Here is a 51,261-nt window from a genome sequence, read left to right as displayed (position 1 = left end):
TGAAATGAAATGTTTTCTTAGGAAACCTGGTGTACTTGCACTTTATATTTAAATTATGATTTAGGTAGGGGCCGGCCCCACAGTGTAGTGGTTAAGTTCATGCGCTCCACTTCAGCAGCCTGGGGTTCGTGGGTTCAGATCCTGGGTGCAGACCTACACACTATTCATCAAGCCATGCTGTGGTGGTGTCCCACATACAGAGGAAGATTGGCAACAGATGTTATCTCAGGATCAATCTTCCTCACCACAAAATAAGTTATGATTTGTGTAAACAAATGGAAGTGATTCATAATTTAGGTAAGCATTGTATTTCTAACTTTTACTAAATTCTCTTTTCATTAAAGCTTATCAAAATACATGGAGGAAAATGAACATGCATAAGAGAGAAGAAAAGTTACTACCTTCATTATCCAAAGTATGACTTGAATTTATTTTGTAAAAAAGTTTTTGCTTCAGACTGCATTGACGATGTGATAGAGTACCTTGCCGTGAGATTCACTCATAACCCATTATCATTTATTAACAGCCACTAACGATAAAAAAATGTAATCCAGAGAAGCCAGGTGCTTGGGAAATCACTTTGTTTTTGTGTGTAATCCTTAATAATGAATGAAATAGTTAACATTTTTTCCCCATTTCATAGAACGTTGCGAGGAAAGAAGCCCCTTAAACAAGAGCATCCTTAGCTGGGCTTTCCTTTTCTCCTTTTCTCTGTTCGTCTCCCACACTCTCTCCGTTTCATGTCCTCCTTCCTCTACCCTGCCTTTCGAGTATAAAGCCATCTGTTTCCATAATCTGTTTCCACATGTAACATGACATACTAAGATTCAGACAATCCAATATTAATAGTATGTTTGTAATTATTTCTACCTCTAAATATATGTATATTGTCTTTCACTGGATAACGTGTGTAGATTTTTGCATGTGCCTTATTTGACAATGCTCATGTCTTGTTTTTGCTTGTCTCATTTGAAGTTCTTTTTCATTATGTTAAAGGATGCAGCTGTATGGATTATGTAGCTTTCATTTTATTGCTATTTGAAGCAGATGTTCACCAGTGTCAGCAAGAACTCAGCCTAGAGTCTGGTTTGGGGCCTTCGTTGTATCCAGTCAGCGATGGCAGGAATGGCTTGGACTTTCTTCCGTACCGTCACCAGCCTGGGATGGACATCCAACAAGTCAGGTTTAAAGACCAAAAGTGTGGTACTGCAGATTTCCCAGTAGAAATCTGCCCAAGTCACCTAGTTTAAAGGAAACAAAAATTTCGACTTGAACATAAAAGGCATTAACTACTTCATCGAAAAGTAGTTTCTTTTTAATTCAAAATAATCTGTTACTCCAAAAGTAGAATGTGTATATGATAGAAAATTATAGATTACCAGATTCCTAACACCCAGAGGTTACTAATATTAACACCTTGTGGATAAGGTATTTTTCTGTGTGTGTGTATGCATGTATTTTTGCTAAAATGAGATCTTACAGTACATACTGTTGTAACTTCATTCAGTCTCTACCTCTCTGTGACAATACATTTTCATCTTATCTAATAGTCAATATTTTTCCATCTATTGCAAAAGTGTTCTTTATAGGACAAGGCAGAATCCATTCTAGGACCATGCATTTCATCTGCTTATGTCATTTAACTCTCTTAATTCAGAACAGTACCCTTTTTTTCATGGCACTGAATTATTGAGTATTCCACATTAGTCATGCAGAATGTCCTGTCTTCAGGATTTATGCAATTATTTCATCTTGTTTACTTTGTTCCTTTATACTGTAGAATATAAAAGAATAGAATGCGGGCCAGCCCAGTGGTGCAGCAGTTAAGTTCGCCCGTTCCACTTATCGGCGACCCGGGGTTCCCCGGTTCGGATCCCGGGTGCAGTCATGGCACCACTTGGCACACCATGCTGTGGTAGGCTTCCCACATAGAAAGTAGAGAAAGATGGGCACGGATGTTAGCTCAGCACCAGTCTTCCTCGGAAAAAAGAGGAGGACTGGCAGTGGTTAGCTCAGGGCTAATCTTCCTCCAAAAAAAAAAGAATAGAATGCAAGTTATCCCTAGAGAGTTCATAGTTTCGAGTTAAATATTTTTGGCTAACACATTATATTGCATCACATCAGAAGACACAATATATGGGTGTCTGACCATGGTGGAGCCCTAAGATTGACCACTATATTAGGGTGATGACAGCCTGGTCTTACCCTTGTACACTTGTTTGTTTTCCTTTGTACACTTTTTTTTTTTCCTTTGTGACTAGAAACTAATCTGGATGATGTTACTTTGGCTCTGTATGAATATCAATCAAAGAGTGAAGTTTAAATGTGGACTATTCTTAGTTTTCTTTTTGTATGGAATTTAATGATGCCAATTGTTAGTGTTTTATTAACTTGCTTACTAAACACCTGTCAACCAGGAGAGTCTATTGGTGAGAGGGCTCAGATTTCACTCAACAAATAGTGATGCAGTTCCTGCCTCCCATGTGCTGTGTACAGGTCTAGGTGCTGGCACTGACTGGGGAGCAAGATGTGGCGCAAGCCCCTTCTCTGATGCAGATTTGATTTTAGAAGCAGGAAGACAAACATGGAAACTGATTGATGAAGAAGAAGTGCCATGATGAGAGGGACTCTCAGGTGGTCAGCGGGGGACGACTTTCAAGAGATGACATTTAAGCCAAGGCTTGAGTGGTAAAATGGATCCAGACGTGCATTGATCTGGGAATTAAGCATTTCAGGCAGAGGAAACAGCAAGTGTAAAGGCTCTCAGGTGGGAGTGTGACTTGTGTCTGAGGAACAAACCAAACACCAGTGTGTTTGGGACACTGTGAGGAAGGGAGAGAGTTTACAAAGGAATCTTAATAGTAAGCAGAAGAAACACACATTTTAAGTCCTTAGAAATTGTTCAAGCAAAAGGATAGGGAGAGGAACGTTTTGAGAAAGCCTACTGAGAAGTCAACGGGAAGAAATGAAGGGGCGAGTGGTGAGGATGAGAGTTGAGAATCAAGATGTGGCAAATTTGCTTCTGTATCACCCCAGGAGGACTCGGCAGACTGTTCAGAACAGGTCACAAGAGCACCACAAAAAGCAGTCTGTGTCTTGTCTCCGAGAAGGCAGGGACCCCGACCTTCCACAGCATCTAAATCGGATTTAGATTTGATCTTTTTGGCAAGACTACTTCAGAGGTAGGTGGTGGTGTCTCCTCTAACAGTAGGTGAGTAAAATCTGGTTGTCTCACTTTTTGTGATGTTAACAATTATTGGTAGTCAATGCCTAGGTCCGATAATTCATCAAGGGTTGGAAAATGATGATAGTTTATTTTCATCCCTCCTTCTTAATTATTAACTGGAATACTCATGAAGACAAACTTTGTCTATCAATTTTTGTTATCTTGAGGTACAACCAGCATAAGAAAGGCAAGATAAATGCTTTATTCAAACCCTCCAGTTTTGTTTATTTCTAAATTTTCAGAATAATAATTTGGTTCCATAGCATCTTCTAAAAGTAACCAAAGAAGTTTGGTTTGGTTTAGGGGTTTGTATGTGTGTGTGTTTGGTTGTGGTGGTGGTGATTGTCATAAACTCACGGATTCACTCATTTTGATTTGTTTCGATCCACTGCAGTTAATATTCTTACTGAAGCGCTTTTGATACAACCCCAGTTGTCTTTGATCATTTATTTGCTTCTGATATGACACCTCATCTTTTACATTTCCCATTCCAAATGGAGAATGAGCCATTTCTCCAAGAAGCCCTGCTTCCTTTTAGTATTTAGAGACCAGATTCCAGGTCCTAGAGGTGCCCAGGACAACTGGGTTGGTCACTGTTTCAAGAAAAAGAGATAAAAACTGCTTTTTTCTTTATCCTAAGGTAAAGAACATCCTGAGTTTAGATTGTTAGTTCTGGTTCACATTCAGGAATAGGATATTTGCTTAATCTCACTGATCTTACGTCTCCATCTAATTTCTCCCACACTGAGGATTCTGGTTCTCAATGACATCCACATAATTTCTTACTGCTTTACCCCACAATATAGACATTATAATATTAGGGGAAAAAAGATACCACTCTACCCAATACCACCAACAATAGTTACTCAAAATGGTATATGATTTTTATTTTTTGTCCCGAGAGAATATCTATAAAGAGACATATAGTGAAGTTACTGTGTTTTACAAATGATGAAGTTTCTTAAAACGGTCCTTCATTAATAGAGTACAGGGTCCTTCTCTACGTGCTCTGTGCGTCCATTTGTCACAGGCTCATTTGTCTCACTTTGCTTTTGCTTTGCAGTGATAGCTTTTTAAAATGTTTTTTGTTGTTATATAATTATATAAAATATTTTAGTTCATGGTTCCAAAGGTAAGTTCATCAAAAAAGGTTTATTCAAAGATGTTTAGCTTTTTATCCCTGCTCTCTAACCTATTCCCTCCCCATGGTAACATTTTTTTCTCAAGAAGTTTTTATAAGTTTTTGTTTTATCCTATTTTATATATATAAAGTATATATATACAGAGATATATATAATATACACATACTTCCTATATGTTATATGTTATATATATATTATTATATATACTTACAAACATATGTATTTGCATGCATTTTTTAAGATGTAAAACATACTCACAGAGTTACCAATCAACCACTCTTTTTCCCCTAAATATGTGTCCAAATCTTGCAGAAGATGAGGTGCATCATAGGTAAGTAGCTCATTAAACGTCTGATCCTAGGAGAGGCAGAAAAAAGATCACTTTAAGGTTAATAGGAATAAAAATAAATAATACGATTTGAAGAGGAAGTAGGTTTTTCCCTCTTTCTCCTCCCACATGAATTCAGAAAGGAAGGTAAGAAGCTATGTGTTGTTGGCTGTTTTTTGTTTCAAATGTATGACACTATAGAGATTCAGGTCTGATTCTCTAAAGGTCTTAGTCACCCCTGTATTACTCATGGATTAAAAAATAAATACTTTTGTCACCAGTTCTTAAAATTTTTTTGTATTTAATGACTAAATATTTCACCCATAAAATCTTTTCATGATTTTCATCTTAATTTTTGTTAATGAAAATGATTCCATTATGTTTTTACATTTGTAAAATTCTCCTTTTTCTTAGCCCCGCTCCCTTTAAAGTTTAATAATATAACTGAAGGCAAAGAAATTAATTCTATGTTGTAAGGCTAGATTCCTCCAGTTTGGCAGTCTTTCGTTTCACCATTGCACTTAATGGAAGTAACCCATAACGAACCATCATGCTCTCAGGTCTTTATGAATGTTCTCTCTTTGGTTTGACATTGTGCCTTAGTATGAGATTTGTCTGCCTTGAATATAATCTACAAACCCCATCATCTAGATGCCCCCTTTTGATATATTTGAAGGTAATATTGAAAACCAAATAATATCTTTACAAAAGAAAAATTAACAGATCTATCCATTTTTTTTAAATTGTGTTACTCTTTGAATCTCTGAAGACCAAGTAATTTATTCATTGTCTCTTTCTTGGTAAGAAGTATTTATTTATATATGAAAATTTTGGCTGGTTTGTATTCTGAAGATGAAATGTAAGCCAAACTCAAAAATATTATAAAATACATATATATCATTTAGTAATATTCATAAATGACCTGTAACACAATCCAGCCTTTATTAAGGTAGGTCACATAGTGGATAATGACCTCACCAATTTGCTGATTAACTTCCTGTTATTATTACGACTTAGGTAATGTAGATAATTGTAATATCGTGCCTTACATTTGTAGAGTACAGTTTGGAAAAGCATCATTACTTAATTACATACATTTGCCAGATTTTACAAACTGAAGCCTGGAGAGCTTGTCATTATTTTGACTTTATATTCTTTCCACTGTTCTAAACCACCTCTTGTACATACAGTTTTCTCTCCATGGTTAATACGTTCATCGTTTTAAATAAAACAGTGTGAGTTCTTCTGCCCCTTACACAGAATTTGTGAGCCGAGAGGCAATGAGCCCAGAGCCGAGTGGCACATCCCACAGCTCAGCTCTGCTCAGCGTCAGTGGGAAAGGTCATGGCCCACGTGGCTGTCCTGGAACAGCTAGAAACAGGAGGGAGTTGAGCAGAGCAGGCTGTAACTGCTAGACAGCTCTCCAATGACTGCTGTGTGCTCACCTGGGTGATTGCGTCACTTTTTGAATGTGCATTTCCACAACTGAGGTTGCACTGGTGCTTGTGTACATGCAGTGCCAAATAAAAATCTGGTCTCTGTGCTGCTGACTTTAGCCCAGAGTCTCTTTACATGTTTGGTGGATCGTCTCAGACTCGTGAAATGTAAAGTACTAAACAGCATAATCATCTGTATTTGAGTCATAGTAAAGAATACTCACCAAAATATCATAAAGAAGATGAAATTTGATTCTTCTTCCTTTTTGCAAATGTGTACTTTTTAAAATGCATTTCCTGATAAATTTTAGCCATTCTTATACCTGGTGGACTCAGAAATTTCCTACCTCCTCCCCCAGAGAGTTATAAGGAGGTTTTTTTCACCCTGAGAAGTCATTGCTATCATATTGCATCAAATGGCTTTTAGAGGCATTAGGGAGGGTTGTATATTTCTCCGAAGCATTATTTTTAAATCGACACTACCAAAATCATGTAGTATTGGAAATGGGCCCCTAACATTCCTCCAGTCCTGCTCATCCTCCACCCCGCCCCCTGTTCTTAGAGGAGGAAGCGGAAACAGATACACTGAATAACCAAAGAAACACCAGTGTTAAGTTCAAGGATTATCAGGGTGACCAATGTTCAGAGACATATTTTGCCTTTTAAATTTAAATCAAATTTTTAAAAGATTGGAAATGGAAGTTTCTAGTAATCAGTACAGAAACATTTATAATTGTGTATTTGATAGACTTTTGAAGCCCATATAATAAGAGGCCTGTTTTCACTTCTTTACTGCGTCCATCTTTACTGCATCAATATTCAACTTTTGACAATTTTACCTGACCACAAGGTGGCAGCAATGCAACTCACTACAAAGAGACTAGGCAACGAAGTACAAAAGAACTCTGTATTTTTCATGGTACCCTAGCCAGGTTCTGCTTGTTACTCAGAGAGTCTGTAGCCATCCGCAGTTACTCTGCAACATGTTCTCCCTTCACGTGATTGATTCATGAACTTGGATTACGTCCTGTGAGTTTTGCTTTGTTTGAGTAGGTGGTATATAAGAGCCTTGTTACTCTAATAAGGTAGAGTGTTACTCTTGTCATAAACGTTCAAAGAACATTTTCCTCTGGAAGGTTGCCTCTGTTATGGAGCCTCAGCCACAGAAGGGTACAAAATAGAGAAAGGCAAGCCTATCTCTTGATAAAGTGTCAATCGGTGGGGTCTTTGGCATGTAGAACAAAAAGCTTTAGATACTTTTTTCTAAGTTGGGGATATCTATCTACTTGTCTCTGTATTTATAAGGATATATAAAATATAGATGCCATGTCTGACAAAGAAAAGGAAAAACAATGAGCACTGAACTATATAATAACACTGTATTAATTACAATAGCTAATATTTATTGAACAGTTTCTACCTAGCCATCGGTACTTGTGCTACCATTTAATCCTGCCAACATACGTCAAAGTAGATTCTATGATATCTCTACTTTACAGGCAAAGAATGTGAACCATTGATAGAGAGCTAAGTGACAACTAGTAAGAAAGGAATCAGGATTCAGGGCTGGCAGTCTGACTCCAGAGCCCAAGTGTATTTCTATCATCAAAGCTGAGTTTTTATTTAAGACTTTGTCCTAGTTAGTCGTATATATGTAGATATAAGTGTGTGTGTGTGTGTCTGTCTGTCTCTGTCTGTCTCCTCACACACCTTGCGTTTATATCAAGGAATCAGTAAATGTGAATAATTTTATGTTCCAAATATCTACTCAAATCAAGAGGTCCTAATTAAATAGTATTTAGAACAAATGTGCTCAAGTAAATTGATAAGGCTGCATTTGTTCTGTGCTGTAGCTTTTGGAAATAGGCCTTAAGCTGTAACATGTACGTAACAATTCATGCCCAGCTGCTGCCGCTGTGGCATTACACCCAGTGGTTAAGAACATGGAGTCCGAGCCAGAGTGATGGGATTTGAATTCTTTCTGCACCACTTACTAGCTAAATAATCTTAAGCAAGTTACTTAAACCACATGAACCTCAAGTTCTTCATCTGGAAAGTTAGAGTAAGAACAGTTTCTTCCTAAAGGAATGCTTTGGGAATTGGTCACTAATTTAAGAGAAAGTATGCATAGCTGATGAGGCTCTGGGTTCTACAGCCGGGCAGTCTTGATGTCTGACTTGGGCAACTCCACAGCCACTCTATTTCTCAGCTTCTTCATCTGCAAAGTGAGCATGTCAATAAAGAACACTTTCCTCATGGGGGCCTAGAGAGGAGCGACTGAGATAAAACACAGAAAAGGGTTTGAACAGCATCGGCATAGGTGAGCGAGTGATGAATTTAGCTCTCCCTATCACTCATTCAACAGGTATTTAGTGCCTGCTGCCTAAAGGCACTGTGGTAGGTGTGGAGGTACACCAGCGAATAAAACAGACATGATTCCTGCCCTCGTGGCACATTCTACTGGAGGAGACAAACAAGGAAGTTTATTTTAAATTATAGATTGTGATGAGCGCCCCAAAGGAAACCACGAGTGGGCTGTAATGGAGAATATCCAAGGAAGTCTACTTAGAATTCTGAATAAAGATGATGGATTTGACACACATATATAACTTTTTCATCCCAAAACCACAATAAATGCATATTTTTGAAAAGGTAGAGCCTGCAAGGAGGTGGAAAACAGGAGAGGAGACAAGAGCAGACACAATCTAAAGCTGTAAAACAGATAGATGAATGGTACATGCAAAAGGAAAGCTGAAAACCAACACTACCTACCCTCCAAACCCTCACGTGGTTCAGGAAGTGGCAGGGTAGATCTAGAAGGGGGTCAGGCGGGAAGGGGGGATAAAATGAGGATTGGAGGAAAGCTGTGACAGAAGTGGTTTTGGCATAAGATCTCCTCCTTCCTCGCACGCTGCTAGACACCTGCCCCTTGCATCCTTCACAGAGGCTGCAGACGGTGAAACAGACGGTCTCTGAGGTGGGAGGTGTCATATACAATGTGCTGAGTGAGTATATGCACCCTGATGCTAAATTCTGGACTCTCGGCCTTCTTTTTGCTACTTGCCTCCCAGAACACTGGCAGTCAGGCCTTTACTTCTGGGCAGGAGACTGTCTTCTCTAAGGAGATGCCTGAAGATAGTGATGTTGAGAAATAGCCCCAAAGGGCCTAGTGATGCTGAAAATCAACAAGCCCCATCCACATGCTGAGAGCTTTGAGTAATCTTTACTTTCTCTACCTTTACCGTGGACTATAAAGGATTCTCTGACTCCTAAAGAATGAAAGAGACCAAAACAAAGAGGAAAAATAGCAACTTTTAACAAACATACAATAGGCAGGGAGTTGATATTACATCCATTAAGTAAATATAAAATAATGTTTTTTAGAAAACAGAGAACATTACAGAAGAAGAGTCCTTATAAATTTAAAAACACAATTATCAGAAATTTTGAACCAAGGAGAAGGGTTGATGAGTAAAGTTGAAGAATTCTTCCTGAAAGTAATGCAAAGAAACAAAGAGATGGGAAGTAGAGAAAAGATCCAACATCTGAATAACAGGAATTCTAATATAATGGATCAAAGAAAAGAAAGGGGGAGGGAATTATCAATGAAATAATTAAAAGAAATTTCCTAGAATTAAAGGACACAAGTCCCAGATTTGAAAGGGCCCCAAAAGAAGAATGCACAATTTGGGCCAGCCCTAGTGGCCTATGGTTAAGTTCAGCACGCTCCACTTCGGCAGCCTGGGTTCAGTTCCCAGGCGTGGACCTGCATCACTCTGTTAGCAGCCACACTGTGCTGGCAGCCCACATGCTAAAAACTAGAGGAAGATTAGCACAGATGTGAGGTCAGGGTGAATCTTCCTCAGCAAAAAAAAAAATTTTTTAAAGACAGCACAATGGATGAAAAGAGGATCATACCAAGACTAATCATTATAAAACTTTAGAACTCTACAGCCAAGAGTATTCCCAGCTTTCAGAGAGAAAAAGAATAAGTCATGTCTGAAAGGTCAGAAATTAGATTGGATTCAGACTTCTCAACAGCTAGAAGACCACAGATAAATGCTTTCCAAATGCTAAAAAAAAAATTACTTTCAATATAGAAATCTATACCCAACCAAATTATGAAATAAGTATGAAGATGAAATCAGTATGAAGATGAAATAAAAATATTTTTAGATAAACAAGGCCCCAAACTTTGTCCTATGCTCAGTAAGCTATTGGAGGATTGCTCCACAAAAACAAGGATGGAAAAGTGAAGAATTAACCCAAGAAAGGATCAAAAGAAACATCCAAGATGATAATAAAGATTCCAGGATGACAACTGTGCTCCAGGGCTCTAGGTCAACCAAACCAGACTGAAGCGGTGTGACACACAAGACAGACACCTCCATACTGTCTGTCAACATCATACCTCTTCTCATCAAGCCTTCATTTTAACTCCTGGAATACCAGAGGATGTGCCCCAAATAAACAAAGGAGTAAACGAAGACAAAGATGGAATCCAGGAAATCAAGAGAAAGACATCCCTGGGACAGCAGTGAAGGGCAGTCTGATGATGACAGCTGTGCAGAAGGCCCAGGCAGCTCTACAAAGGAGAATGGAAATCTCCAAGAAAATAATGGAAATAACAGATTATCTCATATCATTGACCTTGTGGAAAACAGTATTGGCAGGCCATTGGATAGTGTGGGAAGGTTCAGCAATAAAAGCAAAAAGAATTCAGCAGATGAAAAAAGGCAATTACTGATTTTGAGGAGGAAAAGTGAGAAAGGAAATCAAATCTAAGTGTACTACAATGCACAATTCTGTATAATATTTGCATAGGCATGCTAATGTGATGACTGAATAGGAGTTAACCAAAAAACTTTAATATCATTATTTTGGGAGTTTGGGGAAAGGGAAGCAGAGAGGATGACTATGTAAGACATAAATTCTTATTACTATAAAAGAAGTCAGTAGAAACTAAAATTAGCAAATGAAAGAGAGCCATATTACACATTCTCTAGGAATAATGCAGATGTGTAAATCCAAAAAAACAGCTAAAAGGGTTAAAAAGAGGGTGATATCTGAGGAGGGGTTAATGTGAGGAGGTAGGGCAGGGAATCACTGTACTTTGTTTTAAACTTTTTAATACAATATGGTATTTTAAAAGGAACTTTCTGAAGCACCTGACTAAAGTCTGGCAAGTGGATACGGTTAATGGCAGTAACAGCCAACTGATCACATTACTTTTATATCTTGTCTCTTCTCTGCCCAAGGAAAACGTGACATGAAATCATCCAACGTGTCCACAATTGCATCAACTTCACATTGTTCCAATTCTGTTTTTCCAGCCAAATCTATGGAATAGAGAGAAGCCATTTTATGCCCAAGAATATGCTTGATTTAATTTACTATATTAAGACGCTTTTTTTAAAATAGGCAATATATTCATATGGTTCAAAAATTCAAAGCAATTTAAAACAGTTTCCAGTGAAGACTAACTTCCCCCCTACCACCATGTGCCTCATTTTGCTCCCTTACCCACCTACCATATTTGTCACCACTTTTATTAGTTCTTTTGCGTTCTTCCATTGTTTCTTTTTGAAAATAAGAATATCTATGCCACTCAATAGGCACCTCCCCCATATATCCCAGAGATCTATCCTTGCAAGGCCCTCAAGGGCATCCTTGCTCTTTTTCAGCTACACAGGGTTCGTTTAAGCAGAAGTGCCACCATTTATTTAACTAGCCTCAACCGATTAGGTTTGTTTCCACTCTTTTGCTAATATAAGCAGTACTACAATAAATAACCTGTACCACGTACATTATCACTTGTTTTATAAAAAGAATTATTATTATTTTTTGGAGATAAGTTTTGTCAGGAGCATTTGTTTTCTTCCTGGAAACTATAAGTTTAAAATAATAAAGGATTTTTTTTTCTTTCCTGCCATTCGTTGATCATCATTTTGCTAAGAAATAATTGGTCTTCCTAAATATTTTCTCATTGGTGTCAATTTAAAATGCTTCAGTGTGGAATTGTATAAATTTACTAAAAATCAAGGAGCTGTATACCGACAATGGGTGAATTGTGTGTAAATCACACCTTAATAAAGCTGTTAAAAGTGAAGGAAAATGCTTTAGTGATTTAGAGTTCTTTTGTAAACTATGTTTTTTGTGTGTGATGTTCAAAGGTTGATTCTTCTTTCTGACCTTGAAAAGTCCCTCTGAATTTATCATAGGTTCTCTTCACTCATTTTCATCCCTACTTTGACTTCCATGCTCAAGGCTTCAGCTATCAGTTTTATGCAGATGACTCCTTATTCAACATGTTTGGTCCTTTCCCATATTCTCAGCCTCCTTTTAGACATTCTCTGTGTATCCTTTTGGCCCCTGAACTTCCTCAGCAAATCTCAGAATGGAGTCATCACGTCCTACCTCAAACCAGCTCTTCTTCCTTCATTCATTCAACAAATAATTACCAGGCTGCAACTGTGGGTTGGCCCCAACTGGAGGCTACAGCAGTGAACAAAAAAGAGAAATTCCTTACCTGCAAGGCACTTACGGCCAACTGGACATTGAAAGGGTATTGCAAGTGAAGGAATGTTTCCCTTTTTTTAAGAAGAGGAGGAGGAGAGGAGAAAGAGCTAAGAGAATGACAAACTGTCCACGCTGTTGCCTGCCAGCCCCTTACTCTCCTGGTCAAACAGATGCCCCCACATGCCAATATCTGTCTTCTAGCCCTATGCTGATGCTGTCATCACAAACTTCCTCATTTTTCCTCACTCCTTCTTTTCCGTTGCTGTCTGAACTATTTCCGATGCATCTAACTGTGCATCGCTGAGGTCACGCCAATCAAATACAAAGTATGCCAGAATAATCTCCCCCAGCTCATAGCTATAATCACGTTGCTTTTCTAGATGAAGACCTACAATTGAAGTAAGACAGAGAAAGATAAATATTGTATGATCTCGCTTATGTGTGGAATGCAAAAAAAAACAATACCAAACTCATAGATACAGAGAACAGATTTGTGGTTGCCAGAGGTGGGGGGATGGGTGAAAGTGGTCAAAAGGTAGAAACTTTCAGTTACAAGAGAAATAAGTTCTGGGGATGTAATGTACAGCATGGGGACTATAGTTAATAACACTGTAGTGTATATTTGAAAGTTACTAAGAGAGTAAATCTTAAAAGTGCTCATCACAAGAAGAAAAAATTTCTAACTGTGTTGGTGATGGATGTTAACTAGACATTGTGGTCATCATTTAGCAATATATACATATATCAAATTGTTATGTTGTACACCTGAAGCTAATATAATGTTATATGTCGATTATATCTCAATTTTTAAAAACCCTACAATTGCTTAAGGAATGACATCCAGTCTCTGGACCTTTTTAACCAGGGCTCAATCTATTTTTCTATTGATTTCTCTTTCTACTTCTCCTCCACTTGGCAAATTTGAAGGTCTTTTCTTTTTCTCATGCCATTTTCTCTCTCCCTGGAATGTTCTAGCCCAGAGATGCTCAAGTGAGGTCCATGGACCAGCTGCATCAGCATCATTGGGAAGTTGTTAAGAAGGCAAATTCTTGGGCCCCACCCCGGGACTACTGAATCACGATCTCTGGAGTCAAGGCTGAGCAATCCGTGTTTTAATGACCCTCCAAGCCATCCTGATGCACAGACAGTTTGAGAAATCCTGCCCAAGTCCAGGTCTTCCTCTTGAAATTCTAGGCATCCTTTAAGGCTCAACTCAAATGTCATTTTCACTTCCAAGTCAAATTTCCATAGTCTGAAGTAATTGCCATCTCTTCTAAACTTCCAAAGAATTTTGTTTGTTGAAACATGTGTTAGTGAAAACCAAAATTTTTGTATTTTTAACACATACACATTACTTTAGACCAAAAATGAAGGTCTAGTAATTATGGCCCATTTTATTTGTGAGCTAACCACGTGTCCATGGCTTGGATCACAGTGGTTGTCAGGGGAGGGGAAGAGGAATAGGGTGGGGAGCGGGGCATGGTGATTCTGCAGACCGATTAGAAAGGCACTGTAAAAGAAACCAAACATAGCTTTTTCCTCAAAAAGAGTGTTGGGGGGGGGTCTATGGGGGACTGTATGAGGGTGGGAGAAAGGGCATCAGGCAAAGAGGAGAACCAACAGTTTCTGTATTTCTCCTTATCTCACCATGGTCGGGAGATGATCCAGAAGCCAGCTACCCACAGAGAGCCTCAGGTGGCCCTTGGTGGAGGCAGAGAAGACTCCCCTTCTGTTGTTTTCAGCGTGATTAGGAGGAAGGACCTCGAGAACATGATTTTAACAGTCTGCGTCATTTCAAGCTCTGTATACCATATGTCTTTCCTATTAATTAATCTTCTCTGATAACTTATGCTAGGCATGCTGGCCAAAGTTTGGATTCAGACATATCTGTCCAATTTTCTCAGTTAGGGATTGGGGCAAGGAGGTGTGGGGCAGGAGGGGCAGCAGGTGATAAAAATAAAATTATTGTCTGGGAAACTCATGGAAAATTAAACTGATACAGAGGGGACATTTACATTTCTCTAGCATTTAATTCCATTTTTCTTTGTTCAATAATAAAGTTATTTAAGAAATATTGAATATATGTCATGTATTTTTTTCAGTTATGAAAAATCTTAAACACAATAAACCTATTACCTGTGTTTCTGGTCAAGTATCTTGCTATTGCGAGGCTCTGGTGAAGGTTAAGCCCATCGACTTCCAAAATGGGGATTTTGCCAAATGGAAGAGCTTAAAATGAAACAAGCAAAGAATCAACTTCCATAACGAAATCAAGTTGTGCTACTTCCATTTTTGCTGATAATTGTGGAAATAAAGCATGATTTTGAAGTTATGGAATTCTTGAATATTTATTCTAAAAGGGACATTAGGGACCCTCTAGTGGAATGTTTACATTTTACAAGTTTAAAAAAAAAAAGACCTGGTTAGAAGACCTGCTATAGCCAGTGACAGACCCGGGTCTGGGACCCAGGCTTACAGTGAAACTAGATATCATCTCGTGTACTTACTACTTAACTATTTGAAAACCTTTCTTTTAAAGCTTCATTAATTTTGTGGCCTTGATCAGGGATCACATGAAATATTTTTAAAACCATAGTCTGAAGAATATGGAGAGTTTGACTTACTTACTGAGTTATGGTAAGGAATTTAGCCAAATTCTTATTTCGATGAGGGACTATTTGAAGTGTATAGTGAGGCAGCAAGCATATTTGTACAAACATAGGATAGACACAGCAGATGTATTAAAATTTTATCTGTAAATTCTACTTTGTTTTCTTATCTAAACCTATTATATTTTTGTCAGAAAGTAATGCACATTTTAATAGAAAAATTCTAAGATGAAGATAAATAAAAATAATTCTACCACATAATTATAACCATTTTAATTGCCTTCCCATATATATTTTTTAAAAAATCATAATGTATATAATGTTTATAACCCACTTTTTTCATGTGACAATATCCTTTTAGAATTTTTCTAAATCAGTGAAACTATCTTTTTAATGACTTTTCTTTATACTTTGCCATATGAATTGATCACAGTCTTCCCAACCAGTGCCTCAGTTTTGGACATATAATTGTTTAGGAAAGAGGCAAAAGGATAAAGTTCCACTCTTACTCCCATGACGCTAACACAGCTCTTAGCCCCAGCCTTCAAGTGTCTTTCGTGCGCACACCGAATAAGTACAAGATGAACTGCGGATCTCCTCGGGAATGAAACATCGTGAGTACTCACCTGATGAGCGCGCCAGGTACTGTTCGAGTGCCTGAGAGACGGTAGCGAGCAAAACGAAGTCCCAAACAAGCTGACACGAATTGTGATGCCTTATTTAAGCAAGGTATGTGATCAAGAGGGAATTAACATGCCTAACATTAGGGGGGTGGGGCGGCGCTTCCTTTGTGCTAGGCATTGTTCTAAACATTTTACACGCCCATTAGGTCTTCTAGTCCTTACAACCACCGTATGAAGCAGGCATTAATTACTATCTCATTTTATAACTGAAGAAATGAGGTGAAGAGAGGTTATGTAAATAGTCCAGGTCACACACCTGGTAGAGATGAGATTCCAACTGAGGTCAGTTGGAATCCTGGCTCAAGCTGTTTTGCTAGTTCTAAGAGCCATATTTTGAGAAAGACATTAAAAATCAGAGCAAGCTCAAAGGAGAGTATCCAAGTTAGAGGGGGTCTAAAATCACGTTTCATGAGGATTGGCTGAAGAACATGGCACTCTTCACAGGAGGAGACAAAACAAACAGAGTGGAACATAACAGCCATCTCCAGATACGGCCCAGCTATCAGATGGAAGAAAAAATTGACTTAGTCTGACTCTCTCTCAAATGCAGAACTAGAACTACAAGTAACAGAACAAAAGGGCAGATGTTAACTCAAGGCGAAGGATAATTTTGGTCACACTGGAACTACTGACAACAGAATGTGTTTTCTTATGAGATGGTGAGCTGTCACCTACTGGAACCATTTGAGCCAAGCTCGGGATAACTGCCAACAGTTGGAATATTGGGGTGCATCTAACAAGAAGAAATTTAAGAAGACAAATGCTAAGTCCTCCATTTGGTTCTAGAAAAAAATAATTTCAGAACTGTTGGAGGTAACAGGGTCACCTGTCCAAAAGCTTATGAGGAATTTAGTGATGCTTGAATATAAGGCGTCAGTGTGATACAGCTACCAAAATAACTACTGCGATCTTGGTAAGATGTATCAGAATAATAATCTAGACCTGTGCTAGAGCAATGGTCCCATTCTGCTTTGTGCCGCTCTTGCGACTGGAACGTTGTGTCTCCCCACAGGCACCACACATTAAATGGCAGACATACTTGCGTCGCGAGGAAACTCAAACCAGGGGATATAGATGGAAGACTCAAGGAAGAGAAAAGAGTCTTCCCTTGGGCCTAGATGTGATTGCAGATCTCAGATAGTCTGTGGGAAACAGCATCTAAATCAAGAAGCAGAGCCAGGGGTGCGAAGGTTGGACTGAAATTCACAACGCTGACAGGGAAACAATCAAGGAAGTTCCAAAAGTTGACATCTAAATAGACGTCCAGACACATGAGTTAGCTGGGGACGCAGGTCTGAATTCACTCGAAGACCTTTATCTTCACTCCAAGTATTTTCACTGAACTGGCTACCCAGCACTGGCTTTTTCTCTATGATGCCTTAAAGGTACTAAATTTCTTCAAATAACTTGATGTGAAAGAAGGAACAATCTGTTCTCCATGGATTACAGTGATAACCCAAGACCAATGTATGAAAGCCATCAGGAGATGGACTCCAATTGTGTATAAGATTCTTTTAAAAGTTCTCCTTCCTTCTATTGTCTGTTCTCTCCTAGAATTTCATTGAGAAGTTGAACCTCCTAAACAGATTGATTCTCAATTTTCCTTGTCTTTTTTCTCTTATCTTTCATTTCTTTTTTCTATTGTTGTACTTTCTGGGGGATTTCCTTATTTTTCATCATTTTATTGACTTGTTTGTATCAAATTTTTAAACTTTTCGTCCCTGATATTCCTTTCTAGAGCTATCATATTCAAGCTTGATTTCTTTGTCCTTGTGGGTCTTTGCCTTTTTTTGGAAAAAAAGTACCTTAATGTTATTAAAGGAGAGAAAAAAATGTAAACACCTGTGCACAATCTACCAGGTTGGACCAGGAAGAACTTTTTAGTAGAAAACCCAATGATATTCTAGGCCATAGCAGAGGAGATGCCATAGAAAGTTTCAAACACTAGAGAGTATTCCTCAATTGAATAGATGAGACCAGATAAAATTTGTAATAGAAACTGTTTTTCAACATCTGTTCTTTCCTTTTTTCTCAAAGTAATAAATCTTGGATTTTTAACTGGGCAAATGATTATCCACAATAAAGTCAACATTTTCCAACTTCCCTTGAAGTACAGTGACTACGTTCTAGCCAAAGGGATGTAAGCAGAAGGGATGTGTGAAACTCTCTGGTCAGGCTCTTAAAAGGAAGAGGTGTGTCCCCTTTCCTTTTTCACATGTATGAATGGAGTGTAGAAGGAGAATGAATTATCTTACACTGAGTAACTGAGACAACCCACTAGGGGTGACAGGTCAACAGAAAAGGAGGAGCCTAATTTTTGACAACTTCGTGGAACAGAATCATTACAGCAGCTTGGGCTTTTATGCAAAGGAAATAAATTTCTATCCTCTTTAAGCCATTTTTTGTGTTGGCTGTCTGTTAAAGCATTTGAAACTATATCCTAACCATCAGGAACTTTGAGATCTCTTTCAACTCTAAGAATCCATGAAAATATTAAGAAAATGCAGCAATTCCATTTCCAAAAACATAATGAAAAATCAAGGTAGAATAGGGTAAGAGGCACTCAAAGAACTTATATCTAAAAATTGAAAGGCAGAATTTGTTATATGTAACATCTCTGCAACTTGCTATCCATCTTAATTAGTAGATAAAATTAATTTTTACCTATTTTATGTCCACAGAATTAAACATCCCATGTACAAATTCTGGTATTAGAACACATTTGGATATTAATGGTAACGTTTTATGAGAACAGGAAATAAGATATCCTATCCCACTAGAGCAGAGTTCTCTGATAAGAAAAAGTGGCTATGGGGACAATGACTTCTAGGGAACTGATGCTTCCAAAAAGTGTGTGGCAATATTTATTGTTAATATACCAATTATCCTGGTATTATTGTTGTTGGCATTATCTAGCACAAATAACTTAGCCATATTATTAAATTGACCTGTGTTTGAAAATCAGCTCTACCTTGTTAGGGCTATGAACCTGGAAAAATTACCTAAACTCCGTGTGCTTCAGTCATCCCAACTATAAGACAGAAACAACAATATATCCCACATAGGCAGACTAGAGAAATGAAATGACATAGGGTCTGTAGGGAATCTACAAAAGGGGCCAGATCGTCTTCAAGGACGTGACAGTTGTTTTCCTCAACTTCATTTTTATGTGATTCTGTAATAATCCACTCATAAACGTGAATTTTAGACATGTAATTAATATCTAGTTCGTATTTCTAGGTAACATGGCAAGCATCTCAAGGATAATTTACAACTTACTGAGAACCACATACTGTTGTTTGTTTAGGTAACAATATTTCTAATTCTTTGCCATTGCCTGAGTGGTAAGTAGCATGTTTTCATTGGGTCACCCGCCCAATTTGCCAATTAGTTCTTTCCTCTGATCAAACAGATCCCAGCTTTGTTCACAGATCCACTCCTCTCTCATAAAGCCACATGCCTCATGAAAACTGATTCCATCCTCGAATTCAGAGGTGGATCAGACAGTTCTAAGGTTGTCCTCATCCCTTTTGCCAGTGACTGGCTCAGAAATGGACACGTGACCCAATGTGAGCCAGTGAGACACAAGAACTTTGCTGAGGTCTTCCAGAAAAGTTTTCCTTCATTCATCTGGGAACACTGAAGGAAACAAGGCTCTCTCTCTTTTTCTTTCTCTTTCTATCCTCTTGATGATGCTGTCCAAGGATGTGAGGCTGGAATTGCAGCAAACACATCGCTACTGGCCTCGTGATACAGCCAACACAGAGGAGAAAAAGCAGATAAAACCATCTTTTGAAGCCTGTCCTACTTCGAAATTTTCAATTATGTAATGCAATTCATTTCCTTATTATTTAAGTCACTTTGAGCTTGCTTTTCTGTTAGAGCAACATATCTGATCCATTGTCAAAACATAGATATCTGTGGCAAGCCCACCAATTCCAATTGTCAAGAACATTGACTTCAGTATTCCCTCATTTCAGCTTTCCTGACAAAGCTTAATATTAGTTTATCTTTATATTCTCTGTGAGGTTTTTGTTTTCACCTCGAATAGGAAATTTCCCGAGTCACATAGCATTTACTTAACTTGGCTGAACTGCTGCTTCTCAATGTAAAGCTACAGCAGATTTAAAAACTTTTATTTTCTCATTTCCCTGAGGAAAGATGAAAGGTTCTAGAAACATATTTTTCCCACATTTCCACAAACTATTATTTGTGCTACTTACCTGATTTGATTTCAGGCCAATCAGCTTGTTCTATTCGGTGGTCTTCATACTTTATGTCTAAATATGCAAATATGTAACGGATAATTTCTGCCCTTCCCCTCATATTAAAATAAGTGAGTTTGTAGTTTGGCATGGTGTGATTCTGCAAAGAGAAAAATGGAAGGATTATGTTAACAGCCCCTTAGAGAAGTTTCAACATGTTTCTTTGGGGACTTTTTGAAAATTTTATGGCATCTTTTGAGATAACTGGAGATATTAGAGGATATTTCAAAACCAGAATAATTAATCATTATCCTAATAACATATGGGGAAGACTTGATAGAAATAAAATCAAATTCAAATTCTATTTATAAAAAGACTTGAGAGTGAAAGGTTATCTACACACCAGCATTCACAGGAGAGAGTCAAAAACTTTCCACTTTAAGATGTATTTGTCCTGCCTTTAGTCATGTGTCATGGGTGGTGTTTGACATTTGGTTTGTTGTTGCTTTGGTGACACAGCTGAGTTTGTGAGGACAGCTGAGTAAGGACGGCAAGGCAGGGTGCATGCAAGAGGAATGTGAGCCGGTGTGCCAACCTGCCATCCCCTCCCTCCCTCGCCCGAGGCCTTGCCCTCTGAGAATCAAAGGCTTAGGGAAACATTGCTCTCTTTGCTCTCTTACTGCTGCCGGGTTTTACTGGGTTGCTTGCACCATACAAGCATACCCCATCTTGGGGACTTCTGGTAGGATGGGACAATGGTGAGCATATTCCTCCATTCCCTCTACGGAGGAGCAAGAAAGAAAGAAAGAAAATTAGTCTTACATTTCAGAACGTTTGCTATTACTGACCATATTGGTTAGATGGAGGTCATTATAATTTTGTGAGTTTTCTGTGATTTGTATCATCTCAATTCCATCGTTTATAAACAGTTGATTTTAAGCATTAATAATATGATGTATTATAATTTTATAATGATCAGGCAACTGAGAAAGAAACATTTTCATTTGAAATTCAATTCTTCCACTTAGTTGCTGTGTATCTTAGGGCTAGTCAACAAAATCTTTCTGAATTTCAAAGCCCTCTTTTTATAGAGACACTAATATGGATTTGGGGATTTAATAAGGTAATACACGTAAAGCATTTAGCATAATGCTAAACACAATAATTATTAGCTATTAACAGTAATAACTTTGAACTTGTTCTATAGTCAAGAAGAAACACTGTGAGTACAGCACACCAAAATAAATAATAGAGTAATTAAATAAAAATCATAAATAACAATTATTTATTTAAAGTGGCACGTTTAAATAGCTTATTCTCCACCGAGGAGGTCTTCCAAAGATACTAATGGAATATGAGATAAAAAGAAAAGTTGGGCTCAAGCCTCAAAATCAAGTTCCATTTGAAATCACATCAAATAAACGGTCAAACACAAATCACGAAAATCTAGATTGCCAAGTTCATATCTCAAGTTAATGCGTTCATGGTGTCTATCTGCAGAGAGGATTACCAGAAAACTATCTGGTTGCCTACCTAGACCCCCTCAGGATCCAGGAAATGATGGGGATGACGATTCCTAGTGAATCCATTTCTCTGGGCCCAGCTTCTCCATGTCCAGAGGTCATGGAGTGGAGGTGGTGCTCCTTGTTGGAAGCAGAGTCACCCTAATCATTTCATCTCCTGTCCACTCCCATTAGCCAGTCCAGCCCCTACCCAAGTGAAGTGTGGCACATGCCACACACATCAACATGGGAGGGAATGTCCTCTGCAGAGAAAAGGCCCTAAATTCATTTAGGGGAGAAATACGCATAAAGGGAGTTCAAATTTGGGGGACTAAATGAAGTGCCCATCAGAACAATGAGGCAGTTTTCCAAGTTTCTTAGAAACATTGAAGTTAAAAATAAATAGTGAGAAAAGTATGAGGTCACAAAAGTAGTAATAAAAAGTATAAAGTAATAAGGTTCCCTCTGAAAAAACAAAACATTTTACGTAATCATAATAAAGGGAACATTCTTACCGAGGAAATAAAAACATGTTGTTACAATTCCCTAACTTATTTGTTTTAAATCTGAAAAGGACAAAAAAAGCCTTCAGAATGGGAAAAGTACCGTTCTTAGTTGCCACTTTTATTTAAAAGGCATTTTATACCATTGCTTAAATTGATTTGTGCTGTTGTAGGTCAATTCTTCCATGGCAACAAAGAAATTATATATATTTTCCTTATAAACATTATATATGTGTATAGATTCATTTATGTCCATATTTTCAACATTAAAAATGAAACATATGGTCAAATATCACACAAATATCAGTGTCCACCTCCTGAATCCTGCATGAAAACAAAGCGTGGTTTGTGGTTGTTGTTAACTTGCAAAGCCGTGCTATTTTATATTGTATTTCACTCAAGTAAAGAAGACACTTAAAAATTCTTAGCATAGGTTGATAGCTAGCTGTATTTGTCTGAAAGCAGATCTTTAAATCTAAGATTTGGCACAACTCCATGAACATCTGACAAATGCTTATCATTCCTTCTAGAACATCCTGTCAACCGTCGTTAACTCAATGAAACTGTGCGTGCACATCACATTCCTGTAGTTACTTGCATATTACATTTTACACTGAGCAAAAGTCTGGTTTCTTGATTTCTACAGCTACAAAGTTCCAAAGTTGAAGACTTACTTTTAGGATATATGTGCACATTTTTATAACACGAAAAATAAGTAAAGGTAAATGCAGTTGGAAATATTTACTGATTCTAAAAATCCTTTCTATATTTTATAAAGCTTTTACATAAGAACTAACAGAAAAAATTCCAAGTAAATGTTTCTATGGCCTAGGAAAATATAAGGAAATTTACTATAAATGCTAAATATAAGTATAGAGGATACTCTCTGGAAGAATTTTTCTCCCTCGTATTGCATGTAGCAGTATATCTCTGTTACAATAATCTCACTTTGTTAAAGCCTTTGTTTCATAAGGATAATGGACTAAAAGGATGAAGGTAAAACATCCCCACCCGACTAAGGGGTGAAGCTCAAGGTTAGAGCAGGTGGATGGCGGAAGGGCGCTGTGACTTTGGAGCCACCCCACCACTCACGATCTGAACGGCCTTGGGCAAGTTATCTGTTTCTAGCTTTAGTTTCCACATCTATAAAAGGGTAGTGAAAATATAGTATAGTTTCCTCATCTGTAAAAGGGTAATGAAAATATTATGTGTAAAGTACCAACACAGTGCTTGGCGCACAGTGTGTGTTTAGAAAGAAAAGAACGAACGAAAAGGGAGACGGGGACGGAGAGAGCGAGAAAGGGGCAGTTCCTGCCCCGGGAGAGGTTAGAGTCAGCTTTGTGTGATTGACTGGACTCCAATCCTCAAGATTGTGACCTCTGATAAACTCATCCTGCTGCAAGCACACAAACAAGACAAATTAAATATAAAAGGAAAATTTATAGTGAGGATTAGAAGCAAGATCAACTTTGCCTGGACCAAGATGAACAGACAGAGGACCCAGCGAGCAGGCCCCTAGTGGGGAGGGAGGTGAGGCCAGGCAGGAGCTTAGCTCCTTCAGAATAAAGGAGAATGAGACCCTCCACACAGCTGGGAGCCTGGAGCGATGTGTGCTGGAAAAGAGCAACTGGCAGGCTGTTCCATGAAACTTTTAAAAGGTCAAATTGCAAACCTCTAGTAACACTGATAAAGAGGGAAAAAATGTAAGTCACAAATCATTAATATTACAAATAAAAAGGGCTCCTAATAGCAGATAAAATAGATATTTAAAAATCATCAGCTAACACTACAAATAACTTTGTCACTAAAGTTTGTCACTAAAAATTAAAATGGAAAAATTCTGAGAAATATATAAACTGACACACTCAAATCAAAAAGAAACTGAGAATCCGCATTTAACAATAACCAGTAAAGAAACTGAATTAGTAACTAGTTATCCCAAGAAAGACACCAGGTTCAGGTGATTTACAGGTAAATTTTACCTAATCTTCAAGGGCAAGGTAATCCTTATCTTCTACAAATAGTTTCAGACAATTGAAATATGAGAAATGTTCAAAGATATTAAAACACGAAGTTTGTAGGCTAATCTCACTATAAACATAGATATAAACATCCTAAGTAACTTATTAGCTGTTCAAATTTAGTAGTGTGTAAAGAGAAATAAAACATAATGACAAGATAGTGTTTGTCCCAGGAATGCAAGCTGTTTCAACATCAAAACATCCATTTGTATAATATACTACAATACTAGATTTAAAAGGGAAAAATCATAAACCATACTATCTTCTCAATAGATGCTAAAGAAATGCCTTAAAAAAAGTATACATAAAATTAATCACTTACCATGTGATCAACACTTTTTAAAAAAAAAATTTAGCAAACTGATAATAGAAGAAAACTTCCTTAACCTGATAAGTGTCTACAAAACACTTAGAGCAAACATCATACACAATGGGGAGCCAATAGAAGCATCTTCTCTAATGTTAGGAACAACAAGAACCCCACCATTACCCCTACTATTCAACATGGCCCTGGAAGGCCCAACCAATTCAGTAAGCTAAGACAACAGTAGATAAGGCAGGAAAGGAGTGAAAAGGAAGAGACAAAACTGTCATTTGCAATCAAAATGACTGTGTTTAAAATCCAAGAGTCTACAGATAAACCCGATCCTAACTTTTGAATGGAAATGACCAGAATAGCCAAGACAAATCAAGAGGACAAGACAGGACCTGACCTACCAGATGGCAAGACTTATATAAAAAGCCTCGTAATTAAGGTATGTAATATTTGTTCAGGACTAGACATATGGAGATGCACAGAGTCTTGAAAAAGATGCTCAGATATAAGACGGCATGACCTTACAGTGGGGACATTAAGAGACTAGACAAAAATGGTTCTGAGACAAAAGAGGAAAAGTATACACAATTAGACCCCAACTTCCCATAATTCATAGAAATAACATCCAGGTGGATTAGAGACCTAAATATGATTTGACTGGCCTAGGCAAATTCCATTGCCGTGCTGATCTCTTCTGTCCTGTTAGCTTCATTTCTGAGCCCTTCCACTGTGATTCTGTGTTAAGAATCCCAAATAGGGAAAGTTGCATATATTTCCTGAAATGATACAGAAACAAGAAGTAAAAAGGTTGATTATGCTTACACTAAAACTAAACACGGGTGTCCTTCCACTCCATGTCAAGTCCCTGATTCAGCAGAGAAATAAAAAGCCCTTAGAATCCTGCTTGAAAAATAAGATATACAGTTTCTCAAAGAACATATGAATGATGACTAATAAACACCTTGGATACAAACTTCCACATGTGAACTCATATGAAATTAGCATTAAATGCAAAAGGAGATTTAGCTTGTAGTTATGTTAAACTTGTTGAGAAATTAAATCTTTTACATGGAAATGATAGTGTTTTTGACAAGTGCTGTCTTGGGTCCTTCCTTTCTTTCTCCTAAGTTTGTAGCTCTTTTTACTCTATATAACACTGATACATTTCAGCCGACTAACAACAACAAAATACAGGAGCATTCAATCCCAGAGGGAATTTTAATGCAGTCATTGATAAAATGCAAACTATCATAACATAACCATTTAATTTTAACTAAGGCGGCATTCTAGTCTGTATATTGCTGTAAGAGCAAAGAAAAACATAGTCTCAAAAATTCTAGTCTATGCCAGAAAGGTGACAACAATCCAAATTCAACTCTGGCAAAGGAAGTTAATATTCAATGACCACGTTATGCACCTTAAAGATTTCAGCAGATAACTGAAAAAAGGGATAGAATTTTGGGAGTAATTTTGATGGACAGAAAACTTACAAATAAGGAATTAACTATTAACCTTTTACAACTGAATTCCAAACATAAATGCTATTTATCTTAATTTATTTTATTCATGAAAGTGTTCGTCTCCAGGAGCTCTTACTCTGAAATAAACAGGACTTCAAACATACTTGGGAATTCCAGATACAGTTTTATATAGGCCTAGCGATGGAGCAAAACCTATGAGTTCGAAGTAGGAAAACAAAGATTAATTTGTGAATTTGCCAACAGTCTTCTTTACTACGTCTTAACTTGACCAGGAATAAACCTATTCATGTAGTGGCGTGGAGTATAATGTTTGTACTCCCCTTGTATAGGCTATTGTGTTTTGAAATGAAAAATTGGATTCAGACTGCAATCCCGTGAGATGCCATTATCTACACAGGAACTTCTTGTACATAATGACGTTAATTAAGAACACTGTATTACCTGCTAGCAGTTGGTGGTAAAGTATTTTGATTTCCCTTATTCACAATGTTCCTGAGCATTTCTAGCTCAGTTCTGGAAAAGTTGCCAGGTTCGAGTTAAATGTAGGACAATGGAGAAATATAAAAATGTTTGTTAACTGAGTAAGTTCTTGAATTCAATCAAACACTGGATATTTAATTTTGAATTGGCAAGCCGGGATCTCTAATTTCCCATCAAAGGCCAACTAAATACCATTTGCCTCACATTAAAGCCAAAGCAAGAAGAAGAACAGAAATATTTTCTGGGAGCTGTGAGTTCAAATTCCTAGATGGGGTAAATCCCTTAAACGACATTTGAAACCAAATTATAATAGAATGCAATGCTTGGCATAACATGAAGACACTTCAACCAAATGAGCCTTAAAGTGATAGAAAATATCACAAATAAAATCCCTGAATTTAAAAGAAAAAAGACAAGTGAAGAACCATGAAATGAAATTCTCTACTGCTTCACACATTGAAAACAGCACTTGGGAAAATTGTGGAAGAAGTCACCAACCCTGATGAGGACAGAATTTTTCCTCTGGTATTGACTGTATTTTCTGTGTTAAAATCCACTCGAAGGATCTTTCAAATTCTCTTAAAATCTTTTAAAAACTCTCGTACCTGTATTTCTCTTAGAAACTACCATTTGATTCCCACATGGTCACTAACATAGAGAGGCTCCAAATGAGACAAAGTCAGAGTAAGTGAAATGGCGAAAATAGGTGACAAGACAGTCACTCAGTCACACACAGACTATGATAGTAATAAAATTAAGCCCTAAAATGAAGAGTGAAGACTACCTCATTTCTAATCTTTGTAGAGTCCAGTCATATCACTTACTTGTGCTGCGTCTCTGTGGAGTCTCCAGTATCTTCTATGCCCTCGTACGTGACTGCAACTTGGGTTCATATGACAAGTAAGTGACAGTCACAAGCCAATGAAAGAGAAGAGGCAACTTACTTCCACCTAAGTCTCTTCTTCGTTTCTTAGATGGAACATGCCTGGTGTGCAGTGCGAGCCTGCAAAAACTGCTGGTTGTTCTTGTATCGGATTTCTGTGTATAAAGAACCTCGGATATTTGCATACAGCTGGTAAAGTCAAAGTTGTAGGTGCTGACATGAGCCAACTGCTACATGTTCATTTATTTTTAAAGTTTTGCACCACAAGCCCCTAGAGAATGAGAAAACGTGAGCACGAGTGGACCCTCCTGACAGGCACACAGGGCCTGCCTTCTCACTCCTTGAGGTCTCCTGGGAGCTGCCCTGGCTGACCACGCACCCACGGAACCCTGCGTCTGCAGTGTCGCACCTCGCCTGCTGTGTGCTTCTCCGCCACAGTGTCTGACCACAGTGTGTGCCCGTGGTTCTCAGCCTCCCCCGGGGGAATGCAAGCTCCAGAAGGGCAAGGACTTCATTGCTGAGGGTACTCTTGTGTCCTCAGTATGGAGAGGAGCGCCGGGCACGTTGTAGGCACTAATGTGTATTTGATGAATGAACGATCCCAATTTCTATTTCTCCACAAATCACCTTTTTACAAGGACTCTAAATTCTCATTGCCGCTTCACCTACACTATTTCCTCAAAAGGGTCACACTGTTTAAAGCACACCAGAGTAGAAGGTCCTGATACATCTCATTGATAATCTTTATACAGACTAGTAACAAACGTCTAAATGTTTTAGCAATTTATTTTTTCACTCCTGAGAGCAGGACTTAATTCCAGCTATCATATTAGGACAGCTCCGGGGGAAAGATGGAGTAAAATGCCTGCCTGTGCGTTATTGGGCCTGCAGACTATCCATGAAACATTGTAATGACAGGCTGGCTTCAACTTCCAGAAAACTGCATCCTAGGCAGCAACAGCAACCTATCAGTCAGGTAATATTTTCTATTTCTAAGCACTGTAAACTTTGAAAAATCTGTTTACATCCATTTATGGTAAACATAAGTGAAAATAAGGGGCTGGCCTGGTGGCATAGTGGTTAAGTTGGCGTGCTCCACTTGATGGCCCAGGTTCACAGGTTTGGACCTGGCATGGACCTAGCGGCATCGCACAGAAAACAGAGGAAGATTGGCACAGATGTTAGTTAGCTCAGCGACAATCTTCCTCAAAAGCAAAAAGAGGAAGACTGGCAACAGATGTTAGCTCAGGGCCAATCTTCCTCACAAAAAAAAGAAAAGAAAAGAAATATAAATATTAGTCTGTAAAAAGTTTAATTAAGAAGACACAAGGACAGCCCCTTACCTTCCAAAAAAGATATTATGTGAGTCAAAATCAAGTGAGAGTGAAATGAGAACTATACAAAATTAACACTGTGTTAATTATCTTTCACTGTGTTTCAACTTACACTTTTAAAAAATCTTTTTGTCCTCATCTCAATCATTTTTAATCCCCAGTTTACACAGGAGGAAACAGATACAGGGAAATTGGCCAGGAATTTGGGATGGGACAAGCTAGGAGTAAACCCTAGGCCTTCTGATGACACAGTTAATATTCTTTCCCTAGACAACGCTTCAGTAAAAAAAAAAAAAAAAGGAAAAAAAATCAGATATGCAAGAAAGAGCACTTTCCTCATTTTCTCTAACAATTTTCTGCTTTACAACCCATTCTGCTTGGCTGGAGAAAAACCGAAAACAAATCACGGATGAGGGGAGGGGCAGCTGTTTGATCCCGATCATGCGTCAACACAGGCTGTCCTGGAGGCCGCCACTGCCTGTGTGGGTGGCTTCTGCATGGTCCTCGTTCTGCCACTCTCCCGCCCACACGTGGCAGTGTAGTCACCGACAATGCTGCCTGAGGCTCCCGCTGCCCACCACCCACCACCACCATTTCCTCAATGTGGTCTTGCCACCTCCCCGGTGGCTCAATAGGGCCCTCGCATCTCTCTGCTCTCCAGAACCACAGATTTCTCTTCCTCTCTCTTCTATCCCAGCCCAGGTGGGGACACTGCAAAATCCCCTCGTCTACGACCAGCTGTGGGACTTTGGGCACGTTATTAACCTCTCTGTGCCTCCCTGTTTATCTAAAGCAGTAAACAAAAACAGACACAAATCCTGACCCCTCTGGGGCCTTCTAAGGATGCTCGTGATCACTCCCTCATAGGGTTTTAGAGCATTAAATGAATACAGAGATACGTGCTTACAAGGGTGCCTAACGCCTGGTTAGAGACCTGCGTGTTAGCCTGCTAACACTGTTGGCAATTCGTCTGAAAGGAGGCTCTTACCTTCGAGATGTGTGCTTGACGAATTCGTGCCCTCTCTGTGCTTGGGCTTTGCAACTAAAAGCCAGGAAGAGAGCAGTCGCCTAGCACTTTTATTTTTCACCCTGCCGTCACCCTCTCCTGAGGAAATGAGCACAGACAGACGACCTGCACGTGCAGGGGTTGAGGGACAGGCGGGGAAGAGCCTCCGACTCTCCCGCCTCTGGGCGCCGCCTGAGAGCAGCCCCGGGATCACGTGACCAGCTCGAGGCTGCCGTCTTCCCAGCTTGGAAGCATGTTCGAGTTCAGTCGAATACATCTGCGTTTTCTCCAGCGGCTCCCAGATTGGAAAACTCTTACCCCTGTGGTATTTAATTAGCAGGTTCCTAACTGCTGTTCGTTATCCAACGCTGACTCGGAGTCCAGTTTTGCTCTTGTTTTCCTTCTTTTCCGACCTGTGCAGTAACGTGGTCCTACGACGTCCCGATGAGGGCTTCCAGTCTGCACGACGACTGCTCACCCAGAAGTGGAATCTCCACCCCGCCGCCTTTCAGCTCTGGAACTTTCGGCAGATCCCTACCCTCTCTCAGCATCAGTGTCCTCATCTGTAAAGTGGTGATGACAAAGATCATCTGATTTCTCAGTTGAAAGGATTAAACGAGTTAATGTGTTTAAATTACTCAGTGCATTGCTTGGCAAGTAGTTACCTTGTGACAAGTGCTAGTGGTTATTACATATTTCTCTAACAGAAAAATGAATATAATGTTTAAAAAATAGCCCACATGTTAGTTCCTCTCTCTTTCTTTATGTCAGTAAAGGGGAAGTGTACAGACAGATCTGTCTCCTTCCCTAGCTCTCTTTGGCAGACAAGGAGGAAGCGAGCTCCCTTTATTTGGCGGCAGGAGTTCCTTTGCACAGTCAGTGACTTGAGAAACTAAAAACATCTAAAACCAGAGTATTTAAACCCAGATGGAGAAGGCAGGAGATTAAGAATATGTTTCTCTGCTTCTGGCTATCTGGGTGATTGAAATGTGCTTGCAAATCTTAAGTGTCTGTGTTTTCCCACATTTCAGCCAGGATAACACGATTTTTCTTACTTGACTCTTCAGAGGCTGTGAAGACTGATAGAGTAACTATCTCGAAGGTTGTGCGTAGATGTTTTTCTGCCTAGCCTCATGGCTGAAAGATGATTCTCAGACAGAAGCAATTAATGGTAATATAAATAGCTAATATCTGCTAACTGCTTTCCGTGGGCCAGGCACTGAACAAAGTGTTTGCCATGTATTATCTCATTTGTCTGCAAAATGACCTAGCAATTGCTGTGCACATCCTGGAGTCCAGTTATGTAACTGACTAGGGCATGTCATGAAAGCATTTCTAGATGTAAAATTCTTCAAACATTTGAATCTTGTTCCTGAGATTTCACGTTGATTCAGCTGTCAAGAATGGGTAAAACAAGCATTGAAATAGAGTAAGTTAACTTGTTTTTCAAGATTTTTCCACAACCAATTACTGTCCCCTTTGTATCATTACCCCATACATTGAAAGCATGCGTTAGATGCCCCCTGTCTTTTCCCTGGCCTTCTACCCAGAATCTCATCTTCTCTTGGAACCTCAGGGCTTGCAAAATAAAAGAGTTGCCCTCGTGACTGCTGAAGTCACTTTCTGCTCTATTATTCAGCAACATAATTCTCCTCCTGAAGACATTTCTCTGTCTTACACGATAACTTGAATGAAAACTAAGTCCAAAGGGATGTAGAGTTCATGGAATGAGGGCTCCAGGGGGACAAATTATCTTTGTCCCCAGTCTAGCAACAAAGACAAGATACTCAGACCACGGGAAGCCCACCCTGTCTGATAATCCAGGTTCCAGGGTGGGCCTACTATTTACAGATACTAAAATAACACAGACAAAAGTGTAATTTCGAGAGCATTTTCACTTTCCTGGAAGTTATCAAGAAGCAAGCAACCAAAATGTATCTATTAAAATGATTTGTGTATTTGGATTTTTTACATGTTTTAAAAATATATGAATCTGAAGAGGCATGTTTTCCTCATGAAATTAGAAAGAGGAGATTTTGGAGAATAAGAATGTGTCAAAAAATGTCCAGGACTACAGGGGACTAGTAATAGCAAGCATTGATGTTCGTGCTCATCATGTCCCTGGTACCCACTCAGTGTTTTAATTTGTGGAGGTCTCAAAGCCAGCCACCAGCAGATCCAACATCTGAGCCAGCCAGTGCGCCTTCAGAGTCCCCGCTGTTAGTCACTGCATTCGATCGTCCCATAGTGAAACATACATTTCTCACTCTATCAGGCTTCTATTATCTGCTGACACCACTTCTCAGGATTATTCAACTTTCTTTAGCCCGCCTCTACATATCAAGCAAATTTCTGATGTAAATTCGCTCTCCTAAGCTAGTTTCTTCACCATCCCATTCTAGAAATTCATCTGCCTTCACATCAAACACAGGATTTCTGGCAGAATTGTTTCACACCAGCCTGTAAGGCAGAGAGGAAATTGTTTAGAACAAAGGAAATCAGGAGATCTTGGTTCTGCTGACACAGCTAACATCTGCTGCCCTCTTCTATAAGCGAAACAGCTCCAGTGAAAAGTGAATTCTAAGAGATGGCTACAGAAATCAGATGAAGCTTCAATCCTTGGAGCACAGACTTAGACGAGACTATTAAAAGAACACAGTTTGTATAGGAAAGAAGAAGCAGTTTTCATTTATAGAAAAGTAAAACAAAAAAAAAACAAGATCCAGAAAACAGTGAACAAAGTTGTGGTGAGAAATATTTTTCTGGCCTCCAAGATACAATTTTGCTACGTGAGTACGTTGGTTCTTCATACGCCTGAGCCACGTGGAGAGGAAACAGCAGCTGTTTCCAAAATGCTGGGACCTAGGCCACAAAGACCGGAAGTGGTCTGTTTTCTGGCAGTATGTACATCTTGTTGATGAAACATTTTCAGTGGCTCCCGGGAAGCTGCAGGCCTCGAGTTGGATAAACCTCCGTGGCCTGGGGACAAGATCCAGCGTTGTCGCTAGGCCTGGGGTTTGGAGGAATTTATATAAATGATTAAAATTTGTCATCTGTGGACACCAACTGAAAGAAGATGTGTAAATGTGATTCTGGAAAGAACTGAATGCTTCCTAAACATTAACATGGTCCCCACGGCCCATTTAACAGATGCCAGGCACAACAGTGCTGTGATCGCGACATCTTTGTTTAATTGGTTGCTAGGGTGGTTTTGACCATTTGGCTTCCTTCCTCAAAACCCATTTGATTTCTGCTCAAAGTTCTATATTCTTTCAAAGAGAGCAACCTGCCTCAATCAAATACTTCTGTTTAATCAAGGAATGAAAAGTAAACACAGAAATGAGTAATTAACATGAGATTATCACTCACTTAACATTCCTGCAACCAACATGTATAAACACTGGTGCCAGCGCTGTGAGATGTCTCCTATAAAGATTTGATCTTATGACGTGCGCTTTTTGGCGTCTGGTAAGAATACTTGAAAAGAAAAACTTCGTAAGACAGTTTTCAGGTTTCCATCACTGTCTGAGATAAAAGATGCTTTAGTAGACAGGTGCAAGTGTTCTCTTTCCCTGAGATTGATCCCTCCATTGATTAAGCTCTTTGTTCAATGACCCAGTTCTCTATAATTCGATCTAACACTTGGAAAGGGGATTTGCTAAACAACAAGAATGTTGCGATTTATTTGGCAAATGCATTTCTTAGAATATTCTAATAAATTTATGTTTTGTTTTTTCAGTGATTCATGAAATCCTGAGTGACCTAATTCAGTTTCCAAAGAGGCCAAACTAGGGAGCGGATCTTGGATTAACAGAGACTTGCTAATTACAGGCATTTTGCTAGGCCCAACTTGAAAAGACAGACTTTCTTTTCTTCAAATAAATAGAAATTCATATGAAACTGTATATTATATTGATTAAACTGCATGCTAATATGCTACAATGTTTTTGTAAATGTTCGGAATTAAAGCTTTGTCCTTTATTTTATGTCTTCAGATGTAGTGGTAATCCTACATCAATTTTAAATTTCTACTTGGTTCCTGTTTCCAAACAGCAGATTCGAGATAAGAATGCTCTGGACTCCAGCAAAGTCTGCTCAGTTCCACAGCTCAAGCAGAATGGTGTGCTGATGCCTATGAGCTAGCAAGATTCAGTTGCTGTTCATGGTTCATTTTTCAATTTTACTAAATGCAAAGTATTGCATTGTTTAGAAAAAAATCAAAGGCATGTTTTATCAAAGTCAAAGGCAACTTTTAACACACTTTGAATTTCAAAATGTGAAGTTTGAATTTAAATCGATAGAGTTTAATTTTAGTTCTCATTCTTTGGATCCTATTTAAAAAGCCCCGTTTATAAATTCAAAGGACAAGGATAGCAAAATTCCTGAAGAATGTGCTTTTTAAAAAAATAAGTGTTCAAGCTTTTTTCTGCATTATCTTAACAGTTTTATTGATGGAAGTGTTCAAACTAAATGTATGGGATTGATCTCCAGAAACTGAAAAGTCACAATTCTTATACATCCTTTTCTTGAAGTTTTTAAAATTGCTTTCTCTTTTTTTACTATTTGTATCTAACTTAAATCCTATTGTTTAAATTTCCAAACTTGTTCTTCCCAAAGCAGCTGGTTAAGCATGCCATATTAACAACACATCTTAATATCCCTAAGCCCCACTAAAAAGACAGCAAAAGCATAAGAAAGGTGTGGTCAGCAAGGACAAAGAGAAAGGGGAGATCAAGAGTATAGGGAACATTTCCGAAAACATTTTGGCAGAAAGGAAGCAGGTGGAGGAGTGGCCCTGAGCAAACCATGCAGTCAAAGTTGTGACCCAAGTTTCCCCGAACGTGGGGAAGAGGATGCATACCGAGGAGATGCCACCCCAATACCCTTGAAGAACCCAGGAGCCACCAGGGCGCAAGACCCACAAAAGTGTACTTGAGATTCAGGACCAAAAACAAGAGGATTGGTTAAAAGCCAGCAGAGAAAGCATTGCACCCCTGGTTGCCCTACCTTTCCTCAACCCCTACTGCCCACCCTCTAGCCTCTTGGTCTTAAAAGAAAAAGTAGGGGGGAATCTTGGGGAAGCAGACGCCGTGCAACATATGAGATATAAGAGTATGTATTCTAATTACTGAAGAATTTTCTTAAAGATGTGTTGTTTTGGAAAATGATTTCCATAAAATTTAAGTAAAATGAGAAAATTGCAGCCCATTCAAATATTTGGTATGCTTATTTCATAATAATGATAGTTGTGGGGCTGTTTAAGGCACACAGCCAATCTGGAATGCAGATGTTAGACCCATTATACAGATGAGAAAATCAAGACTGGGAGTGATTAAGTAACTTGCCCTGGGTCATACAGCTGTTAGGCAGTGGTACTAGTACTCACACTCAGTCCTGTTGATAACAAGGCTATGCTCTTACAACTACCCCCAAATCCTTCACAAAGTTTTGGTTTACAACCACTCTGCACTAAAGGAAGATTCTTCGCCATAAAGAAAGATGTGTTGTGGGACATTCTCTACAAGTTTAGAACTTCTGATTACCTCATTGTTTAATAGATTGATGAACTTGAAATTAAAAGTCTGGTATCAATACTTTCAAATATTATTTTTTTGCCTACCGCTGCAAATACACAAAATTAAATTTAGAAGTACAAATTAAACTGAACAATGTGGGTCCATCTTACCAAGAGTTTCTTATCTTTTTTCCGTTAGTCATTTCCCCTGAGACTGTTTTCCTCTGTCCTAACGTGTTCTGGACTCACCGTTCCCTGATAAAAGTCTTGCTCTGGCTGATAGTTGGGACCAAAGTCCTTATATGAACTCTACTCATTTAAATATTACCTTAATATTTTTTGTACTCTTTACCAACCTTTGTCAGGTAGTCTAAATAGCAATTTGCATTTCACATATTGATTCTCAGTTCCTGTTTTCTCTGTATGAATAGTTACGAGAGCCATCCCTCAGGAGAGTTGGGCTGAGGTGGGGTGTGGAGAATTGGGTAGGATGGGTAGGGGCATAAATTTGCAGGAAGATCTAGAAGGAAAAAGCTTACATCATGACTTTTGTCAATCTGCCACACGCTCAAAATGGAGTTGCTTGTGTTAAGCCTCACGTCACTGAACTGAGACTTAAAGCTCTCCCAGAAATGGAATCTTAAACCAGTCAATCAGGAATCGCCCGATCAGCACCACTCAGGTAATCTGCCTGATGGACCCCTGCCATCCCCATAAAGAAGGTGACTTTGCAATAATCAGTCAGGTTTTGTGCCGGAACAACTTTCTTGTTCCTGCGCCCTTCTGCCTATAAGAGTCTTTCATTTTGTACAGCTCCTCAGAGCTCCTTTCTCTCTGCTAGGTTGATACTGCTCAATTCATGAATTGTTAAATAAAGCTACTAGGATCTTTATAATTTACTCAGTTGAATTTTGTTTTTTAACAACAGCAAAATGTTTTGTGAAGGTAGTATGCACATGCGGGAGGGGTAGTGTCACCCAGTACAACTCAGGTGACGCCTAAGGAGGGAGTGAAGTCCTTGAACGAGTTCCAGCCTCCATAGTTGATGGCGGTGTCTGGGAGGAAGGCATTTCCTCTCCCCAAATGTGGGTTCGTCTGGCTGGAGAACGAATTCAATTCACATGAGACAGAATAGCAAGAGAAAATTAAACAAAGCTTTATGAGGAACCATGGCCCGGGGCCTTTCTTCCCGAAGGAAGAAAGGGCACCGAAGAAGTGGGGTACACATAGTGGTTATACACCCCCAAACAGGGTGTTTCACATGTGACTGAAATGTCCCTCCCACAATAGTCACAAGATTGCCCTGTCAGCACAGCGCTTGATGGACACAGCAGGTAGTGGTCTGCTATCTCTGTGGGCGTAGCAGGAGGCAAGTCGATTGTCTGGAGCTGAGCAATCACAGGTGAGCTCAGCAATCAGTTCCTAGCCTAAGGAAAGATGCTTAATCCTTAAGAAATGCCAACGTTGGGAGGGGGAGGGAAGTCAGTTACAGGAGGTTACCAGACAAGCACAATAAAATGCAGATTTAAGTCCTTGCCTTTGGTATTGATTAAGAGTTTTTAGAGAGAAGGTCATGGCCTCTCTTCTTCCTGATACAGACAGGGAGGCACCTTTTACAGATAGAGATTTACCTTACAAACGTAAATGTGTCCTAACAAAGGGCAAGTTCCATTCCTCAGAGCCTCCTTGGCTGTCCCAGTTTATCAAAAGGAATCAGCCTCAAATAATCCTGATGCCAAAGAGACATATCTTGGGGTGGCCAACCTCAGGTCCCCACAGCGGCCACTGGAAGTGCTTCCTCCACCCACCACCATGTGCTCGCCCCGTAGGGAAGGCCCTCAAATGAGGAGCCTAGGCTGACCAGCCAGGTCCCTCTTTACTAGAAACTGCTTGAAAATGTTCCAAATCCGTCATGCTGCGCGTCCCTTCCAGCCATTCGGTCTCACAATATATGCTAAACCAATTCCTAACGAAGTGTGTTAGGTGCAAAGGGTTTCAATTTATATGTAAAATGCTGTTAAGCTCAACCTTTTTAAAGGCCCACAATGAAACCCAGAAAGCACGTTAAAATGAATTGCCTGATAACCTTTCTGTTTTCATTTTTTTTCTGCTTTCTCTTTCTTTTTCTCACATTTTCTCCTTCCTGTGGAGATATTTTTTAATGTTTCACAATAAAAGCACATTTTTAGTGCAGAAAAGAAATTCGTCATGTCGATGGTGGTAAATTACTTTACTGGTAAATTTAATCGACTAGGTCATTGTGCGAAATTTGTGATTATATGCCACAGACTAAATGGCTAATTTACCCGTGCCACGTAGATAGTGATAAGGTTCAAGCAAAAGCAAGAGAACAAAGAACTTTCTTCAATCCATTTGGCCGTCTTTTCCTTTTCCCCCATCATAAATCTTTGCACAGTCTTTTTTTTTGTAGAGTAAATTCCTAGAAGGGGAATTGTTGAGTAATTGGTTATGTGCATTTTGAATACTAATACCCATTGCCAGACTGACATCCAGAAAGGTTGCACAAATTTGTCCTCTATCTAATATGAGTTAATGTTAATTATCTTATTGTTTTCCAATCTCTTAGGTAAAAATTATCTCATAGTGTTCTTATTTTTTGAGGAAGATTAGCCCTGAGCTAACATCTGCCTCCAATCTTACCTCTTTTTGCTGAGGAAGACTGGCCCTGAGCTAACATACATGCCCATCTTCCTCTACTTTGTATGTGGGACGCCTGCCACAGCATGGCTTGTGTAGGTCTGCGACCGGGACCCAAACTGGTGAACCCTGGGCTGCCAAATCGGAACATGTGAACTTAATGGCTGCACCACCAGGCTGCCCCTCATGGTGTTTTAAATTAGCACGTCTTTGATTACAGATAAGGTTGAAGATCCTGTGTTTCTTTGTCATTTCTATTTCTTCTCTTGTGAATTTCCTGCAATTTTTTACTTTTGGGGTTTTCATCTTTTTTTGTGTTGATTTGCAAGAATCTTGTACATGTCACAGATATGCTGTGGAGTTATCCTTCCCCACCCTCGCTGTGGATTCACAGTAGACAGAGTGTAACTTCCCACCCTTTGATTTAGGACTTGGCCGTGGCTTCTTGTGCCCAGTGTAATCCAAGAGGTGTGATAGAGCTGGAGGCTTTAACTGTGCCTGCACAGGTGGGATTTCCCTTCTGGACCCCTGAGATGTGCCATAGGAAGCACACGCCCTGGGAGCACTGGCTCCAGAATGGGAGCACAGGACGCCTGAAGCAGAGCAACCCCAGCTGCTCAGTGGACCTGTGCATGAGGACACTACCTGTTTGTCGTTGTAAGCCACTGAGAATTTGTTATGCAGCATTACAGAAGCAATCAATGAGGAATACAGTGCTGTGAGGACTTTCGCTAACTATCAGTGTGGTGTTATCAGGTAATTGAAAGAAGGAGAGAAATTTTAAAATAAAAAATAAAATAACGTGTTGAAAATGTACTGCTCTTTTTCATGAAAAGAGGTATTGTAGGGACACTTTGCCCATAAATAGTTTCTGGGGTCGGCCGGAGAAGTAGTAGCTTCTAGCAAACCAGCTAATGTAGGAGAGTGCGCTGAAAAGCAAAGGCAGAACAATCAATATTTCTTCAAGAAATATCTAACAGTCATCACATTAGTCAGAGCTCTCCAGATGTGTGTGCGTGTCTGTGTCTGTGTGTCTAGTTTCTGGGGAGTAATTGGCTCGTGTGACCGTGGAGGCTGGCAAATCCAAAGTCTTCAGGGGGGGCTAGCAGGCTGGAGACCCGGGAGAGCCGATGCTGCAGTTCCAGTTCAAAGGCCGTCTGCTAGAGAATTCTTGCTTCTTCAGGGAAATTGAGTCTTTTGGTCTATTCAAACCTTCAGCTGATTGGATGAATGCAAACACGTGATGGAGGGTGATCTGCTTTACTCAATGTCCACTAACTTAAATGTTAACCTCTCCCAAAAACACCCACCCAGAAACCCTCAGAATAATATTTGACCAAGTATCTGGGCATCCTGTGGCTCAGTCAAGTTGACATATAAAATGAGCCATCACAGTCACTTTGGGACTAATAGTGACCATAAGGCTAAACATGGTATTTGAGGTCAACATGAATGCAGTGCAACCAGGATATGTAGCATGACAAGCCTGATGTAAAGGCATTGAAGTCACTGACATGACGGAGACTGGGTCAACTGGAGTCCAATCTGGAGACTATGCCCACACCAGTTATTTTAAGAGAGATTGTAAGAAAAAGAAAGGCAAAAAGGTTACTTTAAAATCCCATGGAGAAAGCACATGCAGAAACAGTTCCCACCTCTGGCAAAGGCATTGAAGTAATTTAAACTTAGAAGCTTGAAACAGATGCCCACGTCACGGAAACTCTGATCCAGAGGCCACGGGGCAGGGATGCAGGCCCCGGAGGGGGACTCCAGTCAACTATTGTTACTGCCCCCCATAGGGCAGGATGGGACTGGTCCTGTGAGTGTTGGAAAAACTGAGCCCTGGAGTCAGGAGCTGCTGCTGGAACGAACTGCCCCTTCCAGGATGAAGAAGTGTCGCTAGGTGACACTCAGAGGTATAGCAACAAACAGGAAGGAGCAAGTCCTTCCTTCCTCCTCGAGAAGCAAGTCTCTCTCTAGCGTCTTCTCTTGGCAGAGCGTAAAAGGTCGGTAGCTGGCCAGAGAGAAATGTGTTTTGCGGAGCACAGCTCAGTCCCAGCTGAGTAGAGAAGGGTGGATTTGTAGCTCGGAGACATTAGCTTAGTAAAGGGCACAGAGTCCCTTAGAGCTGTCATCTCCAAAGTGGGGTATATGTCCCCAGAGGGCACACAAGACAGTCACTAGGAATAGGAGAGAAACCTATCCATGTTTTTATCTAAAACATAGAAGGAAAGAAAGAAAGTTTTATTAATATTTAAAATACAGATGGATAGTAAAAGCTCTCTTTGGGAACATTAAGATGCAGGGAAATGAAAATAAAGAATGCAGCCAGGAGAAAAAAAGAGTCTAAACGGGGGGCTGGTCCCATGGCGTAGTGGTAAAGTTTGGCACATTGCACTTTGGTAGCCCAGGTTCACAAGTTTGGATCCTGGGCGTGGACCTACATGACTCATCTGCCATGCTGTGGCAGCAACCCACCTACAGAATAGAGGAGGACTGGCACAGATGCTAGCTCAGTGACAATCTTCCTCAAGTAACAAAAGAGGAAGATTGGCAATAGATGTTAGCTCAGGGTTAGTCTTCCTCAGGAAAAAAAAAAATCTAAACAAAACAGTAGGAGGGAAACTGGTCTCACTAAAATGCGATACTTACATGTGCTGTGGCAAGGAAAAGGAACTAATAGTAGCAGTTCAGAACTTTTTGTACAGGTAGGACATGTTTGTACTAGCGGGCATGAAAGAAATTCAATCAGAGCCTTTGAATTATGTTTTGGATTTGAGAATCATAAAGCCTGCCCAGCTCAGATTTGCTAGTTTTTTCTCTAACCTGGTGTAGTGTCTGTAAGAGTAGCAGTTACTTAAAAATTAAAGGGTATCAGAGAGAATGACTGGCTGCTAAGGATGGAAAGAAGTCTTCCCTAAGAAAGACACCTTTGCGTTGCTAGTCTTGATCAGGGCCAGAGTCCTAGAGATGATCATCAGTAGATGAGCTTGAAGGAGCAGAGGCCAGATCATAAAAGGTCTCACATGGCTTGTGGGAAGAAAATAAAAAGGCCCATATACACTGCTTGTATCCCCTCCTCCTTGAGAGCTCTGTCAGGTGCTAACACCACGTTCAACCACTGTCTCTTGTGTGTGTCTATAGAATTAAGCCTTGATTTTACCTCTAAACACAAGTGCATGGACAAGAACATTGACATTGTAAGTCCATTAGTGGTTGTCAAGAGCAAATAAGAGACCCCTTTAGATTCTGTCTTTTAGAGTTTAGACATAATCCCAGCTGACAACACTTTATTGAGCACAACCAGCCAAACGTCCAGACGAGAAGGCACAGTGCAGGAGAACAGCACTCCAGGCAGAGGGAAAGTTGGAGCAAGGACACAGAAGGAAGGGTGAAGAAGACGTTCAATATGGAAAACACAGGAGCCTGGCGGGCTCAGGGGAGCAGGGGTCGTGAGGGGGGCATCTGTCCAAGAGGGCCTAACCCACAGGACTGAAATGCTAGGGAGTTTATGCCGCAACGCAGCAAGGAATCATTGAAGGATTTTAAGTAGGGAGGTGACGGGGGACATTTTTGTTTGTGAACAGTCACTCTGTCCAGTATGGGTTGGAGAAATAAGAGAACTAATTTGAGGAAACCAGTGAAATTGCAAAGGCTAAATAGAATTATGGAGCCTTTCCCAAAGTGCCATGTCTCTGTATGAATCTCCCTGGTCTATGCGAACAGCATAAGCAGAGTATTTGTTTGCCTGTTTTTTAAGTTTTTAATTAGGCAGTTTTGTTTCAAGGAGCACTCTCTTGAACAGAAACTCCACATTACGCGGGCTTATGAAAAAGGCATTGTAGGGGTCCGTGAGCAGTTAGGCTGCTTGATTCAGTGCTGACAACAGATCTGTCCCCTGCTCTGTTTCCTCCAGGTTAGCTCCATTCTCGGGCTCCCAGCTGCTCCCAGATTTCCCCTCCTCGTTGAAAATACCTGGGCAGCTGCGAGCCAAAAGTCTTTTGCCAGCAAATCCAGCAGAATAGAGGGCTTCTGTCCCCCAGAAGCCTGGCGGGCACCATCTAGACTCTCACTGGCTGGCTGCAGGGCCGACTCATCCTTTAGGCACAGGGCAGCCCAGTGCCTACAGCCCACAGCACTTTTAGGCACCCATGGAAATGTTTTCATTTCTCTTCAAATCAGATGAAAATAAAGTAAACTTCTCGTTCAAAAAATGTTTCATAGATAATATTAATATATTCATTTTTATACCAACACAGACATAAAATATAGTATTTAATATTTTTTATGAAAGAAGGAGATTTACCACCCAAGAGGAGCAGTCTGCTAGCTGCAAGACATGACGATAGTCAGGAGACAAGGTGGTAGGAGAGAAAGGACTTTATTACAGCTTGCTAGCAAGGGGGAAGACGGCTGACTGATGTCCCAAAGAACCATCTCACTGAACAAAGACTATAGGCCAGTTATATATGGGGCTATTCTCCAGGTATGGGGGTGGGGGGTCTCTGGGTGGGGCAGACATCTGGTCCCAGCTCCTGATAGTCCTTTGTTTTACTGCATCAGAGAAAGGAGCAATGCCCTATACCCTGATCTTTCAGTTGTCAGTGATGGTGGCCATCAGCATAGACTCTCTGCCCAGAGGGTCATCACATTCCTAGAGAACTCAAAAGAACAAAGTTATCATCTTAAAGCAGCTGGGAGGGGCCACAAAATCTACAGAGAATGTCTGGGCTAGTTAATCAAAGGTCATTTAAAGTTACAATATGGTTCCTTTTCTACAATATGGCTTCCCTATGTCAACCTTGTGTTGGGCTGGTATCAGGAGTATACAAAGGAAAAAGTACCCATGGCCCAAAAAAGTCATGAAGTGGTCCTGGCGAACTGTCTTTGTGCTCATCTCTGAACCAGCCACTAAGGTCAGAATGGTAGGATATGATGACTAGGGGAAACCGATAAAGGCTCCCTCTGGGGCTTTAGTTCAATTCTATTTCAACCACCTGACTAGAAAACCTTACTTGGGTAAGGTTTCAGGGTAATGTTTCCAGAAAGGGGAAGATGGTGCTGGACAGTAAATAACAGATGCCCAGCATAGCAGGGTGATGGATTTTGCCTCCTGCTGACACAATAATTTGTATAATTCTTTGCTACTGACTCTGAAAGCCCCAAGCAATGTCTGAGATACTTTCTGTTATAAACATTGATTATTTCATAGTTCTCTTGGCAAATCTAAGTTTTTAGTGTCAGGTCTTTGAGAAAAGAAATTTCCCAGGCACAGTTTCAGTGATATCTGATTTCACGCCTGTTAGATATGAAAGAAATGCCTTTCTGGTTTATCATAAAAATAATTTTAATTAAAGAAGATAATGGACCTTGTTATTTTTCATCTGTCTAGTACGTCCCTTTTCCCATTCCATGGGAGTCTAATGGGGCTTTCCATCGCATTGCTCCCCAACACGGAGGTGGATGTATGACTTGTGCAAGGTCAACCTGAATTGTAACTTTTTTTATGAATGATTATTCTTACTCATTTAATGAAAACAAATGGTTCTACAACTGTGATGGGATATCTCAGCCAAACTCAAGCTAGGAGTCAGAGTCTGGCTAGGTCATTGGATCATTGAGACAGGCCTTCATCTGAGATATTGATTTGAATTCTTTCATCGGCATGAGAGGAGAATGCTTTGGCATCAGTCCATTAGTGAGTGACAGTGGAAGGATGGAAAGATAGAAAATACAACTTTTTTTTTTATTCTCTGTGCCTGGCCCCAGGACTAGATCTACAGGACTGCAAGAAGCAGAGAAGGGAGCTCTTTTCTTAAAGGGTTTTTTGAGTACTGCTCTGGGTGCCTGGTGTCAGAGTGAGCTGGGGTAAAGAAAGGATTCTCCCTATCTCTTTGTGGAAAACAGCGTGGCTCCAGTGCCCAGACAACTGAAAGACACACTATGCCATTTGCCAGCCCAAGATTTTTCAGCCAGAGGAGCATCAGAACAAGCACTGCTGTCAAGGGCAGCCTCGTGCTCATGTTACCCCATAGATTAGCCACGGCAATGAGAATGAGAAGACACTCCCTCAAGTTGTTTGTGGGCCACAGGCTGGAGGAACCAGGAAGCTGGGTCAGGAGAACCACAACAGACTTGTTCTTACACAAGGGAGACACATTTGGGGGATGTCTACGAAACACTGCAGATTTGGGAAGAGGGAAGCTAATAACCATCAGTCAGTCAAGGGAGGCATTGAGCCTGTTAAATTTGGGTAATGAATGTTAACGTGATCTCATTTGTACCCTCAGTCTGGTGGAAACAAAGAATGGGGGTGCGTGTGGGGGGGGTGGATAGGGGTTTATTCTTTCATTCTAGAAATATTTCTTGAGTGCCTCCTGTATGCTTGGCACTATTCCAGTGGTATGGGGTGAACAAGATTGACAAGATCCCTTTCCTCAAGGGTTACACCCCTAAGGAGTCCCTATGAAGTAGCAATGACCTGGAACTTCATTTCCTTGACATTCTTGAGCTCTGTAGGTGTTACAGTTCATGTCATCTAAGGATTCTCAATCTCTACGACCCAGCTCCTAAATCAAGGTAATCTTCCAACTCTACAGCCAATTCAGTCAGACTGTAATGCCTGTCCCAAGTTAAATCCAAAGCACAAAGCATTCCTCCAAAGTCAAGAAGTCATTTAGTAACTCTATTAACGTCTTCTATACATAATATTCGGAGGCCAGCTGTCATCATGAAAGGAAAGATGTGGTTATCCAGCTTGGTTAGAGAGATGGAGACTGAATTCTTGACATCAAACCATGAGTGTTTTTCTTTTTCTCAGTTTCTTCAGATGTACCTTTAAAAAATAGAATCATTATGATATTAGATCCAGAAATTATTTGATGCAGTAGAATGCTGATCGCCCATGTGCATAACTGCCCTCAATATTTGTGAATTCTTACACTGTTTTACATTGGATGAAAATATAATCCAGGGTAACTTTCTGCTCATCAGGATTGTTTGTGTCTTATTCCCAGTAAAGCTATTTTCTCGTGCTCCCAAGCAGAGAATTAAAAAACAGAAATAGCAAAGCACGCATTTGAACAAATTGAACTCATATGGTGAACTCAGATACACATTCTTTTAAGGAACTGTGAAGTAATCAAAAGTTTCTTCAAAATGACATTTTTAGGGAATCAATTTGAAAGAAGCCAAACCTGTTTATATTCTAAAACTACTCATCCATTGGAATGATGAAAATTTTCTGGAGATGGATGGTAGTAATGGTTGCACAACAATGTGAACGTACTTATGCCACTGAGCTGTACACATGAAACTGGCTAAAATGGTAAATTTTACATGTATTTTATTATAATAAAAATATTTTTAAAAAACAGTTCATCCTGAATAAAACCGAATTTGAAAATGTTCTCCAAATTGAACTGAACCTTTCATCATATGTTATTTGGTTTGAGCCTTGAGTGACTACCATGGCCAGTGTTTCTTAAGTTCCTGCCAAAATCTTTCTGAGTATATTTGGCTTGGTTTTGAAGGATAACATTTACTGGATACATAAAATATAACTCATGTCCTTACAGATTCATTAAAATAAATAAACAAACATGCTGTCCAAATTAAGGCTAATTTTGAATTAAAAGTCATATCTCAAGCTCCAAGAAAATGCCTATTGCCTTTCTAGCATATGTCTTCAATACTTGTATCTGCCAATCCTTCCTCCAGAGATGCCATATGACTGCTTTTAATTGAAACGTGTTGGAATGCTTTATCTGATGTCTAAAGCTTATGAAAAATGTTTGTATGGAAAACTGCTCAATGGTTCAATGTCCAGCTTCAGGCCAAGGTATGTACGTGGCTCAAATGATGTTGGGTTCTGGTCCGTTGGGATCAACGCACAATACAGAGTTGATGATCGTATGATCCAGGAGATTCTTGTCAACTATCTCAAGTAAGACTCTTCAGCCAAGTGGATGTATGTTTTTAACGTAAAACTGACCGAGGTTTATATCTGTCACAGATTCAGGATGTTGTCTTCCAAGATTTTTTCATTACCAGGAGATAAGATATTCTGCAGGAAGTCTAGGTAGACATTATTGAAATTTTTGATCTTGTTTGTATTTGGACAATTTTCTGTTATGAATAATTTAATATAACTCCAGCTGGTTGTAGGTGTTTTTATTAATTTAAATGTGTGCTTAATTCTCATCATTCATAAAGTGATTACTATCCAATGAAATACAAAAGGCTTGTTGCAAAAGTAATATTTCAATTCCTGGTCAGTGATGTTTATGTTAAGGATTTTTTTCCCCAAAGAAAAATCCTAAATTCTTCTCCAGTGTATCTTACGGCATATATATAATTAGTGGCATACTATGCAGAATACTATCATTGATGATGATTCTAGTTAACATTTAAATCAAAAAAAAATTCAATCAGTTACTAACTAACCATCTGTGATCAAATAAATTAATTCTTTAGAATATCATGTTTGGCTTTTTGTTTTGAAATACAGTGGCTGCATTTTATACTTTGAATAAGTTATTGTCCTTTATTTCCTCTTAATAATACTCGTAGCTTCCATAACTTATTGGCATCAGGCATTTTATAAGCACTTCATATTAATTAACTTATTTTATCCTCATTTAACTATGGGATATGTATTATTATTATTATGCCTATTTAATAAGTAAGGAAATTGAGGCTCAGAACTTGCCATGTTCACGCAACTAATAATTGAAAGAGTCAGGATTTGAACCCGGCAGTCTGTCTTTGAAAGCATTGCTCTTAATTGCTAGACCCTAATACAGGCACACCCTGATAAATTTCCTGTCTGTATCTAGCTTCCTCTCTTGGCTTTGCCTCTTTGTACCCTATGCCCATGTGTTATACAATGCTGGGCTGTTTTGTTTTGTTTTGCTTTTGGCCTTTACAATACTTATTTTAGTCAGTAAAACTTACGTGACAGAGGGCAGAAGAATGTCCCTGATTCAGTGGCCTTGCTCTGAGTTGCTGGGTCATGGTCTCCTTGTCAGTTGGGCCTAGCAGTCAATAAGGATTGCTAACGTGAGTTTCTCATATGGAAATCAGCTTTTGCAGAAATGCAATAGGATAAAAGATACCACAAATATATTTTAAAGTATTCCCTATGGGATTACTGATATTCCATGTAAAGATAATCTAGGCAAGCACTGTAATAAGGAAAATAAAAGCTGAGGTCCAGCATCATTCACAGTTTGTCTGTGGTGAGACAGAGAGTTGGCAAGAAAGCTGAGAGCAGAGGCTCCCTCTCCTGACTCCCAATTTAGTGCTCTTTCTGGTCTGTCCTCAAGAATTCATAGTCCAACAGTGGGTACGGAGAAGTAAAAAGACAGCTATAAAACTGGGAATGTGTTAGAGGTGAGCACAGAATGGAAAATGGAACTCAAACGGAGAGACTAGAAAGTGTTTCCCAAAGCGGATGATCCAAAACTTTAGAGTCGACAAGGTAGAGGCAAGAAAGAACGCTCCAACCAGTGAGAGCAGCATCTTCACAAATCCCAGATCTGTGAGAGCCAAGGGCCTGTTCAGACACTGCCACTCAGCCTGATGTCTGGGTGAGCTGGGGTGTGGGAAAGAGGAGGCTGGACACAGATAGGAGAAAAAACTAAGTGCCTATTATGCCATACTAAAGAATTCAAATTTGAGCAAACTTTTTGAGATGACACTGGAGGATTTTATACAAAGAAGTGCTGTGATTCGATTTGCATTTTAGAAAGACTGCTCTGCCAGAGAATGTACTGGACTCAAGAGCAGGGAGAGAGGGTTCTAAAGACTAAAGGCAGAGTGCAAAGATAAAGAGGAAACTGGCAATGCAGTGGAGAGAAAAAAGCAACTTCCAGAGACTGTAAGGAAAGAGTATTATGAAAACACATGCATAGGTGTCTATTCCATGACACCTAGTCAAAAATGCTGAACAAGGAGCACACTAAGGAGGGACATCCAAGTGGAGACCTCTAGTTGGTGTATGGTTCTGAGCCTCTGGTGCTCAGGAGAACAGTCAAAAGAGAGAGAGAATTGCGGTGATGGTCAATCATCCATTCAATAAACATCTAGTGAGCATTTACAAGGTGCCAGGTATTGTGATGGGCTCTGGAATTCAGAAGTGAATCAAATCAGAGCTCATCCTTGTCTCCCAGGAGGCAAGGCACGTGTGAAGAGTTAATGGAAGGAAAGAATCATAGGTTCTACTATGTAGTTGTGTCCAGAGTACAGTGGGGTAGTTGGTTCTCTCCGGAAAAAGCTAATTTGATGGAGTACCCTGCAGTTATATTCTCAGCGTCCTTGAAAAAAATGATGTGGATAAACAGTAAAGTGATAAATTGCTCAGAAGTTTCCTTTGGCATTTGGTCCTAATGAATAAGGTGCTCATTGGTCAGTTTATCTAAACCATTATTTTATGAATAATAGTGGTAGCTAACGTTTATTGACTGTCTCCTACTTGTCAGACAATCTTCTTAACATGTCGACTACTCCAGGAAGTTGTACTATTATAATCTCTATTTTACACATGAGCGAATCAAAGCACAGAAAGAATAGGCAATTTACCCAGGGTCACTTGGTAGAAAATGGCTGATTTAGAATTAAGGCATGCAGATTAACTACAGATCCTGTATCTCCTTATAGGAAAAATCAGAATAAGCCGCAATAGAAAAGACAATAAAATGCCCTGCCATCATCAGTTGTGTATTAATGTTGACTTTTGTTATTTTCCTCTTCTTAAAAATTATTATGAGTTGTTTATTTTCAGAAGATCATGATTGTTTTGGCTGAATAAGCACATCAGACCTCCTCCTTTCACGCACGTGAACTTGCCAGAATCAGGTAAGGTCCTTATGCTCCTCAGGTCTGCGTGGAGATCTTCCAGGATCTCTCTAACAAGAAAGACCTTCTACAAAGACACTTAGTTCTTTTATAAAGAGTTGGTTAGTAAAATATATTTACTGGATAATTATCTTGGCCAAGAGTAGTATTGTAACAAAGAAAGTTACAATCCATTCAAGGAAAATCATTGAGCACTTACCCCTGTGTTAGGCTCTAGAGATAAAAACATAAATAAGACATGATTTCTGCCAACATGTTAGAAAGAAATAATGATTAAAGCATTCATTTCTGTTTCCCAATAGAGAAAACCCACCCACAGAACATACAGAGGGCATAATTCTTAGTGGGTGAAATTGGAAAAAAATCAGATACATGCATTATATGTCATGCACTGCATAACAATGTTTTGGTCAATGACAGACCATATATTTGACAGTGGTGCCATGAGGTTAGTAGCATAGAACCTAGGAGTGTAGTAGGCTGTACCACCTAGGTTTGTGTAAGTACACTCTATGATGTTCACACAATGACAAAATCTCCAGACACATTTCTCAGAATGTATACCCCTTGTTAAGCAAAGCATGCCTGTACTATGCTTGGTTAATACATTAAGATACGATAACCACTTAGTTTGGTTTCCAAAGTGAGGGCCGTTATTAGACCCCTGGAGGTGTCCTTGTTCTTTCCTCATTGATTTTCAGGGTAGTCCAGAAAGCTTTACTTTATAGCTTCACTCTTTTGTTGATCAAACAACCATTATGCCCTAGATCTACACATTTGGGTGTATTTAATTGATTGAGAATCACTGACATCTTTTTGTGTGCAGAGAAGTAAATTACCCTCGTGATTTCTTTGATTATGTTTGCTTTTGTTGGTTTTTAGCCTTCCAAAACACTTAAAGACTAACCAAGAATGTGACCACCCCTGTCGTTGCCACATTAAACAAGCTTAGTCAAGCAGAGGCCTCTTTCACTGGCCCATTTATCTTTTCTTTTTTAAAAAATCAATTCTGGAGGCATTTCCTTTTAGTATCTTTATTTTCTCTTATCTCTCCAACTCTAACTCTTCTATTAATTGTGGCTTTTGTTCCAGAGAAAAGACAAAGATCCTTAGCAACAAGCTCAGTCTCAGCACATGTGGTGATAAAAGCAATGTGGCCTCAGATCGCTCACAGGCGCTCTGAGGAAAGAGCAGTAGAGCGGGAAGAAGGCCCAGCAGTGAGATGTGAGCCTGTGTTTATTTACCTCCCTGCAACGCTGTGAGGACAGATACGGTAATGAATTAGATTGTCCCTAATCTCCTGACTTTAACGTCCTCGAAAGAAAGGCAGAGGAAGAGCAAACTATGTGAACGAATATGAAACACATCACACAGGAACAAACAAACAAAAATAACTAAATTTTCTTCTAGAAGTTTCATTCTCTCAGTCTGGAACCCAGTACGCTGGCTGCAGCAATTACAATCGTAAAGTGAAATTAATATTCAATTAATTAAACTGTGCTGTGTTCTGGGCCTGCTTAATAATGTTTTCTTTGGAAGTTATGTTTGAACCTTAAAACATCTGATCAATTGTTTTTGGTCATGATTATGAGGCAGAGTTAATTTTTTCAATATAAATTATTTTGGGTCCCGATTTAAAAAGTACAGTTAAGGAAGCCACCTCATCGGCCTACCGCAAGAAACGACAATTTCAATGTGACTGCCAGTTAGACTTTTCAGGTTTGATAGAAATTACCAGCAAGCTGTATTTGAGGACACAGAAAGAGGACGCTGTCCTGAACATTAAGCTACATCCTTCGAAACCGGTCTTCCTGCCTCCAGCCTCTCCTGCAGATTCTGCCTGAATCTTACAATTGGACTAACCTTCCTAAATAGCAATAGAACCATGTTACACTTGGGCTCAAAACCTTCAGTAGCTTTGTATTGTCTACAAAAAGGTAGGGCAGTTGATCACAGCAGTGGTCTCTAAGATGTTTTTACAATTAGCTACGCATAAACAGTAAAACAAAAATTGACATGCAAATATGCAATTCCTCCATATAAAATTATATGTGTATTACTATAATTATCCAATATCTTAAAGTATAATTATTTCTTAGCACACAGCTTATTGCTAAGCCTTGCGATGTAAACTCACGTCTGGAATGGCCTCCTTGATCATTTGACCGACTTTATTAGACTACTTCCTCCTTTCCTATCTGGTTAGATGATCATTTGCTTTTTATCTCCTAATGCAGTTGTCGAAGAAGGGCAGGAGAAAGTCAGCTTTGTCATTTCCTTTTGTCTGCCTGTGCCTGCATTTTAATATTTTCTATTTACAGTTCCTTTGCATGAATGTTTTCATGGATTTTCCATTTATAATTTCCATAATAATCCAGCAGCTCAAATAAGTAGGCGTACAATGTACAGTATGCAAAGACTTTAAGGTCTGGGCCCTGACAAGATAGCCCATCTTTACTTTCGTTTCTGGAAATACGGAAATCTGATATTCAGAGAAATCCTTCCTAGTAGGACACATCTAACAATATTGTATAAAATATTTTTCAAAAAGGATTAC

The 51,261-nt window shown here is 39.5% G+C and overlaps 1 protein-coding gene across 4 annotated transcripts; it reads right to left on the bottom strand.

Moving 5' to 3' along the window:
• Nucleotides 1–406: 406 nt before the first annotated feature.
• HPGDS (hematopoietic prostaglandin D synthase) lies at nt 407–30,446 on the bottom strand. Of its 4 annotated transcripts, none has more exons than XM_001497296.5 (6): nt 29,657–30,446; nt 20,167–20,308; nt 14,788–14,880; nt 11,362–11,471; nt 4,627–4,725; nt 407–1,241 (listed from the first exon to the last, which is right to left on the bottom strand). In XM_001497296.5, the coding sequence occupies exons 2-6, from the start codon at nt 20,297–20,299 to the stop codon at nt 1,077–1,079; spliced, it is 600 nt and encodes a 199-aa protein (XP_001497346.1). In that variant the 5' UTR covers nt 20,300–20,308; nt 29,657–30,446; the 3' UTR covers nt 407–1,076. The 4 variants fall into 4 exon arrangements, with proteins under 4 accessions (XP_001497346.1, XP_070118354.1, XP_014594338.2 ...); XM_070262253.1 differs by lacking the exon at nt 29,657–30,446 and adding an exon at nt 27,396–27,773; XM_014738852.3 differs by lacking the exon at nt 29,657–30,446 and adding an exon at nt 27,276–27,709.
• Between the last annotated feature and the right edge of the window lie 20,815 nt (nt 30,447–51,261).

This window comes from Equus caballus, chromosome 3, assembly GCF_041296265.1.
Source record: "Equus caballus isolate H_3958 breed thoroughbred chromosome 3, TB-T2T, whole genome shotgun sequence".
Classification (NCBI taxonomy): Eukaryota; Metazoa; Chordata; class Mammalia; order Perissodactyla; family Equidae; genus Equus; species Equus caballus.
The sequence above is the reverse complement of the archived record's forward strand: the minus strand, read 5'-3'. Positions and strand labels throughout refer to the sequence as shown.

Bases quoted from the DNA above. Each gene is read 5' to 3' on its own strand.
- HPGDS (XM_014738852.3), bottom strand. From the start codon at position 27,344: ATGAACCCAAGTTGCAGTCACGTACGAGGGCATAGAAGATACTGGAGA. The intron at 11,472-14,787 runs GTAATAGGTTTA...TCTATTCCATAG, and splicing joins ATACTTGACCAGAAACACAG to ATTTGGCTGGAAAAACAGAA. The intron at 4,726-11,361 runs GTAATGTGATCA...TGCCTCTCCTAG, and splicing joins AGAAGAGACAAGATATAAAA to GATCAGACGTTTAATGAGCT.